Source organism: Hyla sarda, chromosome 1 (genome assembly GCF_029499605.1).
Source record: "Hyla sarda isolate aHylSar1 chromosome 1, aHylSar1.hap1, whole genome shotgun sequence".
NCBI classification, from domain to species: domain Eukaryota; kingdom Metazoa; phylum Chordata; class Amphibia; order Anura; family Hylidae; genus Hyla; species Hyla sarda.
The window spans coordinates 292181165-292253253 of record NC_079189.1 but is presented as its reverse complement, the minus strand read 5'-3'; the positions used below and the strand labels follow the sequence as shown (position 1 = coordinate 292253253).

The window sequence follows — 72089 nt, the reverse complement described above, 5'->3', positions numbered from 1 at the left end:
AGCTATAGTCAGAAACCTGTTTCCTTTATGAGATTCACAGGTCTCAGGCTCCTAGATTATGTCAGGTTAGTTAAAGGGGTACTCCGGTGGAAAACTTTTTTAAATGAACTGGTGCTAGAAAGTTAAACAGATATTGTTATGGGGATTTTCTCCTGCTCTGTACAGTTCCTGATATGGGCATCAGTTGTCAACAGAGAGCACTGTGGAGAAGACAAAAAAGACATTTAAAAAGAAAAGAATTTCCTCTGTAGCATACAGCTGCTAAAAAGTACTGGAAGGATAAAGATTTTTTAATAGAAATATTTACAAATCTGTTTAACTTTCTGGCACCATTTGATTTAAAAAAAGAGTGTTTTCCAACGGAGTACCCCTTTAAAGTCCACCATTATCACCACCTCATTGTGATTTGATGCCTTGTTTATTTGTTTCAGTAATTGTTAGGCTAAGTTTCCACTTGGTTTGTTTTCTGGCAGTTTTTGGAAAACTGCCACTGCAGTTTTTGAGCCAAAGCCAGAAGTGTATTCAAAAGGAATAGGACATATAAAGGAAGGACTTATACTTCTCCTCCCTTATGGATCCACTTCTGACTTTGGCTCAAAAACTGCAGTGGCAGAATTCCAAAAACTGCCAGAAAAAAAAACCAAATGGAAATTTAGCGTTATTCTGCCTCTTCCATTATACTTGGCGGTTTATAGCAAACCTCAATCAGTATTTTATTATTTTTATCTCTATATATATATATATTTCTAACCATAATGACTCCACATTATCATTTCCCTCACATATATCGTCCAGCAGTGCGGCCTTCAGACTGGACTTTACATACAGGCAAGCACCCCTTTTTGTTTTTTCCAATCCTTCCTGAATAGACTATAACCCTGTATGTTGACCACCCAGTCACAGCTATTGTTTAACCAAGTCTCTGTTACTCCCACTATGTCATATTTTTTCTCAGACATCATCAACTCCGTCTGTTTTATTGGTCAGACTTCTGGCATAAGTGAGGATGCAATTTAGAGGTGTATGGGTATTAATATATCCCAGCTCCCTATCTACACTGTCATCCCCTATATTGTAGCACCCCTCCAGTCCCTAGTTTAAACACTCCTCCACCCTTCTAGCCATCTTCTCTCCAAGCACAGCTGCACCCTCCCCATTGAGGTGCAGCTCGTCCCTAAGGTAGAGCCTGTATCCGACATAAATCAGCCCAGTTCTCCATGAACCCAAACCTCTCCTTCCTACACCAGCTTGTGAGCCAATTGTTTACCTCATTAATCTCCCGCTGCCTCTCTGGTGTAACCCATGTTGCTGGTAATGTTTCAGAGAATATGACCTTGGAGGTCCTTGCCTTAAGCTTGCTTCCTAAGTCCCTGAAATAATTTTTCAGGACATTCCCCCTACCTCTTACTTTGCCATTGGTGCACCATGACCACTGGGTCTTCTCCAGCCCCTCCCAGTAATCTGTCAACCCGATCCACGATGTGCCAAACTCGAGTGCCAGGAAGACAACACACTGTTAGGTGATCCCAGTCTTTGTGACAGATTGCCCTGTCTGTCCCCCTAATAATGGAGTCTACCACTACCAGAACCTGTCTGGCCTGCCCTGGGCTCCTCCTTCCCTCCTTAGTGAAGAAGATACCCCTCTGGCAGTCAGAGGCAGTGACTTGCTGCAGTACTGCTAGCTCTAAAATGGCATCCCCCTCATCTGCCAGCAGGGCCAACTTGTTGGGGTGTGCCAGTTCAGGACTAGCCTCCCTTTCCTCTGCCCCTTTTTATAACTGTAACTGCACCTCCATCCTGCTATCTTCTCCCACCTATACCCCACAAAGTGCTTTCTCAGAGAGCAGGAGACTCCTTTCTATGTTGTCAATTAATCTCAGTGTTGCCAGTTTCTCCGCTAGATCCAGTATCTGAGCTTCCAAATGAGCAACCCGCACACATCTCACACAGTAATATGCCCCCTCAAACCACTGTTCAAGAATTGCATACATTGAGCAAGATGTACACATGAACGCATTGTCAAACATGGAAGACATCTTGGCAATGGGGATAGCTCAAATAACAGGCAAAAACAGACAGAAAATTATTTCTCTAAACTCCCTGAATCTAAAGTCCCTTAACCTCTTAAAGACAGGTACGCCCCCTGCGCCAGGTCCTGGTATAAAACACGGGGTCATACCGGGCCAGTCCCAGAAGCTAATGACAGCCGGGACCCTGGGCTAATAGCGTGCGTTACTGATCGTTGTGCCACACGCTATTAAACCCTTTAGATGCAGCGTTCAAAGTTGATCGCCGCGTCTAAAATGAAAGTAAAAGCTTCCCGGCAGCTCAGTTGGATTGATCGGGACCATCGCGGTGAAATCGCAATGTCCCGACAGCTAGAACGTGAGCGGAAGTCCCCTTAACTGCCTCCGTCGCCTCCAATCGGCGATTGATTGCTCCAAGAGTGTCAATGCACGGCAATGATCTGCGTATGAGATCGGTATGTGCAGTGAAATAGCCACCAGTGGAGCTATAACACTGCAAAAAAAAGTGTAAAAAACAAAAGTTAATAAAGATCATTTAACACCTTCCCTAATAAAAGTTTGAATCACCCACCTTTTCACATTTAAAAAAAAAACTGTGTAAATAAAAATAAACATATTTGGTATCGCTGCGTGCGGAAATGTCCGAATTATAAGAATATAACATTAATTAAACCGCACGGTCAATGGCAGACACGCCAAAAAAACATAGCATATTTTTGGTCACTTTTTATATCATGAAAAACTCCGATCAATATAAAGATGGTACCGATAAAAACTTTTGATCACGGCGCAAAAAATGAGCCCTCATACCGGCCCAAAAATAAAAAAAAGTTATAGGGGTCAGAAGATGACAATTTTAAACGTATAAATTTTCCTCCATGTAGTTTTGATTTTTTTTTAGAAGTACGACAAAATCAAACCTTTATAAGTAGGGTATCATTTTAACTGTATGGACCTACAGAATAAAGATAAGATGTAATTTTTACCAAAAAAGAGCACTGCCTAGGAACAGAAGCCCCCAAAATTTACAAAATGAGGGGGGGGGAGGGCTTTCTTACATTTACCATAGTACCATATCATTTCTATGTATGTTCTAGCTGATAAATGACAGCAAATTAGAAAGCAATATATTCGTTTATAAATACAACAAGAATGATCATACACTGCCACCTAGTGGGAATACCTAATATATTAAAAAAAAAAAAAAAAAAAAACAGCTGAGCATCGTGTCTGCTCATGCAGTTCAATGTAAATCTGTACCAGAGTAAAGTAATTTGATGATGCACTGTTAATGGAAATACCTTGTTTAGTTGAACGTTATGGTCAGTTTAAAGTTTGTATTGCATTAAACACACCTACCCATGTGACTACAGACTAAAGTTTATACCATCTGGGATAGACACTGACTAAAAAAGACCCCATGTAAGAAGTGTTCCTGGTCCCCTATGCCTTTGTTAGGAAAAGAAGACAAAGAAAATGTTTCCATACACATACATGCTGCAGACAAGTCACTCATTTTAAAACATACTGAGTAGGCGGCATGCACACATCATGCATGCACACCACTTACACATGTGAAATACACCACTGTCAAACACACCATTTACACATAGAACATATACTACATACACACCAGTCATATGTAGAACACCTGCCCCAGATATGCCCCATAAATACTATTACATACAAAACATGTAAAGGTGTTATGTTACCTAGAGGCACAGGGTGGATACAGGGTTGTATAATACAGTGGTCCCTCAACATATGATATTAATTGGTTCCAGGAGAACCATCATATGTTGAAACCATCATATGTCGAGTACATATGTCTATGTAAAACATGATAATTGGTTCTGGGGCCTCGGAACCATTGTATGTTGAATACATATCTCTATGGGAAACTGCCAATTGGTTCTGGGATGACCATTGCATGTGGAGTGTATGGGGAGTGTTTAACAAACCAGGGTGCCTCCAGCTGTTGCACAACTACAACTCCCAGCATGCATGTACAGCCATTGACTGTCTGGGCATGCTGGGAGTTATAGTTTTGCAACAGCTGGAGGCACACTGATAGGGAAACATTGATGTATGGGGTGTATAGTGTGTATATGTATTGTATGTGATGTGTGACATCACATACAGTACTGTACAGTACTTTAAATACCTTCAGGGGGGACAGAATGTCCTCCATTACGATCCTGCCGACTACAGCTCTATAGGAAAGGAAGGGGAGGGCAGCCAGCAGCTCATTGGATGCCTGCAGCAAGATGCTGCAGGCTATTGGCTATGGATGCACTGGGGGGGCGGGGCTTACACAGAGCTCACAGTGGAAGCCTGCGTGTGTTAGCAGGACAGTATGTGAGTAACAGGAGGCAGAACGGGACACACGGGGCACATTAAACAACTATCTGTCAGTTGCTGAAGTTGTCAGCGCTTTCAGATAGCTGTTTGTACCATGGACCCGACACACAGATGGGCTCTGAGAGGCCATCATATGTTGAAATGATCATATGTCGGGGCCATCATAAGTCGGGGGGTCACTGTATTTTAGACCACCGGCTGTTAAGCCTGGTTTTAGGGGGCGCCATAATGGATTTCAGTTAGAGGTAGGTTGCTGTTTTTTAGGTCTTTTTCGTGAAACTTCACAACTCAACTTCAAACTGGCCTAAGTAGGGATTCAACGTTTTAACAGGTTCCTTACTTGAAGTGATGGACACACAATTATAAGAAAAAAAGGTACTGTCCTCAATGTTCTCTATAGGGAAAAACTGGAACACAGTGGGTATAATGGTAATAGTAGTGATATCAATGCTAATGATACTGGGAGTATAGGTAATAGTATAATACTAGTTCTGGGGATGAACTTACAATGATGGTAGAATTCAGAAAGAAGAAGTGGATGGAGTGCTGAGTATATAGAACAAGAGGGAAAGAGGGAAAATAAAGGAAGGTGGACAGAAATCAGAGGGGTACGAAAAGAGAGATATCTGACCACTAATCGAGTACAACAAGTGAATGTGTGAATTTATTACTAATAAAATACACTGGGTATCCCAGGGCCCTTGCGATTCCCACTAGAGATGAGCGAACTTACAGTAAATTAGATTCGTCACAAACTTCTCGGCTCAGCAGTTGATGACTTTTCCTGCGTAAATTAGTTCAGCCTTCAGGTGCTCCGGTGGGCTGGAAAAGGTGGATACATTCCTAGGAAAGAGTCTCCTAGGACTGTATCCACCTTTTCCAGCCCACCGGAGCACCGGAAAGCTGAACTAATTTATGCAGGAAAAGTCATCAACTGCCGAGCCGAGAAGTTCGTGACGAATCGAATTTACTGTAAGTTCGCTCATCTCTAATTCCCACCTAAAATCAGTACAAAAAATGAATAAAACAAGGTATATAAGAAATAAAACAAATAAATAAATGCAATCCCCCTAAGGGTGCATTCACATGGAGTAATTCAAGAGGAATTTACTTGAGTAATTCCTCTTGAATTCTCCTCTCCAAATTAATTCACATCTCCTCTGCCCATTGACTTCAATGTTATTTCCGCTGTCCCGTTCACACTGCGGAAATTCCGCTAGCAGAATTCCGACGCTGAATTCCGTTCCGCTTGAAGAAAGGACATGTTCATTCTTCAAGCGGAATCTGCTAGCAGAAATCAATTGAAGTCAATGGTAAAAAAAAAACTCCGCCCGACATCGTTTTCGTGCGCAATTTGCGCAGAATTCACACGCAATTTGCGCGGAAATGCCTGAAAACCCCTTCACTTCTTTCTCCCCCATGACTGCGCGCAATTACACGCAAATTTCCCGCAAATTAAAAATTATTTTTTCCACCCGTAAATTTTTCGCCGTGAATTACTCTTTACTCCGTGTGAACGCACCCTAAATGTGGATGAAGTAAATTCCTACAGATAAAGTGTCTGTATTATCACGGATATTCCTGTCCACAGAAAGTGGCAGTGCAACAATCTCAGTCCTATGAGAAAAACACAATCCTGTGGAAAGATGGGTGTCTCTTTGAGTTACGTAAGTACAGTGGGGATCAAAAGTTTGGGCACCCCAGGTAAAAATTTGTATTAATGTGCATAAAGAAGCCAAGGAAAGATGGAAAAATCTCCAAAAGTCATCAAATTACAGATTAGACATTCTTATAATATGTCAACAAAAGTTAGATTTTATTTCCATCATTTACACTTTCAAAATAACAGAAAACAAAAGAATGGCGTCTGCAAAAGTTTGGGCACCCTGCTTGTACTGCCCCCTTTGGCAAGTATCACAGCTTGTAAACGCTTTTTGTAGCCAACCAAGAGTCTTTCAATTCTTGTTTGAGGTATCTTTGCCCATTCTTCCTTACAAAAGTGATGTAGTTATGCAACAGCTGGAGGTACGCAACTACAACTCCCAGCATGCCAAGACAGCTGTTTGCTGTGTGGGCATGCTGGTATTTGTAGTTTTGCAACAGCTGGAGGGCTACAGTTTGGAGATCACTGTGCAGTGGTCTCTAAACTATGGCCCTCTAGATCTTACAAAACTACAACACCCAGCATGCCCACACAGCAGTTTGCTTCGGCGATCAGTACATGCTGGGAGTTGTAGTTTTGCAATAGCTGTAGGCAAACTGGTTGGAAAATACTGAGTTAGGTAACAGAACCTAACTGAAGGTTTTCCAACCAGTGTGCCTCCAGCTGTTGCAAAAGTACAACTCCCAGCATGCACGGTCTGTCAGTGAATGCTGGGAGTTGTAGTTTTGCAACAGCTGGAGGTTTCCCCTCCCCCCATGTGAATGTACAGGGTACATTCACATGGGCGGGTTTACAGTGAGTTTCTGCTTCAAGTTTGAGCTGCTGCACATTTTTCGCCGCAGCGCAAACTCCTAGCAGGAAACTCACCGTAAACGCCCACCAGTGCGAATGTACTATAAAAACACTACACTAACACAAAACAAAGGGTAAAACACTACATATACACCCCCTTACACTGTCCCCCCAATAAAAATGAAAAACGTATCATACGGCAGTGTTTCCAAAGCTGAGCCTCCAGTTGTTGCAAGACAACAACTCCCAGCATTTCCGGACAGCCACTGACTGTCCAGGCATGCTGGGAGTTTAGTAACAGCTGGAGGCACCCTTTTTGGGAATCACTGGCGTAGAATACCCCTATGTCCACCCCTATGCAGTCCCTAATGTAGTCCTCAAATGTGCCTTGATGCTCTATCACTGTCACGGATCGGCAGGCTGGAGGTGGATCCTCTGTGCCAGAGAGGGTTTGGCGAGGACCGTGTCGGTGGACCGGTTCTAAGTAGCTACTGGTTTTCACCAGAGCCCGCCGCAAAGCGGGATGGTCTTGCAGCGGCGGTAGCAACCAGGTCGTATCCACCGGCAACGGCTCAACCTCTCTGACTGCTGAGATAGGCATGGTACAAGGGATAAGGCAAGAGCAAGGTCGGACGTAGCAGAAGGTCGGGGCAGGCAGCAAGGATCGTAGTCAGGGGCAACGGCAGGAGGTCTGGAACACGGGCTAGGAACAAACAAGGGAACGCTTTCACTAGGCACAAGGGCAACAAGATCCGGCAAGGGAGTGCAGGGGAAGTGAGGTATAAGTAGGGAGTGCACAGGTGGAAACTAATCAAGGTAATTGGGAAGGTTGGACCAGGCACCATCATTGGTGCACTGGCCCTTTAAATCTAGAGAGCTGGCGCGCGCGCGCCCTAGAGAGCGGAGCCGCGCGCGCCAGAGCATGACAGCCGGGGACCGGGACAGGTAAGTGACCTGGGATGCGATTCGCGAGCGGGCGCGTCCCGCTGTGCGAATCGCATCCCCAACGGCCATGACAGTGCAGCGCTCCCGGTCAGCGGGACTGACCGGGGCGCTGCAGGGAGAGAGACGCCGTGAGCGCTCCGGGGAGGAGCGGGGACCCGGAGCGCTCGGCGTAACAATCACTTCAGAGCCCTGTCGTATTTCAAGGAAACAGTTTAAGACCACATATGGGGTATTTCCGCACTCGGGAGCAATTGCACTACAAATTTGCGGGGGCTTTTTCTCCTTTTACTCCTTATGAAAAGGAAAAGTTGGGGGCTACACCAGCATGTTAGTGTAAAAAAAAAAAAATTTACACTAACATGCTGGTGTTGCCCCATACTTTTAATTTTCACGAGCAGTAAAAGGAAAAAAAGAACCCCAAAATTTGTAACGCAATTTCTCCTGAGTACGGAAATACCCTATATGTGGGCGTAAAATGCTCTGCGGACCCACAACAAGGCTTAGGAGTGAGAGCGCACTATGTACATTTGAGGCCTAAATTGGTGATTTGCACAGGGGTGGCTGACTTTACAGCAGTTCTGACATAAATGCAAAAAAAAAAAATACCCACATGGGACCTCATTTTGGAAACTACACCCCTCATGGAACATAACAAGTGGTATAGTGAGCTTCAAACACCCCACAGGTGTTTGATGAATTTTTATTAACGCCTGAAGGACTCAGGGTTTTTCCGTTTTTGCACTTTCGTTTTTTCCTCCTTACCTTTTAAAAATCATAACCCTTTAAATTTTCCACATAAAAATCCATATGATGGCTTATTTTTTGCGTAGCCAATTCTAATTTGCAGTGACATTAGTCATTTTACCCAAAAATGCACGGCAAAACGGAAAAAAAAAATAATTGTGCAACAAAATCGAAGAAAAAACGCAATTTTGTAATTTTGGGGGCTTCCGTTTCTACGCAGTGCATATTTCGGTAAAAATTACACCTTATAATTATTCTGTAGGTCCATACGGTTAAAATGATACCCTACTTATATAGGTTTGATTTTGTCGCACTGCAGGAAAAAATCATAACTACATGCAGGAAAATTTATACGTTTAAAAATGTCATATTCTGACCCCTATAACTTTTTTATTTTTCCACGTACAGGGCGGTATGAGGACTAATTTTTTTCACCGTGATCTGAAGTTTTTATCGGTATGATTTTTGTTTTGATCGGACTTTTTGATCACTTTTTATTCATTTTTTAATGGTATAAAAAGTGACCAAAATACGCTTTTTTGGACTTTGGAATTTTTTGCGCGTACGCCATTGACTGTGCGGTTTAATTAATGATATATTTTTATAGTTCGGACATTTACGCACGCGGTGATACCACATATGTTTATTTTATTTTTTTTTACACTGTTTTATGTTTTTTTATGGGAAAAGGGGGGTGATTCAAACTTTTATTGGGGAAGGGGTTAAATGACCTTTATTAACACTTTTTTTTACATTTTTTTTTGCAGTGTTATAGGTCTCATAGGGACCTATAACACTGCACACACTGATCTTTTACACAGATCACAGGCGTGTATTAACACGCCTGTGATCAGTGTTATCGGCGCTTGACTGCTCCTGCCTGGATCTCAGGCACGGAGCAGTCATTCGCCGATCGGACACCGAGGAGGCAGGTAAGGGCCCTCCCGGTGTCCGGTAGGCTGTTCGGGACGCCGCGATTTCACCGCAGCGGTCCCGAACAGCCGAGTCACTTTCACTTTAGAAGCGGCGGTCAGCTTTGACCGCCGCTTCTAAAGGGTTAATACCGCACATCGCTGCGATCGGCGATGTGTGGTATTAGCCGTGGGTCCCGGCCGTTGATGAGCGCCGGGACCGACGCGATATGATGCGGGATCGCGGCGCGATCCCGCTTCATATCGCGGGAGCCTGCGCAGGACGTAAATATACATCCTGCGTCGTTAAGGGGTTAAAGGGGTATTCCAGGCAAATACTTTTTTATAAATATATCCTGGCTCCAGAAAGTTAAACAGATTTGTAAATAATTTCTATTAAAAAATCTTAATCCTTTCAGTACTTATGAGCTTCTGAAGTTAAGGTTGTTCTTTTCTGTCTAAGTCCTCTCTGATGACACCTGTCTCGGGAAACGCCCAGTTTAGAAGCAAATCCCCATAGCAAACCTCTTCTAAACTGGGCGTTTCCCGAGACAGGTGTCATCAGAGAGCACTTAGACAGAAAAGAACAACCTTAACTTCAGAAGCTCATAAGTACTGAAAGGATTAAGAGTTTTTCAATAGAAGTAATTTACAAATCTGTTTAACTTTCTGGAGCCAGTTGATATATATAAAAAAAAGTTTTTGCCTGGAATACCCCTTTAAAGTTGGATGGGAAAATGAAAAAAAAAATAATAAAATCACTAAAATGCTGGTGTTACCCTAAATTTTTCATTTTCACAAGGGAAAATAGGAAAAAAAGCCCCCCAAAATTTGTAACCCCATTTCTTCTGAGCATAGAAATATAAATGAATATTGAATGTGTGAAAGTAAAGTGCTCTGCGGGTGCACTACAATGCTCAGGAGAGGAAGCGCCATTGGGCTTTTGAAGCAAAATTTTGTCCAGAATTGAAGGCCATGTGTGTTTACAAAGCCCCCATGCTGCCAGAACAATGGACCCCCCCCCCCACATGTGACCCCATTTTGGAAACTACACCCCTCACAGAATGTAATAAGGGGTACAGTGAGCATTTACACCCCAAAAGGGGTCTGACAGATTTTTGGAACAGTGGTCTGTGAAAATGAAAAATGTAAGAATATCGGAGAGACTCCGGTGTTCCCCCACCTCACACTCCAACGTGTTTCGCCACCGATATACTTACCACTGGGTCTGTATTTTAACTGTGAATTGTGGATTCATCTATGGTATATGTGCAATATTAGTGTCTGAGAACTAGTGATACATAATCAATAAGGTACCTGTTTCGCTGCTATATGCACGGCTGCACTTTATTTTTTCATGTATTTGGATTATGCTGGGTCCGGATCTGTATTAGACTGATTTAAAGGGCTGCGCATGATTAGGAGTTTGGTCCCAGCATACACCACATAGATACTTTATTTGGATCCACATAAATGAATTTGTGACTCTGTGTTCCCCCACTGCTGCTGAGTTTTAATCATGTCTGAGTGTATATGTTTTTATGGGTGGGCTAATTATGTCATTGATTTTGGGTTTCTAATAAAGATTATATAATTGGTATAAATATTTGTATTCATGTTTCGTTATTGACATAAGGGCTGAGATATCTTGAAGGTTGTTAAAATAAAAATTATCTTTACCATTCTAAAGGAAGAGTTTCTTGATTACTCACAAGTGTGATTCCTCCTCATTATACCCTGGAAATCCAGGATATAGTACGCATGAGTAAGGGGGTAGTCCCCCGAAACGTTGCGTCAGACCCTGATGGCTCCCAACAAGTGTGTTTAGACCTCTGCTAGCATGGATGTTTGCATATATACTACTATCTTACAAGCTATGAAAAACTGCAGAATGTTCGGAATAAACGAAAAAGGAATGAGTGCCTGAATTTAACAGTGAGTGCCTGAATTTTTTCAAGGAATTATACATAGCCCACGTTTTCTAATGTGAACCTCCTGATACTCCTCAGGACAAAATATTTGTGCCTAGTCAATTTTGCCTTTGTATAATTGAAGAGGGCCATAGTTCTCCCTTGGCAAGTCACCCAGGTATCCTAGGCACCCAAAATTTTATTCAAAGGAGTTTTTGGTGGCCTACTCTCAGAAGAGGTGTTAAGACCTTTGTGTCAGCTTGTGATACTTGTGCCCAGGCAAAGTCTCCTCGATCACGCCCTGCTGGTGAATTATGTCCATTTCCTATCCAAGAGAAACCTTGGACCCATATTTCCATGGATTTCATGACGGATTTACCCAATTCCGAGGGTAAAACTATTGTGTGTGTAATATTGGACAGATTCAGCAAACAATGCCATTTGGTACCACTCCAGAAATTTCCCTCTGCTCAAGCGTTAGCGGACTTGTTTGTCAGACACGATGTCCGTTACCATAGGTTAGCTGTTAATGTTGATTCTGATAGAAGGGTACAATTTGTGTCCAAATTCTGGCAGGTGTTTTGTAAAAGACTGGGGGTTGAATTGTCCTTTTTTTCCACGATTCGCCCTCAGTCCAATGACCAAACAGAAAAAATGAACCAGAGTATTGAGCAATATCTTTGGTGTTCTACACTTTAAAGGCATAGAGGAAAGTCAGGACGGCACTACTGCTAAACGTTGGAATTGGCTCCATGTTATCAGCATGGGGGGGTAGTCTGAATAAGGCCAACAAGCCTTGTTTTGCAGTCTTCCTGCTTCCTCTGGCCTTCAACCCTGGGTTGAATTGTCCATTTCTTCTGCATTTCAACCTCAACCCAATGGTCAAACAGAAAGAATGAACCAGAGTATTGAACAATATCTTCGGTGTTATGTTACTGACAAGCAAAAGGATTGGGTTTCATACTTGGCACTGGCTGAATTTGCTATCAATAATCAAAGAAAACTCTTCTACCGGTATGTCCATATTTTTTTGTGTGTATGGGTTCAATCCTCGGTTCACCTCATGTCCAGAAGCTTTTAGTTACAATCCAGCGGTGGATAACTTAAACAAACTGTGCACAGGTTCAGAAGAACCTGGAAAAAGCCCAAGAAAAACAGAAGAGGTTTGCCACCAAGAGACACACTTGTGTCACAGGGTTTAATGTTGGGGACAAAGTTTGTTTGTCTACAAAAAAAACTTCATTTAAAAGTACAATCAGGAAAATTGGCCCCCAGGTTTACTGGTCCTTGCAAGGTTTTAGAGGTTATAACCACGGTTTCTTATAAATTGAAATTACCAGCTTCTTTCAAGGTACATAATGTGTTTCATCGTTCCCTTTTGAAGGTCTACATTCTATCTCTGGTAAAGATTGATGGTGAGATGGAATATAAGGTTGGGAAGATTTTGGACAATTCAAAGGTCCAAAATTCCTTACAATATTTTGTAGACTGGAAGGGTTATGGTCCAGAGGAGAGGTCATGGGTTCCATCTTCTGCTATTCACGCTTCTAGGCTTATCAGAAGCTTTCACTCCTCTCATCTGGACAAACCTGCATCAGATCTTAAAGGGGTTATCCACCATAAGGTGATTTTAGTACGTACCTGGCAGACAGTAATGGACATGCTTAGGAAGGATCTGCGCTTGTCTTGGGCTAAATGGCTATGTCATGAGATTACCATAACACTGTGGCTAGCTTTTTGTGAACTTGTATTTCCTGTTTGACTTTTCTTTTTTTGACTACAAATCCCACAATTCTATTTTCCTCCTTCCCACACATCAGCCACCCCCCCCCCATTGAAACATAAATGAGCTGCAGATCTGTGGTATTCGATCAGGGTTCCTCCAGCTGTTGCATTAGTTGCAGATTTATCCCTCCACCCATTGAAGCAGACAGGCTCCCTGTCATCAGCTGACTAGTGAGTCAGGTCTCAACCGCATTGCAAGCTGGGAAAAATCCGAGACAAAAGTCATTATGTATGCTGGTAAAAATAAATAGTGGGGTGAAAATCACAGAAGAATTGTGAGATAACCGTCCCACACAGGTAAGGACACTATATTATGAACTACACTAACTTTACAGCCCCTGTAGCATAGCAAAAAAAAAAAAACGGAATACCCCTTTAAGAGTCCGGTGGCTCCTCGTAAAAGGAGGGGTACTGTAATGTCTGGCTCTGGCTGAACAGAGAGTTAAAATTACTCTAGTTAGGCCAGAGCTGCTTGGAGCTCACCTGTGTCGTCTGGGTGTGGTTCTCAGCTCTGCTACCTATTACATAGTTAGTATGGTCGAAAAAAAGACATATGTCCCTCAAGATCAACCAAGGAATTGAAGGGAAGGTGTATCCCTGATCACCTGCCTATATAAGCTAGGAGCAGTGATCAGTTCATTATCTGTGAAAGGTTATACCTTAGTTGACACCTCCTGCTTACTGGATACCTGCTTATTTATTAATCTTTGGCTTTTCCCTTGACTCTTCTCTTGCTCTGCGTTCCTGTACTCCGCTATTTCCTGGTAAGCGACTTAGGCTAGACTGACATTGATTTGACCGTGTGTGTGTCTTAGTGTATGTCTGTTATTTTGTGTGCCTCCAGCTGTATCCCGAATCATACTGTTTTTTGTATTTTATTATTTTAACAATGCTGCCCTAGCACTTAGCAGGGAGGGATTGTCATCGTGGTTGTCAATCTGTCACTTAGGGTGGATAGGCAAAAGGTAGGGACAGTGGCTGTGGGTGAGTTAGGGCTTCACTGTTCCCTGCTCATACGTGACATTAACATAGTTAATAGCAGACCTAATAAGAACCCTCTCCTACAGCTCACACAACCATAGGGAGGGTAAAACAGGAAAAAAGGACAAAAGTGTTATGGGCTGAATCCTGTCACAGGCTGAAGCCTCAATCTGGAGTCATATTATTTCACAGGTTAACAGTGTGGACTAGGAGGCTGCATTATAGACTTTTTTGGACCCTCTTTGCAAGTCACATGGAAGCTGACTGGCAGAACAATCCTTACTAGAGAAAGGAAATTTCCTTTGCCGTCTGAGTTCAACAGATGCTAGAATCATTAACTCAACTCCAGATCTTCGAAATTCTAAAAAATATTGATTTAAGTAAGAATACAAAGAGAGCCTCAGCGAATCTTCTCAGAACAAGAAGAAGGACCCAAGTCAGATTTCAATTCTCTCATCACTTTAAGAAATCTTATAATCAACAACTGAATTGTGAACTCCACGTGTCTGCAGTCATTGTATGACAGATCGGTACTTCAGGAGGGGAATTGTAATTCCTAATAGAAGCTTTTAGACCCAATGTGTGGCTGATTTTCTGAAACAAGGGATCAACCATGAACTCTGAAGGATCTTTATTCATGAGCATTTTCTCTGTTCGCTTCAAAGTTGTCAATTGAAGACTGTTGCAATGATAACACCCTGTCCTACAGCAGATCTTAGTGCTGATGAAGTTTCCAGAATTCTTCCTTATATAAACGATAACTTAAAAACCAGGCTCTTAAAAACCTAACAGGACGACAACCACAGATGGCTTTCAGAGGAAATCTTTTGTATTTTGTCACAGAAGCTCATCTAATATGTTGTTTTAAGATCGTGCCAGAGAACAGCTAGATGGCTGATGGGAGCCAATCGTACTTTTTGGGAGCCGTCTTATGCTGGATCAGCATCCTTGAAATCGATTGGTTATCCAGATACAAATGTAGTACTACAACCAAACATCCAACACATGACAGAAATTCTAACAAAGCCCTCACAGATCACTTCCGATAGGAACTGAACGTTCTAGCTGGTACATCATAGTCAAGTCCACCACATCTTTAGTGATGAATGTATACCCTTTGTGGGGATCTAAGTCATCATGAAGGTCTGCTCTAAATGACAACTTTCATACATCCCCGAACCTAGAAGGAATTCTGACATCAGGATCTAAGGATCTCTTGCTGGGGTGCTCAGAAGTAGCTCTTTGCCAAAACACATTTACTATTGTAAACCCGACATGCTTTGTCAGGTTGAGCGCCAGCATTTGCACCAGAATTAAAAGAAACCCGACTAAGTCTCCTGCGCCAAAATTGAAAGAAACCTGATAAAATTTTACTGAGAAAACCTGAAAAAGGGGTGTGGCTGCTGGGGAAAGTGAGCGTGGCTGCCTAAAAGGGGCATGTCTTCAACATTTGCACAAAAACCTAACATATTTACTAAGGTTTTCACAGAAAATGTAGTGAATTTGAGCTGAGGAAAACCCCACAGATCAGAGCATGTGTAAAAAAGAAAAAATGTAGGGAAAAGTGCAAAATGTAGGGAAACCTTAGTAAATACTGTGGAAAAGAATTCAAACCCACAAAGAAAACTACACTCCACTCTTAGTAAATCAGGGCCATTATCTGTAGAAGAAGTGAGATGGCGAAGGTCTTCTTGGTAGAATAGGCACTCAATCTGGAGTTTTCAATGAGTGACCTAGCAGCCCATGGTCATGATCATTCTGGTGGTAAAATAAAGGTGTTTGAAGATAAACCATGAAACTTTAGTGTTGAAGGAGTATCTCTACTTGTAAACAGCTAGTCATCAAGTACAGCTCCACATAAACAATCTGAAGATAGAGAGTAGTATCTACCACAATAGCCACTTCATAAAGGTCCTTCAGACCTGAAGCAAGACATGGAAGATCTCGGAATTGTGGAAGGTATAGATATGGCAGGATGCAGGAGCTGACAGATTTTATGGAACCATTTGGAATTCATCCCCCAAGTCTGGATCTGGGAACAGACAGGAGTAGACTTCAGCACAATGAAATTTATTAAGACCCATCAAAGATGTAAGATGTGAATATCTTCTAGCATATCAACTGCCATGTGCAGAAACTAGAAGCTGTAGGCTTCTCTGATAATGTACAAAATCACCTGCCTGGTGTAATTCAAACTTATGTGAATTGAACAACTTCAGTTTGATGCCTATAATGACAGGAGAGGTTCTAGTGACAATTGTCATCATTTAATCAGAACTCTATTTCTCCTAAGCTTCAAAACACTGGAGCCATAAGATGAAGACCTTGCGCAGTTCTCTATTTTGAAGAAGACTTCTGCTTCTCAGAGACCAGAACCAGTGGCCTGCAAAGACAAAGGAAATATTTCATTTAAATATTCCCATTATTAAAGGGGTACTCCGGTGGGAGACATTTTATTTATTTATAACTAGTGCCAGAAAGTTAAACAGATTTGTAAATTATAAAAAATAGGAGACTCAGTCCTCAACTATATCACTCATATATCACTGACATTTCTACCACTGAGGAAGGGGTTGGAGAGCCTATGCTTCAGTTACACCCCGAAACGCGTTTGGTGTTTATACAATTACTATTATATTTTATAACATTTTTTATCTTTTTGGACCAACCAGTTCAAATCCTCTTAAGCCTTGGAGAGACTATTTACTCCCTCCACATGGGAACTTTTTTGCCTTTATGCTGTGCTGCCTGAGATGCCGGACTACTAGTTCTGCCAGACAGTTGGAAACACCGGATTACCGGATCCACCATTGGATATACTAGCAGCTGCCGGACGAAAGTTACCTTCTCTGCGAAGGATAATTCACCACCCACTTGAGCTACAGATGCTTTACCAATTCCGCAAAATCACGGAGCCGGCCCGCTTTCATCCAACCAGCTGACTGCCCGACACGTGACCATCCACCCGCTACGTCACACGCCAAGAGCTCGCGGCGGCAGCTGCACTTGCCGATGCTGCCACCGTTCTTAGCTAGAGCAGGACAGCCCAGACATCGGGACCAACGCGGAGTGGGTGAGTGGCACTTTGGTGCCTGTGTCGTTCTTCTAACTTTGGCACAGCAGGTCATACCAGCCGGGCTCATAGCCTCTATGTGGGGTGAGTGATTCTCACTCTGTGCAGAACTCTGAAGCACTCAGTATTGATTTTCCTTTGCAGGATTTATTCTACTATACAATTCTGCTACATAAGACTGGTTTATTATTTGCTATCCATTTACAGGATCATCTATAGTCTCTTTTTTCATCCCAAGCCAGCACCCTACTGTTGCTATATTGACATACTGTTGCTACATCTTTTTTCGCAGGGACACTGTTGCTGTATTCAATTGTTGCTACTTTTCTTGCAGGGATATATCAATCCTATATTGCTGTTGCACTTTATTGCCATTATATCTTCTCTGCAGGAATATATCATATAACATGACATATCAATAATCTATTTTATCCACTAGACGTGAGCAATATTCTTACTCCCCAGGGCATATCTACCATTTGTGATAGAAATAAATGTTGTTATTATTATAAATAATTTTAATCTCACACAGCCGTAGGGCCCTACAGCTGTGATTTTAGGATTGTTTTGCTATTTCTTACATTAAATATTATAACCTTGATTGGTCTTAATGTTTTTAATCTGAACCATCCATCCATCATACACTTTTTTGAGTGATATACCGTATATACTCGAGTATAAGCCGACCCGAGTATAAGCCGAGACCCCTAATTTCAACCCAAAATCCCAGGAAAAGTTATTGACTCGAGTATAAGCCTAGGGTGGGAAATACATCATCCCCCCCTGTCATCATCCAGACCAGTCATCAACATCCTCATCATCATCCCCTTGTCATCATCCCACACATCCCCCCTTCATCATCCCCTTGTCATCATCCCACACATCCCCCCTTCATCATCCCCTTATCATCCCACACATCCCCCCTTCATCATCCCCTTATCATCCCACACATCCCCCCTTCATCATCCCCTTATCATCCCACACATCCCCCCTTCATCATCCCCTTATCATCCCACACATCCCCCCTTCATCATCCCCTTATCATCCCACACATCCCCCCTTCATCATCCCCTTATCATCCCACACATCCCCCCTTCATCATCCCCTTATCATCCCACACATCCCCCCTTCATCATCCCCTTATCATCCCACACATCCCCCCTTCATCATCCCCTTATCATCCCACACATCCCCCCTTCACCATCCCCTTATCATCCCACACATCCCCCCTTCATCATCCCCTTATCATCCCACACATCCCCCCTTCATCATCCCCTTATCATCCCACACATCCCCCCTTCATCATTCCCTTATCATCCCACACATCCCCCCTTCATCATCCCCTTATCATCCCACACATCCCCCCTTCATCATCCCCTTATCATCCCACACATCCCCCCTTCATCATCCCCTTATCATCCCGCACATCCCCCCTTCATCATCCCCTTATCATCCCACACATCCCCCCTTCATCATCCCCTTGTCATCATTCGCCCTCAGTGGTCTTCAACCTGCGGACCTCCAGAGGTTTCAAAACTACAACTCCCAGCAAGCCCGGGCAGCCATCGGCTGTCCGGGCTTGCTGGGAGTTGTAGTTTTGAAACCTCCGGAGGTCCGCAGGTTGAAGACCACTGCGGCCTTCGACATCATCCAGCCCCCTCTCACCCCCCTTTAGTTCTGAGTACTCACCTCCGCTCGGCGCTGGTCCGGTCCTGCAGGGCTGTCCGGTGAGGAGGTGGTCCGGGCTGCTATCTTCACCGGGGGCGCCTCTTCTCCGCGCTTCCGGCCCGGAATAGAGGCGTTGCCTTGACAACGACGCAGAAGTACGTTGGCAATGAACGCACCTCTGCATCGTTGTCAAGGCAACGTGACTATTCTGAGGCCGGGCCCGAAGCGCTTAGAAGAGGCCTCCCCGGTGAAGATAGCAGCCCGGAACCACTATCCCACCGGACCACCTCCTCACCGGACAGCCCTGCAGCACCGGACCAGCGCCGAGCGGAGGTGAGTAATGTACAGAACTAAAGGGGGGTGAGAGGGGGCTGGATGATGTCGAAGGCCGCAGTGGTCTTCAACCTGCGGACCTCCAGAGGTTTCAAAACTACAACTCCCAGCAAGCCCGGACAGCCGATGGCTGGCCGGGCTTGCTGGGAGTTGTAGTTTTGAAACCTCTGGAGGTCCGCAGGTTGAAGACCACTGCGGGTGGGGGAGTTCACTCGAGTATAAGCCGAGGGGGGTGTTTTCAGCACAAAAAATCGTGCTGAAAAACTCGGCTTATACTCGAGTATATACGGTAGTTGAGGACTGAGTCTCCTATTTTTTATATTTTCTTTCTTAATTCTCATTTGGGTGTGAGAATTTCTCAGTTAACCTCGCATATTTTTTCTGTGAGCTTCACATACCCTTGTTACGCCGAGCGCTCCGGGTCCCTGCTCCTCCCCGGAGCGCTCGCGCCGTTCCTCTCTCTGCAGCGCCCCGGTCAGACCCGCTGACCGGGAGTGCTGCACTGACACTGCCGGCGGGGATGCGATTAAAAAAGGCTTTAAAAAAGGCCTATCCAGTAACATCAAGGATGTGCTGGCCGCACGAGAGATTCCTGCCAACCTGCAAGAACTTATCCATTTGGCCACCCGCATTGACATGCGTTTTTCTGAAAGACACCAGGAGCTCCGCCAGGAAAAAGACCTTGATCTCTGGGCACCTCTCTCACAGTATCCTTTGCAATCTACCCCTGTGCCTCCCGCCGAGGAGGCTATGCAAGTGGATCGGTGTCGCCTGACCCATGAAGAGAGGACTCGCCGTAGGGATAAAAATTTATGTCTGTACTGCGCTAGTACCGAACATTTCTTGGTGGATTGCCCTATTCATCCTCCACGTCTGGGAAACGCACACACGCACGCACCCAGCTCACGTGGGTGTGGCGTCTCTTGGTACGAAGTATGCTTCTCCACGTCTCACTGTGCCAGTGCGGATTTCTCCTTCTGCCAACTCTTCCTTCTCAGCCGTGGCCTTCTTGGACTCTGGTTCTTCTGGAAATTTTATTCTGGCCTCTTTGGTTAATAGGTTCTGCATCCCGGTGACCCGTCTCATCAAGCCGCTCTACATTTCTTCGGTCAACGGAGTGAAGTTGGACTGCACTGTGCGTTACCGCACAGAGCCCTTGCTTATGAGCATTGGACTGCATCACGAGAAAATTGAATTTTTTGTTTAGCCCAACTGCACCTCTGAAGTCCTCCTCGGTCTGCCATGGCTCCAGCGTCATTCTCCCACCCTTGACTGGACCACCGGGGAGATCAAGAATTGGGGTCCTGCTTGCCACAAAAAATGCCTCACGTCTGCTCCCAGTCCCGTCAGACAAGCCTCAGCGCCTCCTCCTACACCTGGTCTCCCCAAGGCCTATCAGGACTATGCTTTGCCTCCTCATAGCCCCCGTCCTGGTAACACTCTGCCCCGTGCCAAGCTTCACCTTCTGCCCCCCTCCCCATTCCCACTCCTTCTGAACTGCCTGCCTTTGATGAGGACTTCTCTGTCTTCCAGAAAGAAACTCTACTATCGCTCCCAATGTCCTCGTCCCACGTGAAGCAACTACCGGACAAAAAGAGGGGGAGACCTAAGGGGGGAGTACTGTTACGCCGAGCGCTCCGGGTCCCTGCTCCTACACGGAGCGCTCGTGGCGTTCCTCTCTCTGCAGCGCCCCGGTCAGACCGGCTGACCGGGAGCGCTGCACTGACACTGCCGGCGGGGATGCGATTCGCATAGCGGGACGCGCCCGCTCGCGAATCGCATCCCAAGTCACTCACCTGTCCCGGTCCCCGGCTGTCACGTGCTGGCGCGCGGCTCCGCTCCTTAGGGCGCGCGCGCGCCGGCTCTCTGCGATTTAAAGGGCCAGTGCACCAATGATTGGTGCCTGGCCCAATCAGTCTGATTAGCTTCCACCTGTGCACCTGTCTATATAACCTCACTTCCCCTTCCCTTCCTGGACGGATCTTGTTGCCTTGTGCCAGAGAAAGCGTTTAGTGTTGTCCAAAGCCTGTGTTCCAGATCTTCTGCTATTGACTAAGAACCTTGCCGCTTGCCCCGACCTTCTGCTAGTCTGACCTTGCCTCTGTCTAGTCCTTCTGTCCCACGCCTTCTCAGCAGTCAGCGAGGTTGAGCCGTTGCCGGTGGATACGACCTGGTTGCTACCGCTGCAGCAAGACCATCCCGCTTTGCTGCGGGCTCTCGTGAATACCAGTAGCAACCCTAGAACCGGTCCACCGACACGGTCCACACCAATCCCTCGCTGACACAGAGGATCCACCTCCAGCCTGCCGAATCCTAACAGTAGATCCGGCCATGGATCCCGCTGAGGTGCCGCTGCCAAGTCTCGCTGACCTACCCACGGTGGTCGCCCAGCAATCGCAGCAAATTGCCCAACAAGGACAGCAGCTGTCGCAGTTGACCGCCATGTTACAGCAACTTCTGCCACTGCTACAACAGCAACCATCTCCTCCGCCAGCTCCTGCACCTCCTCCGCAGCGAGTGGCCGCTCCTAGCCTCCGCTTGTCCCTGCCGGACAAATTTGATGGGGACTCTAGACTCTGCCGTGGCTTCCTGTCTCAATGTTCCCTACATATGGAGATGTCGTCGGACCAATTTCCTACAGAACGGTCTAAGGTGGCCTTGTCTTGGGCCACACCGCTCTGGGACCGCAATGATCCTGCCACAGCCACAGTCCAGTCCTTCTTCGCTGAAGTCCGTAGTGTCTTCGAGGAACCAGCCCGAGCTTCTTCTGCCGAGACTGCCCTGCTGAACCTGGTCCAGGGTAATTCTTCAGTAGGCGAGTACGCCATCCAATTTCGTACTCTCGCCTCCAAATTATCTTGGAATAACGAGGCCCTCTGCGCGACCTTTAAAAAAGGCCTATCCAGTAACATCAAGGATGTGCTGGCCGCACGAGAGATTCCTGCCAACCTGCATGAACTTATCCATTTGGCCACCCGCATTGACATGCGTTTTTCTGAAAGACACCAGGAGCTCCGCCAGGAAAAAGACCTTGATCTCTGGGCACCTCTCTCACAGTATCCTTTGCAATCTACCCCTGTGCCTCCCGCCGAGGAGGCTATGCAAGTGGATCGGTGTCGCCTGACCCATGAAGAGAGGACTCGCCGTAGGGATAAAAATTTATGTCTGTACTGCGCTAGTACCGAACATTTCTTGGTGGATTGCCCTATTCGTCCTCCACGTCTGGGAAACGCACGCACGCACCCAGCTCACGTGGGTGTGGCGTCTCTTGGTACGAAGTCTGCTTCTCCACGTCTCACTGTGCCCGTGCGGATTTCTCCTTCTGCCAACTGTTCCTTCTCAGCCGTGGCCTTCTTGGACTCTGGTTCTTCTGGAAATTTTATTCTGGCCTCTTTGGTTAATAGGTTCTGCATCCCGGTGACCCGTCTCATCAAGCCGCTCTACATTTCTTCGGTCAACGGAGTGAAGTTGGACTGCACTGTGCGTTACCGCACAGAGCCCTTGCTTATGAGCATTGGACTGCATCACGAGAAAATTGAATTTTTTGTTTAGCCCAACTGCACCTCTGAAGTCCTCCTCGGTCTGCCATGGCTCCAGCGTCATTCTCCCACCCTTGACTGGACCACCGGGGAGATCAAGAATTGGGGTCCTGCTTGCCACAAAAAATGCCTCACGTCTGCTCCCAGTCCCGTCAGGCAAGCCTCAGCGCCTCCTCCTACACCTGGTCTCCCCAAGGCCTATCAGGTCTATGCTTTGCCTCCTCATAGCCCCCGTCCTGGTAACACTCTGCCCCGTGCCAAGCTTCACCCTCTGCCCCCCTCCCCATTCCCACTCCTTCTGAACTGCCTGCCTTTGATGAGGACTTCTCTGTCTTTCAGAAAGAAACTCTACTATCGCTCCCAATGTCCTCGTCCCACGTGAAGCAACTACCGGACAAAAAGAGGGGGAGACCTAAGGGGGGGGGGTACTGTTACGCCGAGCGCTCCGGGTCCCTGCTCCTACCCGGAGCGCTCGTGGCGTTTCTCTCTCTGCAGCGCCCCGGTCAGACCCGCTGACCGGGAGCGCTGCACTGACACTGTCGGCGGGGATGCGATTCGCATAGCGGGACGCGCCCGATTGCGAATCGCATCCCAAGTCACTCACCTGTCCCGGTCCCCGGCTGTCACGTCCTGGCGCGCGGCTCCGCTCCTTAGGGCGCGCGCGCGCCGGCTCTCTGCGATTTAAAGGGCCAGTGCACCAATGATTGGTGCCTGGCCCAATCAGTCTGATTAGCTTCCACCTGTGCACCTGTCTATATAACCTCACTTCCCCTTCCCTTCCTGGACGGATCTTGTTGCCTTGTGCCAGAGAAAGCGTTTAGTGTTGTCCAAAGCCTGTGTTCCAGACCTTCTGCTATTGCTATTGACTACGAACCTTGCCGCCTGCCCCGACCTTCTGCTACGTCTGACCTTGCCTCTGTCTAGTCCTTCCGTCCCACGCCTTCTCAGCAGTCAGCGAGGTTGAGCCGTTGCCGGTGGATACGACCTGGTTGCTACCGCCGCAGCAAGACCATCCCGCTTTGCGGCGGGCTCTGGTGAATACCAGTAGCAACCCTAGAACCAGTCCACCGACACGGTCCACGCCAATCCCTCGCTGACACAGAGGATCCACCTCCAGCCGAATCCTAACCCTATTGTTTCTCAGATTTGTAAGTTACTTCAATTAAAGAATCTTTATCCTTCCAGTACTTATTAGCAGCTGTATGCTACAGAGGAAATTCTTTTCTTTTTGAATTTCTTTTTTTGTCTTGTCTACAATGCTCTCTGCTGACAACTGATGCCCGTATAAGGAATTGTCCATAGCAGGAGAAAATCCTCATAGAAAACCTATGCTACTCTGCACAGTTCCTGACATGGACAGAGGTGTCAGCAGAGTGTACTGTGGACAAGACGAAAAAGAAATTAAAAAAGCAAAAGGTGTGGGGAGGCTTGTTCGGCGTGGCGGCGGTCCCCAGTGGTGGCGTGGTCCCCGGCGGCGGTCCCCAGTGGTCTTTAGTGTAGGGATCTAACAGCAGGAGGTAAACTCCCAGCATGCACAGCCAAAGGGCATGTTGAGATCTGTAGCTTTGCAACAGATGGAAGTACAACTGCAACTCCCAGCATGCCCTTTGGCTGTTTGGGCATGCTGGGAGTTGTAGTTATGTAGTTATGAAAAATGGTGCCTCCAGCTGTTGCATAACTACAACTCCCACCATGCATGGACAGCCAAAGGCATGCTGGGAGCTGTAGTAGTGTGCCTCCAGCTGTTGCAAAACTACAACTCTAAGCATGCCCTTTGGCATGCTGAGAGTTGTAGTTTTGCAACATCTGAAGGCACACTAGTTGTGAAACACAGAATTTGTTACCTAACTCAGTGTTTCGCAACCAGTGTGCCTCCAGCTTTTGCAAAACTACAACTCCCAGCATGCACTGACAGACCTTACATGCTGGGAGTTGTAGTTTTGCACCAGCTGGAGGCATACTGGTTGTGAAACACTGAGTTCAGTAATAAACTCTGTGTTTTGTAACCAGTGTGCCTCCAGCTGTTGCATAACTACAACCCCCAGCATGCACGGACAGCCAAAGGACATGCTGGGAGTTGTAGTTTTGCAACAGCTGGAGTTTTGTCCACTGTCAACTCTATATTATACACCACGTCATGTAGTCCCCCCACGTCACAAAAATTTTTGCCATTGGGTGAGACGACAAGATGGAACTGCACTTTGGACTGTGACTTCGAGAAGAAGGCACATGAGGCAGGTATGCGTTTAATGGATAGGGGTTACACAATTGGCAGATCGACCATGCCATTAACAAGGTCGAAGGATAGAAAACAACTTGTCTGTACAAAGAAGTCAGCCACCAAGGTGGAGAAGAAACACTCCAAACGTACTTTCCAACCTTTTACTTTCGTAACACAATTCAGTATTGATTACAAAGATATCACAAAAATCATACACAAATACATGCCGCTAGTTACGGGAGACCAGAATTTTGAGTCTATCCGTAACAGGGGCTATCGATGTGTACCAAAAAAAAAAGCATTAACCATTGGCCAGCAAGTTTCACCAAGTCTATTCACTTCAGAAAGGAAAAGCACTCCTACTTGGCTTCGAATGTTGGCACATATAGATGTGGGCATACCAAATGTATCTGTTGTGGTCTGAAGTTTGTCTCGAAAGAGTTTTGTTCCTCCACTAGGGGAGATGTATACAGGATCAAAGAGTACATTAATTTCAATACCCCCTATGTGATATATCTGGTGACATGTCGGGACTGTAATGTACAGTACGTGGGGTGTACAACCTGCCTCTTGAAAGTACGTATCAGAAAACATTTATCTGACATACATCATTTCAGTTCCTGACATTTTGCCGTAAGGTTGCATGTGAACATGTGTTGATTTCCCCTATGTTCTAACTATTTATACTAGGGTATGACAAATATTTTAATTTACTTGATTTATCTTGTCCATTTGCGTCCTTAGGCACCGTTTTTCTCATTATTCTTTCCCTTCACCTTTGTGGGGCAGACCCCACCACCATAAAAGTAACCCAAAGGAACACAGTCTATGTATCAGTACGACTAAAATCGCTGAGACAATCGAAACACGTCACTTCCTGTCCATGTGTATTACTGTCTACTAATAAAAGATCGCACGTGCATTTGAGCTTCCGCGCTTGACAATCGTTTCTTTCTGCAATAACAAAAGTTCATCTCAATACTTTGTTATATACCCTTTGTCAGCAATGACAGAGGTCAAACATTTTCTGTAAGTCCTCACAAGGTTTTCACACACTGTTGCTGGTATTGTGGCCCATTCCTCCATGCAGATCTCCTCTAGAGCAGTAATGTTTTGGGGCTGTTGCTGGGCAACACAGACTTTCCACTCCCTCCAAAGGTTTTCTATGGGGTTGAGATCTGGAGACTGGCTAGGCTACTCCAGGACCTTGAAATGCTTCTAAGAAGCCACTCCTTTGTTGCCTGGGTGGTGTGTTTTGGATCATTGTCATGCTGAAAGACCCAGCCACATTCCATCTTCAATGCCCTTGCTGATGGAAGGAGGTTTTCACTCAAAATCTGACGATACATGGCCCCATTCATTCTTTTTCTTTATGCGGATCAGTCGTCCTGGTCCCTTAGCAAAAAAAAAAAACAGCCCCAAAGCATGATGTTTCCACCCCCATGCTTCACAGTAGGTATGGTGTTCTTTTGATGCAACTCAGCATTTTTTCTCCTTCAAACACGATGAGTTGAGTTTTTACCAAAAAGTTCTACTTTGGTTTCTTCCGACCATATGACATTCTCCCAGTACTCTTCTGGATCATCCAAATGCTCTCTAGCAAACTTCAGATGGGCCTGAACATGTATGTACTGGTTTATGCAGGGGGACATGTCTGGCACTGCATGATTTTTGTCCCTGGCGGCGTAGTGTGTTATAGGCTTGTGCAATTTGTTTCGGACATAATTAGTTTTTGTCAAAATTGTTCATATTTCGTACATTCGGATTGATCCGAATGTATGAAATATTTACATCCGAACGAATCCGAATTCGTAACAAAACGAATTGTACGTGCCTAAGAAATTGTGAAAAATGTATTTCATTTTCATTTAGAAGCAAGGGACCATTTAATAAAGTGTGTGTGTTTCACTTTTTTTCTCTATATTTTTTAAATTTTTAACCAGTATGACCAGTATGTTAAAGTAGAATATGTCACGAAAAAACTATCTCGGAATCAGAATAAAAGGCATGACGTCACGCCCGGCGGCCGCGAACACGGAAGCCCACACACAGCGTTCGGAGTAATGAACTTCCGGACGCTTTGAGTGGAGCTCCGAAAGTCAGGGCAGCGCACAACCCCTTTAAGGTGAAAATGGATTGAGTCCCTAAGGGGTTAAGGACCAAGAGCGTACATGTACGCCAGTGAGAATTCTGGTCAGACCATACATGCTGGGAGTTGTAGTTATGCAACAGCTGGAGACACATTGGTTGCAATAAGTTTGTTACTTAACTCAGTGTTTCGCAACGAGTGTACCTCCACACTGGTTGCGAAACACTGAGTTAGGTAACAAACTCAGTGTTTCGCAACCAGTATGCTTTTAGCTGTTGCAAAACTACAACTCCCAGCATGCACTGATAGACCATACATGCTGAGAGTTGTAGTTCTGCAACAGCTGGAGGAACACTGATTTCCAAACACTGAGTTAAGTAACAAAATCTCAGTTATTGCAACCAATGTGTTCTCCAGCTGTTGCATAACTACAACTCCCAGCATGTATGGTCTGTCAGTGCATGCTGGGAGTTGTAGCTTTGCAACAGCTGAAATTTTGCCCTTCCCCCCCCATGTGAATGTACAAGGTACATTCAAATGGGCGGGGGTTTAAAGCGAGTTTTCTGCTGCAAGTTTGAGAAGCGGCAAATTTTCTGCCGCAGCTCAAACTCCCAGCGAGAAACTCACTCTAAACCCCCGCCCGTGTGAATGTACAATAAAATAAAAAACGTCTTGTACGGCACTGTTTCCAAAAAGGAGCCTCCAGCTGTTGAAAAACAACACCTCCCAGTATTGCCGGACAGCCACTGACTGTCAAGGCATGCTGGGAGTTTTGTAACAGTTGGAGACACCCTGTTTGGGAAACACTGAAGTAGGGTATTTTGGTGGCAGAAGCTAACCCCCAATTTAGGCCTCAAATGCGCATGGCGCTCTCTCACTTTGGAGCCCTGTCGAATTAAAATGCAGCAATTTAGTGCCACATATAGGGTATTTCCGTACTCAGGAGAAATTGCTTTACAAAATTTGGGGGGCTTTTTCTTCTTTTACCCCTAATGAAAAGGTAAAGTTAGGTTCTACACCAGCATGTTAGTGTAAAATTTTTTTACACTAACATGCTGGGGTTGCCCTTTTTACACTAACATGTTTACCCTAAACTGTTTCCTTGAAATACGACAGGGCTCCGAAGTGAGAGCGCGCCATGTGCATTTGAGGACTAACTTAGGGATTGCATAGGGGAAGACATAGGGGTATTCTACACTAGTGATTCCCAAACAGGGTGCCTCCAGCTGTTGCTAAACTCCCAGCATGCCTGGACAGTCAGTGGCTGTCCAGAAATGCTAGGAGTTGTTTTGCAACAGCTGGAGGCTCCGTTTTGGAAACACTGCCGTACAATACGTTTTTCATTTTTATTTGGGGGGGGGGGGGCAGTGTAAGAGGTGCATATGTTGTGTTTTACCCTTTTATTATGTGTTAGTGTAGTGTTTTTAGGGTACATTCGCATTGGCAGGTTACAGTGTTTCCCGCTAGGAGTTTGCACTGCGGCGAAAAATTTGCCACAGCCCAAACTTGAAGCAGAAAACTCACTGTAAACTCGCCCGTGTCAATGTACCCTGTACATTCACATGGGGGGCAAACCTCCAGCTGTTTCAAAACTGCAACTCACAGACTGTGCGTGCTGGGAGTTGTACTTTTGCAACAGCTGGAGGCACACTGGTTGTAAAACCTTCAGTTAGGTTCTATTACATAACTCAGTATTTTCCAACCAGGGTGCCTCCAGCTGTTGCAAAACTACAACTCCCAGCATGTACTGATCGCCGAACGGCATGCTGGGAGATGTAGTTATGCAACAGCTGGAGGTACGCAACTACAACTCCCAGCATGCCGAAACAGCTGTTTGCGCATGCTGGGATTTGCAGTTTTGCAACATCTGGGGGGCTACAGTTTAGAGACCACTACACAGTGATCTCCAAACTGTGGCCCTCCAGATGTTGCAAAACTACAAATCCCAGCTTGCCCAGACAGCAAACTGCTGTGTGGGTATGCTGGGAGTTGTAGTTTTTCAAGATCTAGAGGGCCACAGTTTAAAGATCACTGCAAAGTGATCTCCAAAAATCAGCCCTCCAGCTGTTGCAAAACTACAAATCCCAGCATGCCCACACAGCAAACAGCTGTCTGGGCATGCTGGGAGTTGTAGTTTTGCAACATCTGTAGGCCTACAGTTTAGAGACCACTGTATAGTGGTCTCAAACTGTAGACCTCAAGATGTTGCTAGGCAACTCACCGACTTCCGTAGGATCCAGCCGCAAGACATCGCCGCCCGCCGCCTCCAGATGGGTAAGTTGATCTTCTGCCGCCGGTCCTCTGTCGGTTTCCCCATTCTTCCCCGCCTATTGTGGGTGGACAGAACAGGGAAACCTAAAGTTAATCCCCCCCCCCCCCCCCCCGATCTGCTATTGGTAGTCGCACCTTGACGACCAATAGCAGGGATTGTTTCTTGGACAACCACCATCCGCCTTATATAACGGGTCATCATAGACCTGTAATGACCCGGAATCGGCACAAATTGCCGGAGTGAATTCACCGGCGATTTGCGTCGATCGCTGACATGGGGGGGTCTGATGACCCCCCTGAGCATTTGCGCGGGGTGCCTGCTGATATCAGCAGTCAACCCGGTCCGGTCCTTAACACCTTAAGGACCAAGGACGTACCGGTACTTGGTCCTGCTCCCGTGATATAACGCAGGGTTACACGGTAACCCCGCATCATATCACGGCGGGCCCGGCGTCATAGTGAAGCCGGGACCCGCCGCTAATAGCGCGCAGCGCCGCGCGCTATTAACCCTTTAGCCGCACGCTCAGAGCTGAGCCACGCGGCTAAAAGTGAAACTAAAAACTGCCGGTTAGCTCAGTGGGCTGTTCGGGATAGCCGCGGCAAAATCGCAGCATCCCGAACAGCTTACAGGACAGCAGGAGGGTCCCTACCTGCCTCCTCGCTGTCTGATCGCCGAATGACTGCTCAGTGCCTGAGATCCAGGCATGAGCAGTCAAGCGGCAGAATCATCGATCACTGGTTTCTTGTGAGAAACCAGTGATCAATGTAAAAGATGAGTGTGTGCAGTGTTATAGGTCCCTATGGGAGCTATAACACTGCAAAAAAAAAGTGAAAAAAAAAGTGAATAAAGATCATTTAACCCCTCCCCTATTAAAAGTTTGAATCACCCCCCTTTTCCCATTAAAAAAAAACAGTGTAAATAAAAATAAACATATATGGTATCACCGCATGTGGAAATATTCGAATTGTAAAAATATATCGTTAATTAAACCGCTCGGTCAATGGCGTACGCGCAAAAAAATTCCAAAGTCCAAAATAGTGCATTTTTGGTCCCTTTTTATATCATTTAAAAATGAATAAAAAGCGATCAATAAGTCCTATCAATGCAAAAATGGTACAGTTAAAAACTTCAGATCACGGTGCAAAAAATTAGCCCCCATACCGCCCCATACACGGAAAAATAAAAAAAGTTCTAGGGGTCAGAATATGACAATTTTAAACGTATTAATTTTCCTGCATGTAGTTATGATTTTTTCCAGAAGTACGACAAAATCAAACCTATATAAGTAGGGTATCACTTTAATCGTATGGACCTACAGAATAAAGATAAGGTGTAATTTTTACCGAAAAATGTACTTTGTAGAAACGGAAGCCCCCAAAAGTTACAAAACGGCGTTTTGTCGCACAATGATTTTGTTTTCCCTTTCACCGTAGATTTTTGGGCAAAATGACTGACGTCATTACAAAGTAGAATTGGTGGCGCAAAAAATAAGCAGTCATATGGATTTTTAGGTGCAAAATTGAAAGAGTTATGATTTTTTTAAAGGCAAGGAGCAAAAAACGAAAATGCAAAAACGGAAAAAACCCTGGTCCTTAAGGGGTTAAGTACCAGGGAGCGAAGGCGTACGCCCTGGGTCCCTATGTGGTTAAGGCTCACTGAACCCCTTGTCACGTTCCTTGAGGAGTGTAGTTTCCAAAATAGTAGTTTCCAAAATAATTTGCTTTCCAAATGCCAAATGTGACTCTCTCTTCTCTTCTGAGCATTGTAGTGCGCCCGCAGAGCAGTTTACATCCACATATGGGGTATTTCCATACTCAGAAGAGATGGGGTTACAAATTTTGGGAGCATTTTCTCCTATTACCCCTTGTAAAAATGCAAAATTTGGGGGGAAACCAGCATTTTTGTGGAAAAAAAAATAGTATGCCATGTTGTTGTTGTTTTTTTTGTTTTTTTTGCTGTTCTGGCACAATAGGGGCTTCCTAAATGTGACATGCCCCCCAAAAACCATTTCATTGAAAATCTCACTCTCCAAAATCCCATTGTTGCTCCATCCCGTCTTAGCCCTCTAGTGCACCCACAGAGCATTTTACATCCACATATGAGGTATTTCCTTACTCGAGAGAAATTGGGTTACACATTTTGGGGGGCTTTTTCTCCTTTTACCTTTGTAAAAATTCGAAAACTGGGTCTACAAGAACATGTTAGTGTAAAAAATTGAGATTTTGACTTTTTTCCTTCACTTTGCTGCTATTCCTGTAAAACACCTAAAGGGTTAACACACTTTCTGAATGTCATTTTGAATACCGTATTTATCGGGGTATACCACGCACCGGCCTATAACACGCACCCTCATTTTACCAAGGATATTTGGGTAAAAAAAGTTTTTTACCCAAATATCCATGATAAAATGAGGGTGCGTGTGTGCGCGTGTATACCCGGATATACCCCCAGGAAAGGCAGGGGGAGAGAGGCCGTCGCTGCCCGCTTCTCTCCCCCTGCCTTTCCTGGGGTCTAGAGCGCTGCTGTCGTCCCTTTTCACCCCCTGGTTATCGGCGCCGCTGCCCGTTCTGTCCCCCTGACTATTGGTGCCGGCGCCGATAGCCAGGGGGAGAGAAGCGGCACCGACAGCCAGGGGGAGAGAAGGCGCCGCTGCCCCGTTGCCTCCCCCCATCCCCGGTGGCATAATTACCTGAGTTGGGTCCACGCTGCTCCAGGCCTCCGTCGTGCGTCCCCAGCGTCGTTGCTATCCACGGCGCGGCGCTCTGACGTCATGCGCCGCGCAGCGCATAGCAATGACGCCGGGGACGCACGACGGAGGCCTGGAGCAGCGCGGACCCGACTCAGGTAATTATGCCACCGGGGATGGGGGGAGGCAACGGGGCAGCGGCACCGGCAATGGGTGCCGCTGCCCCTTCTCTCCCCCTTGCTGTCGCCCCATCAGCGGCGCCGATAACCAGGGGGTAAAAAGGGCCGACAGCAGCGCTCTAGACCCCAGGAAAGGCAGGGGGAGAGAAGCGGGCAGCGACGGCCTCTCTCCCCCTGCCTTTCCTGGGGGTGTATCGGCGTATAACACGCACACAGACTTTAGGCTAAAAATTTTAGCCTAAAAAGTGCGTGTTATACGCCGATAAATACGGTACTTTGAGGGGTGCAGTTTTTATAATGAGGTAATTTATGGGGTATTTCTAATATAAAAGCCCCTCAAATACACTTCAAAACTGAACTGGTCCCAAAAAAATTCCGATTTTGAAAATGTTGTGAAAAACTGGAAAATTGCTGCTGAACTTTGAAGCCCTCTGGTGTCTTCCAAAAGTAAAAACTTGTCAACTTTATGATGCAAATATAAAGTAGACATATTGTATATGTGAATCAATATATAACTTATTTGGAATGTCTATTTTTCTTAGAAGCAGAGAGCTTCAAGGTTAGAAAAATGCTAAGTTTTTACATTTTTCATGACATTTTTGAATTTTTCACCAAGAAATGATGCAAGTATCGATGAATATGTCACGAAAAAATCTCGGAATCAAATTCATAAGTAAAAGCACCCCAGAGTTATTAATGCTTAAAGTGACTTTGGTCAGGTGTGCAAAAAAAATGCTCTGGTCCTTAAGGTGAAAATGGGTTTGTTCCTTAAGGGGTTAAAGACTGGCCTAACAGATCCCATCCTCCCACCGCTATCGGGTAAGGAAATATAGTAATTTTGTGGAATGGCCGTTTAGTATTATAGCCTATGGGTAAAGGACGCATAAGTTAACTGATGTGCTAGGAACGGCAGAAAAATAGCGCTGCAGGCTCCATCCATTGTCTGGGAAAATAAATGCGGCAACGTAACTAAGCTTTAAGTAGAAAAATGTAAGGGTGCATTCACACCACGTTTTTGCAATACAGTTCCCGTATCAGGTTTTTGATGAAAAACGGATTCCTCAAAGCCTGACTAAACGTGTGTACAAATTTCAACCCGTATACAGTTAAAAACCGTATAAGGTTTGAAAAATGATGTCTGGTTGCATCAGTTTAAGAAAAAAAAGTATAAGTTTTTAACTTTTCACTCGATTTTGAATAAAGTTTCACTTGTTTTATTGAAATTACAAGAAAAAAAACTGTGCAAAGTCAAAAACCGGATGGAACCGTAAGCACATACGGTTCTGTACGGTTACCATTGACTCCTATGTTTAAAAAAAAAAAAAAAAATGTACAGTGATCCCTCAACTTACAATGGCCTCAACATACAATAGTTTCAACATACAATGTTCTTTTGTAGACCATTGTAACTTGAAACCAGACTCAACATACAATGTACAGACAGTCCAGATCTCTGAAACATGTCAATGGCTGGAAGAACAGACCAATCAGAATGGGCAATTTTCTTGTAAAACACCTGTATTACTGAAGTGTATGCACTGACTGGTGTCTGGTAGCGCCTACAGTACAGGGAGGTATTACATGTTCTGTACTACTTTTTAGCTGCTCCTTTGGACACCAGGTGAGGGCGGCTCCATGTTATTTTTTAGGACATTGTGTCTTCTGTACAGAACCCTGAAGAAGCTCCTGTCCTCTACACAGACCAGCATTTCCCAACCAGGGTGCCTCCAGCTGTTGCAAAACTACAACTCTCAGGAGTTGTAGTTTTGCAACAGCTGGAGGCACCCTGGTTGGGAAACACTGACAGTGATTTACAGCTCCCAGCAGCTCTTTCTTACTTTTAAATGTAATGATTTGCTTTATCTATATTAGTTATCTACTTATTTTTCTTTAATCCTCACATTTTCCTATTTTTGGATGACATTTTGGGGCTTCAGAACCAATTACCAGGTTTCCATAGAGTTCTGGTCTCAACATACAATGGTCGTCCTGGAACCAATTAATATTGTAACTTGAGGGATCACTGTATACGGTTTAATAGTTTATCACCTGGACCAAAAACCGCGGTAGACTACGGTTTTGGGAAAAAACCGGACAAAACCGTACAGGATGCAAAACGGACACAACCTGATGCATCTTTTGGCATACGGTTTCCAATACGGTTCCGTATGGTTTTCACATTGAAAACGTATATGGGAACTGTATTGCAAAAACATGGTGTGAATGCACCCTAATATCCGTCACTCCATTCAAGTCTATGAGTGAGGTAACGGATGCGTTATTTGGGCCGTTTACAGCACAAAATACGGACCCGCTAAACTTAGGTCAGAATGCAATCTGAACGTAGCCTCAGTGACTTCTTCGACGGGACCTAAAATGGCGCCTAAAAGCGCTGCTACAGCATCCTCGCTTGTCTGTAATGGCGGAAGACGCTTCCCCTCCCAACCAACGCTATTCACACCCCACCACACCCCGATATAATATGAGAAAGCAGCCGTGAGTCGTCCTCTTAATATTAATGCCGCTATAAAGACATTTTCATACGGTTTCCTCCATTTTAATACAGCCTCCAAGATATATTCCCGCTGCATTAATCCGGAAATTTCGCCTGGAAGAGAACAGCTCACCCGTGAGCGGTACTTGGTGCAGACCGCCATGTCACCGAATACTAATGACGTGGGCGGGGACACCGACCGTATTTAGAAACGGGAGAAGAAGCAGTTGCGCAATCTGAATTGCTGCTACTGAGGTGACTTTCTTGGCGAGACAAAGGAAACCTATAAGGTGAGGGGGGGAAAAAGCCGCCGTGCGCCACCAGATTATCCCTTATTTGTGGGTGTTATATGCGTGTCCTTGATAAGTTCGGACAGTTATGTTTTATTCTATTGAGTAGATTCCCATTAGATGTTGTGCATGTTTGGCTGTGTAATGGTTTGTGAATAGCGAGCCATGCGGTGTATAAGGTGTCCTGAGCTTCAGGCTGCCCACCGTGTCCCTGCTGTTTCCTGGGCGGAGGCGCCATCTTGGTTTCTTTGTAGTAATGTTTTATTCTATTGAGTAGATTCCTATTAGATGTTGTGCATGTTTATCTGCCTGTGTAATGGTTTGTGAATAGCGAGCCATGAGGTGTCCCTGCTGTTTCCTGGGCGGAGGCGCCATCTTGGTGTCTTTGTTGTAGCCGTGTGTTTATGGCGCCTTTCAGCCGGCAGACGCCATTTTGTAATCCTGTCAGCTGTGTCTTAACCCGAACTCTCCTGTTCCTCGCAGCTCATCATGTCTTCTTCAGATGAAGGAAAGCTTTTTATTGGAGGTCTGAGCTTCGATACCGATGAACAGAACCTGGAGGAGGTGTTCGGCAAGTACGGACAACTGTCTGAGGGTAAGTTCTCCACAAGCTACACCACTGATACTGCTTCTGACACGGCTGGCCTCATGCAGAGTTTTCACTGTAATGTTGACGCATATCCCTATTTTGCCCATGTAAAGCTTGCCTTTCTGTGTAAGAGTGGATTGTGTCGCTTCCCCCACTACATAAGGTCTTCAACCTGTGGCCCTCCAGATGTTGCAAAACTACAACTCCCAGCATGCCCAGACAGCCGTTGGCTGTCTGGCCATGCTGGGATTTGTAGTTTTGCAACATCTGCAGGTTGAAGATCACTGTTCTAGGAAGACAAGGTCTTTACTGCTGCCATAGGAACAGCTTTTTCTGACTGGGAGCTTACTGCTGGCTGGGATTTCAGTAACTTTTGACTTAGCAATTTATGGTTTCCTCAATCTTGTTTGGTGGCAATAGTTATAGTTAGTATGGTTGAAAAAAGACATACGTCAATCAAGTCCAACCAGGGAATTGAAGTATTAAAATAGAAGTATGAAGTGTTAAAATATAAAATATATACATTTTAAGAGGATCTGAGATCTTCTGAACATTAAGGGTCTATTCACATGTACAGTATTATGTGCAGAGTTGATGACTGACTTGAAATCCTGCGCATCAAATCTGCGAGGAAAAAAAACAGAACATGTGAATCGACCCTTAAGGTGTATTTATAGGTACAGTGTCCTGTGTATTTTATAAGGGGTTATCTGGATAGTAGACTTTTTTTTTTTCTATGTTGCTGGTGTTTTTGTGACAACTAAAAATGTACCTAACTTTCTCACTCGGTGCTTCCTGTGACATCTTCTCGTCCTCCAGTAAACTCTTCGGCTGCTACTAGTGCTGATCTATGGGAAAGCCAGAGATTCCTGAGTGCAGCACGCCAGCTTTCCCATAGAGATGCATTGATGGGTATGTCAGCCATTGCTTCATGTGGTTGACACGCCCTATTCAGGAGGAAAGCTGGTGCGCTGTTAGGAAGATCACAGGGGGTCCCAGTGGTCTGACTCCCGCAATCTGACACATTACCTATACTTAGAAAAAGTGGTTACGGTTTCATATCCTGGAGATCTCCTTTATACCATCATTTTAAACCTGTAAAGGATGCAGGGCGTACCAAAGTCCAAAATTGCTGATTTGAGATCAGATCCCAGAAGAAAATAATAAAAATGATAAAAAAGTCACAGGCGGTAAGTAAAAGTGGTGCTGATAATCTTATATCTTATACAGCCCTGCACTGTGTAAAAACAAAAAACCCTAAAGTTTCAATATTGTGGGTGTCATATCAATCTTCCCCGGTGGCATAATTACCTGGGTCGGGTCCGCGCTGCTGCAGGCCTCCGGCGTGCGTCCCCTGCGTCGTTGCTATGCGCGGCACACTGACGTCATGCAGCGCATAGCAACGACGCAGGGGACGCACGCCGGAGGCCTGCAGCAGCGCGGACCCGACCCAGGTAATTATGCCATCGGGGATGAGGGGAGGCAAAGGGGCAGCGGCGCCGGCAATGGGTGCTGCTGCCCATCTCTCCCCCTGGCTGTCGGCACCGCTTCTCTCCCCCTGGCTATCTGCGCCGGCAATGGGGCTCCGGCACCGATAGTCAGGGGGACAGAACGGGCAGCGGCGCCGATAGCCAGGGGGAGAGAAGGTCCGGCAGCAGGGCTCTAGACCCCAGGAAAAGCAGGGGGAGAGAAGCGGGCAGCGACGGCCTCTCTCCCCCTGCCTTTCCTGGGGGTGTATCGGGGTATACATGCGCGCACACACGCACCCTCATTTTACCATGGATATTTGGGTAAAAAACTTATACCCAAATATCCTTGGTAAAATGAGGCCGGTTATAGGCCGGTGCGTGGTATACCCCGATAAATACGGTATTTATTTTTTGTGCTGTAGAGTTTATGGTAAAATGAAGTGTCATTACAACGTACCGGTACGTCCTTGGTCCTTAAGGGGTTAAATGCAGTGTTTGATGCCTAGCTAACAATTGCTTTCTCCCCTACCTTTTCCAGTGGTGGTTGTGAAGGACCGTGAGACTAAGAAGTCTAGAGGCTTTGGGTTTGTTACATTTGAAAATCCAGAAGATGCAAAGGATGCCATGGACGCAATGAATGGAAAGGTACAGTTTTAATTTTAAAGTATCTCAAGTGTCATTGTTAATACTGTACTAATAAATGGCTTAATAGAATGAACATATGAGCAGTTAATGTCATAAAATATTTACTGAGAGAGTGGGAGATAATTAAAGGGTTATTCGAGTGGGAAAAAAAATCTTTTTAAATCAACTGGTGCCAAAAATGTGAAGTTTTTTGTGAATTACTTCTATTTAAAATTCTTAATACTTTCATTACTTATCGGCTGCTGTATGCTCCAGAAGATGTTGTTTTTCTTTTGTCTGACCACACTGCTCTCTGTGGACACCTCTGTCCATGTCAGGAACTGTCCAGAGTAAGAGAAAATTCCCATAGCAAACCTCTCCTGCTCTGGACAGTTCCTGATACAGACAGAGGTGACAGTAGAGAGCACTGTGTTCAGACTAAAAGAACTATAAAACTTCTTTTCGAGCATATAGCAGCTAAGCACAGGAAGGATTAAGATTTTTAAATAACTTCCATTTACAAATCTTTCTGCCACCAGCTGATTGAAATGAAGTTTTCCACTGGTGTACCCCTTTTAAAACACACTGTCACCATTAACATCTTCACTAGGTTTAGTAAAATGACCATATTAGGCAGACTGATAAATCTTTGCCTCGGTTTTTAGACATGATAAAAGTTCCCTAGATGTTGTCACACATGAATGAAAGTGTTAGATTCTTCTATTTGTAACTAGTCCAAGTAGTAGCCAGGTAAATGCTTAAAGGAGTAGTCCAGTGGTGAACAACTTATCCCCTATCCTAAGTATAGGGGATAAGTTGCAGATCGCGGGGGTCCGACCGCGTGGCCCGCCGCGATCTCCTGTACGGGTCCCCGACGAAGCGGCGGCCGACACGCCCCCTCAATATAACTCGGCAATCTCCGGCTCTGCCATAGCGATGTTTTGAGGGGGTGTGTTGGCCGCCGCTTCGTGCGGTGGTCGTCACCCGCTATCTGGCCGGAGAGCCTGGCCCCCGTACAGTGAGATCGCAGGGGCCCCAGCGGTCGGACACCCGTGATCTCAAACAAGTTTTTCACCACTGGGCTACCCCTTTAAAGGACTACTGTAGTGCAAGACTTATATATTCCTGTGCCCAGGCCTCAAAAATAAACTTTAATATACCTTCCTACGTTCCCCTGTCGGTCCAGTTCTGGCCTCACAGTCCAGCGGTTCAAACCTCATTCAACTTTTGCTGACAGGGACGCTGCAGAGCCGTCGGCATATCACTGGTCGCAGCGATGTCCCGCCCAGGCCGGTGATAGGCTGAGCCCACTCATGTAAGGAGCTCTGGCCGGCTTCTTACAGGACAGTGGGCTCAGCCTATCACTGGCCGGGGCGGGACATCGCTGCAGCCGGTGATAAGCCGACGGCTCTGCGGCATCCCTGTCCGCAGGAAGTTGAATGAGGTTTGCACCGCTGGACCGATGGGGGAACGTAGTAAGGTATGTTAACCCCTTAAGGACGCTCTTTTGAAATTCTGACCACTGTTACTTTATACATTAATAACTCTGGCATGCTTTTACTGATTATTCTGATTCCGAGATTGTTTTTTCTTGACATATTGTACTTTAACTTAGTGGTAAATTTTTGTTACTTGTATCCTTTCTTGGTGAAAAATCCCCAAATTACATGAAAATTTAGAAAATTTAGCGTTTTTCTAACTTTGAAACTCTGTAAGGAAAATAGATATTCCAAATTTAGTTTGATTCACAAATACAATATTAGGGATTGACCGATACTGTGAAGGTTAGGGCCGATAACTTATACCGGAATATCAGTATAAGTTAACGGCTTTATCCCCCCCCTGGCGCACAGCGTATCACAGGATGCCGCAGGAGCCAGAAATAGCGCAGACCCCGGGCACAAATTTCTAGCGGGAAGCTCACTGTAAACCTGCGCCCGTGTGAATGTACCCTAAAAACACTACCACATAATAAAGGGTAAAACACTACATAAACACCCCCTTACACTGTCCCCCCAATAAAAATGAAAAATGTATTGTACGGCAGTGTTTCCAAAACGGAGCCTCCAGCTGTTGCAAAACAACTCCCAGCATTTCCGGACAGCCACTGACTGTCCAGGCATGCTGGGAGTTTAGCAACAACTCGAGACACCCTGTTTGGGAATCACTGGCGTAGAATACCCCCTATGCAATCCCTAATTTAGTCCTCAAATGCGCATGGCGCTCTCTCACTTCGGAGCCCTGTCTTATTTCAAGGAAACAGTTTAGGGCCACATATGGGGTATCTCCGTAATCGGGAGAAATTGCCTTACAAATTTTGGGGGGCTTTTTCTCCTTTTACCCCTTATGAAAAGGAAAAGTTGGGGGCTACACCTGCCTGTCAGTGTAAAAAGAAAATTCAAATTTTACACTAACATGCTGGTGTTGTCCTTTACGTTTTATTTTCACAAGTGTTAAAAGGAAAAAAAGCCCCCCAAAATTTGTAACGCAATTTCTCCTGAGTACGGAAATACCCCTTATGTGGGCGTAAAATGCTCTGCGGGCGCATAACAAGGCTCAGGAGTGAGAGCGCACTATGTACATTTGATTCCTAAATTGGTGATTTGCACAGGGGTGGCTGATTTTACAGCGGTTCTGACATAAACGCAAAAAAAATACCCACATGTGACCCCATTTTGGAAACTACACCCCTCACGGAAAGTAACAAGGGGTATATTGAGCCTTAACACCCCACAGGTGTTTGACGAATTTTCATTAAAGTTGGATGGAAAAATGAAAAGGGGGAAAAAAAACTCACAAAAATGCTGGTGTTACCCAAAATTTTTCATTTTCAAAAGGAAACATAGAAAAAAATGGGGTTACAAATTTTGGGGGGCTTTTTTTCCTGAGTAAGAAAATACCCCATATGTGGATGTAAAGTGCTCGGTGGGCGAACTACAATGCTCAGAAGAGAAGGAGCGCCATTGGGATTTTGAAGATAAAATTTGTCTGGAATTGAAGGCTACATGTGTTTACAAAGCCCCCATAGAGCCAGAACAATGGACCCCCCCCCCACATATGACCCAATTTTGGAAACTACACCCCTCACGTAATGGAATAAGGGGTACAGTGAGCATTTACGCCCCACAGGTGTCTGACAGATTTTTGGGACAGTGGTCCGTGAAAATGAAAAATGTAATTTTTCATTTGCACAGCCCACTGTTCCAAAGATCTGTCAAACGCTAGTGGGGTGTAAATGCTCACTGCACCCCTTATTAAATTCTGTGGGTGGTGTAGTTTCCAAAATGGGGTCACGTGGGGGGTCCACTGTTCTGGCACCACGGGGGGGCTTTGTAAACGCACATGGCCCCCGACTTCTATTCCAACCAAATTCTGTCTTCAAAAGCTCAATGGTGCTCCTTCTCTTCTGAGCATTGTAGTGCGCCAGCAGATCACTTGATGTCCACACATTGGGTATTTCCATACTCAGAAGAAATGGGGTCACAAATTTTGGGGGTCATTTTCTCCTATTACCCCTTGTAAAAATATAAAATGTGGGGGGAAACCAGCAATTTAGTGAATTTTTTTTTTTTTTCCAATTTACACATCAGGCTTAAGCAAAAAAAATTTCAAACACCTGTGAGGTTTTAAGGCTCACTGTACCCCTTGATGTGTTCCTTGAGGGGTGTAGTTTCTAAAATATGCCATGTGTTTTTTATTTTTTTATTTTATTGCTGTTCTGGCACCATAGGGGCTTCCTAAATGTGACATGCCCTCCAAAAAAATTTCAGCAAAATTCGCTTTTCAAAAGCCAAATGTGACTCCTTCTCTTCTGAGCATTGTAGTGCGCCAGCAGAGCACTTGACGTCCACACTTGGGGTATTTCCATACTCAGAAGAGATGGGGTTACAAATTTTGGGGGGTATTTTGTCCTATTATCCCTTGTAAAAATGTAAAGTTTGGGGGGGAAACTAGCATTTTAGTGTAAAAAAAATAAATAAATCATTTACACACCCAACTTTAACAAAAAAAGTCGTCAAAAACCTGTGGAGTGCTAAGGTTCACTGGACCCCTTGTTACGTGCCTTGAGGGGTGTAGTTTCCAAAATAGTATGCCATGTGTTTGTTTGTTTTTTTTTTTTTTTGTTTTTTTGCTGTTCTGGCACATAGGGGCTTCCTAAATGCAACATGCCCCACAAAAACCATTTCAGAAAAATTCACTCTCCAAAATCCCATTGTTGCTCCTTCCCTTCTGAGCCCTCTACTGCGCCCGCCATACACTTGACATACACTTATGAGGTATTTCCTTACTCGAGAGAAATTGGGCTACACATTTTAGGAAGATTTCTCTCCTTTTACCCCTTGTAAAAACTCAAAAACTGGGTCTACAAGAAAATGCCATTGTAAAAAATAAAGATTTTGAATTTTCTCCAATTTGCTGCTATTCCTGTGAAACACCTAAAGGGTTAACAAACCTTTTGAATACTTTGGGGGTGCAGTTTTTATAATGGGGTCATTTTGTGGGGCATTTCTAATATGAAAGCCCTTCAAATCCACTTCTAAACAGAACTGGTCCCTGAAAAATTTAGATTTTGAAAATTTTGTGAAAAATTGGAAAATTGCTGCTGAACTTTGAAGCCCTCTGATATCTTCCAAAAGTAAAAAAAACATGTCAACGTTATAATGCAATCATAAAGTAGACATGTTGTATATGTGAATCAATATATAATTTGGAATATAAATTTTCCTTATAAGCAGAGAGCGTCAAAGTTAAAAAAATGCAAAATGATTTTTTTTTTTTCACTAAAATGCTGGTTTTTCCCTCAAATTTATGTTTTTACAAGGGGTTATAGGAGAAAATGCCCCCAATTTTTTTTACCCCATTTCTTCTGAGTGTGCTTATACCCAATGTGTGGACGTTAAGTGCACTGCAGGCGAACTACAATGCTCTGTCACATTTGGCTTTTGGAAAGCAAATTTTGCTGAAATGGTTTTTGGGCGGTATGTCTCAATTAGGAAGCCCCTATGGTGCCAGAACAGCAAAAAAAAAAAGCATACTATTTTGCAAATTACACCCCTCAATGCATGTAACAAGGGGTACAGTGAGCCTTAACAACCCACAGGTGCTTGACAAATTTCTGCTAAAGTTGGACGTGAAAATGAAAAATTAGATTTTTTTTTTTCAATAAAATGCTGGTGTTGCCCCAAATTTTTCATTTTCATAATTGGTAATTGGAGAAAACGTCTCCCAAGATTTTTAACCCCATTTCTTCGGAGTATGGAAATACCCCATATGTGGTTGTAAAGTGCTCTGCAGGTGAACTACAATGCTCGGACGAGGAGCGCCATTGATTTTGGTGAGAGAATTTGGTTGGGAGGCCATGTGCGTTTACAAATTGCCCCCCACCACACATGTGACCCCATTTTGGAAACTACTCCCCTCACAGAATTTAATAAGGGGTACAGTGAGTATTTACACCCCACTGGTGCTTGACAGCTTTGGAACAGTGGGCTGTTGAAATGAAGAATTAAATTTTTCATTTTCACAGACCACTGTTCCAAAAATCTGTCTCAGGACACCCCCCTGGTGTCTGCTGATAGATATAAGGACTCAGTATGCAGGGCGTATGCATACGCCCTGCGTCCTGAAGAGGTTAAAGTTTATTTTGTTTGTTTTTTGAGGCCCGGGCACAGGAATATGTCTTGCACTACAGTTGTCGTTTTAAAGCTTTCACACTGCTGTTATGTCCTGGCAGTACAGCTGCTGTTAAGAAGGGAGAACAACGGGAGAAAAATGTATGCATGTGCCATCTTATTCTCCCACTATAAACAATTGCCACAGACCCCATTATAGTCAGTGGGATCCATCGGGACCCGTTGTGCTCCGTCTCGAACGGCTATTGAGGGCAAAAAAAGAGCCTAACGGCAGTTTTCAGGGGCCACAGCGAAAGCGTGAGAAAAAGCCTATGTAATTAAAAAATGGGTGTATAATTGCCCATATGGTATAACTTAACCCTAAAATGCTGACCAGAGTTTTTTCCTTTTTTTTAGTCTGTTGATGGAAGACAGATTCGTGTTGATCAGGCTGGCAAATCTTCAGGTGACAGACGTGGAGGTTATAGAGGAGGATCATCTGGAGGACGAGGATCTTACCGTGGTGGCCGTGGAGGACGTGGTATGTAGTAGGATATTTTTCAATATAGTCACCATCCCTTATTTATGTCAGTGATGGGTAATTGCTGAGGTTTAGCTTTTCAGCACAACCCATGCAATTATAAAGTATAACATTAGCTTTACATTCTTTATCCTGTTTTGTGTAGGTGGTGGTGGAGGCTATGGAGGCGGTCGGTTTGATAGGAGTGGAGGTTATGGTGGCAGTGGTGGATCCAGAGATTATTATGGAGGGTAAGATCTGAGATCTATGGTGGCTTGGCTAAATCAGTTAGGCTTTGATTGTTTAGTAATGGTTTTTCTCTTTAGTGGAAGGAGTCAAGGAGGGTATGGTGACCGATCAAGTGGATCCTACAGAGACAGCTACGACAGCTATGGTAAGTTACTTAGTCAAAGGGTGTGGTGTCTTGGTGGGATAAGTCTTTTAAGATATATAGTGTTGTTGTTCAGCTGAATGTGTTATGAATTACATGGGCTGCCTAAAATCTGATGCATAGTAGTGCTATAGTTGTTCTACATGGGTGGGTTTAGACATAAAGGCCCTAATTTAACAAAATGTAAGAGAATCTGGAGATTTTGCCAAATACAAATCATGGCTCAGCTTTCACTTCACCCAAGCTTAAAGGGGTACTCTGAAATTTTTTTTTTTCTTCTGATCAATTGGTGCTCGAAAGTTAAGCAGATTTGTAAATTACTTCTATTAAGAATTCTTACCTTCCATTACATATCTGCTGCTGTATGCTCAAGAGGCAGTTGTGTAGCTCTTTTCCATCTGATCAGTGTTCTCTGTTGACACCTCTGTCTGTGTGAGGAACTGTCTCTGGACAGTTCCTGACACAGGCAGAGGTGTCAGACAGAAAAAAACTTTAAATCTTCAACTTTCTGGCACCAGTTGATTTAGAAAAAATGGTTTTCCACCCGATTACCCCTTTAAGATGTTAAAGGGGTACTGCGGTGAAAACCTTTTTTTCTTTTAAATCAACTGGTGGCAGAAAGTTAAACATATTTGTAAATTACTTCTATTAAAAAAATCTTAATCCTTCCAGTACTTATTAGCTGCTGAATGCTACAGAGGAAATTCCTTTCTTTTTGGAACACTGGTGACATCACGAGCACAGTACTCTCTGCTGACATCTCTGTCCATTTTAGCAACCATGCATAGCAGATGTATGCTAAGGGCAGCATGGTGGCTCAGTGGTTAGCACTGTTGCCTTGCAGTGCTGGGGACTTGGGTTCAAATCCCACTAAGAACAACAAAAAATAAAGTGTTATTATTATAATAACCTCAGCAGAGAGAACTGTTCTCGTGATGTCATCAGAGAGCATTCCAAAAAGAAAAGAATTTCCTCTGTAGTATTCAGCAGCTAATAAGTACAGGAAGGATTAAGATTTTTTTAATAGAAGTAATTTACCAATATGTTTAACGTTCTGCCACCATTTGATTTAAAAGAAAAAAGGTTTTCACTGGAGTACCCCTTTAAGTTGAGTTGTGAATGGTTAATGGAAAAGCTGTCCAGTTTCCCACACATAAATCTGGGCTATAGTGTAGGGGGTGTAATGTTCTGACCTATGCTTCAAGTGACTTTACAACTGTGCCTGCTTCTTGTTCTCAGCTACAAACTACTAAAACTCCTGACTCAAGATCATCCTTCCAGTGGCTGTATTTATAAAGATTTATGGAGCTTCGCAGAACAGTTAATATGTAGTCTATTTGATTGTGTTCACTTTTTATACCAATTTGTTACATTATTCTGACAGCCTCGCTGGTAGTACATGGAACAGTTGTAACATTAAGACTGTACATTGGTTCTAATGTTATAGATTTTCTGATCTATTGGGCTGCTCAGATGGGAGCTCCTTATTGCAATTTTAATTTGGCAGATACTTGCCTTGGTGACAGACTAGTTTTACTAAAGGAATAGTCTTGCTGTTCCTAAGCAAAACTGTCTGTTAATCTATGAGCTCTATTCTGTAACAGGATCTATTTGATCATATTAAGTTCTGTATATAGTGAAGGGGACTGAGGCCTCTGAAAGAATCCTTTGGTATAACAAGGCAGGGTACAGCATGGGTGCATTGTAAATAACCGCTAGACCTCCTTGATATATCTAAAGAGAAAAATCTAATTTCTTAATATCACAAGAAGTTCTTGAAAATGTTTTATCTTTTCATATTTTTAACTAAACTAAATGGAAATCTTGTGTTCACTTGGCTAAAAAATTGTACTCTTCATTTGGCTTCACGGAGCCTATTAAAAGACCATCTGAAAAGAAATGCCTCTCGACATTTAACTTCTTCACAACACTGGTTTAGGTAGAGGTCATAAAACTGGATGACTTCATTGCCTTTGCATTCAAGTTGTATTAAGTTCACATGTTTAAATAGGGTTTAGGTAATCGGTTACTCCTAAATTTATTTGGCAGCAGTACAAACATGAGACTTAAAGGAGAACTCCGGAATAGGAAAATTGCCCTCCATACACCCGGCAGTAAAAAATAAATAGGTGCATACCTTCCTTCGCTCCTCCGCTAACCGGCTCTGGCCTCCGCCACGATCCTCTTCCTGGTTGCCAGCGAGTCATACTGCACTCAGCCAATCACCGACCGCAGCAAAGTCCCAACTGGGCCGGCGATAGGCTGAGCGGCAGTGTATCGCCGGCCCAGTCGGGACTATGCTGTGGCTAGTGATTGGCAGTGAGTGCAGTATGACTTGCCGACCACAGGCAACCACGAAGAGGATCGCGGCAGAGGCCGGAGGAGCGGTGGAAGGTATGTACTTTGTGTTATTTTTTTTTGTACTGCCGAGTGTATGGTGGGCAATTTTCCTATTCCGGAGTTCTCCTTTAAAAGCCTATTTTTATCAAGAAGCCTACCCCTTGAACACATTTCTTTACTGTACAGTAAAGATGAGCGAACTTACAGTAAATTCGATTCGTCACGAACTTCTCGGCTCGGCAGTTGATGACTTATCCTGCGTAAATTAGTTCAGCCTTCAGGTGTTCCGGTGGGCTGGAAAAGGTGGATACAGTCCTAGGAAAGAGTCTCCTAGGACTGTATCCACCTTTTCCAGCCCATCGGAGCACCTGAAAGCTGAACTAATTTATGCAGGATAAGTCATCAACTGCCGAGCCGAGAAGTTCGTGACGAATTGAATTTACTGTAAGTTCGCTCATCTCTACTGTACAGATCAGTAAACAAGTTAAACTCTGTGGAGAAAATCTAGATGAAATAGGTCTTATTTCTCTATAAAACATGTGAGATCACAGATCACATCCTAGATCACTATTGACCTCTGGAATGAGGCTGAGACTTACAGGGGTTTGGTGATCATTGCAATATGTTGTAAATAGCTGATGGGTATGGTTTTGAGGCCACTTGTGCCTCTTCTTGGCTCAGTCCTGCTCTCAGCCATGTCTTTTGGGAGAATACTCTCTGGTGAAGGACCTAGATATTGTAACCAATAGATCATTTAGTGATAGCTTATAGGTCTAGTATGGCTTGAAAAGGAAGGGTAGAGAACTCTGCACACTACTCTAAATGAAGGCTGTTGAGGTCTTCTGCATATTTGCATAGCCACAGCAAATCTTAGGGTGGGTCAACCACTGTTTTAGGTCCGGTTGTAAAAGCGCATACGGCGCAAAAATGAGCCGACCGAACGTTTCACTCCGGCCGGCTCATTGAAATGAATGACATATGGGAGCGCATACGAAGGCATACGGGAGCGCGAGGTTTTAACTCCCCCCTGCCGTATGCGCTCCCGTATGGGAGAAAAGGTAGTGTGAACCCAGCCTTAGTTGGTTTGCCACCCCCATATCTTCAAAAAAAAAAAAAAAAGGTCACCTGATCAGTATAATGTCTGTGAAGGATTCTGCTGACCCCTTATGTCTGCAGCTCTGTATTCACTTCTGTGGGAATTAGTGATATTTAGAAGTAATGGGTGTTTTGGGATATCTTTCATGCATATGTTTTAATGTTAGCCTGATATGTAATAGGTGTCCCTGCATGTCCTCAACTTGGTATGGGTCATTAATATCTGGCTGAACATTGATCTAAGATTCCATGAAAGATGCAGTAGGTCATATAGAGTACTTAGACTATTTAAACAAAGATTGGATTTCATTAGAGTTGAGCAAAGTTAGTGATTCGTTTCGTCAGTTGCTGACTTTTCCTGCATACATTTGTTCAGGTGCTAGTTCAAGGAAGAGTCTCCTAGGACTGTAACCACCTTTTCCAGCCCACCGGAGCACCTAAAAGCTGAACTAATTTATGCAGGCTAAAGTCAGAAACTGCCGAGCTGAGAAGTTCGTGATGTATCGAATCACTAACTTAGCTTATCTCTAGATTTCATCCCATTAGCTGCAGACTTGTTTAGATTCTCTTTATAGAGAGTGGGATTAAAAATGTTAGTACAATTGTATTGCCTTCTGAGAATCTCCTGCTAGAATACAGACTCTACAGTTTCCTTGGAGAAGTCAAGTGTTGTGCATCCTGTGAAGCCTGACGAAATCTGCTCTTGGCTAGTTCAGTTGTGGAATTAGTCCGGTATTTTGAGGTAACTCTTTTGCTCATGTCCACATCCCTCTTTCTTGAGTTCATGATGTGCTTGTGAAACCTCCAAGTAGCTTTTACAATATTTGGTACTACTGTGCGTTTTTATTTACCAATCATGTCTATAAAACCTCGCTATTTGACTACTGCCCATTACTTTTTTTTTTTCTGTTCCCTCCCCTTGAGTACTTCACTTTTCTATTCCCCTCTACTGTCTTGCCCATTTGTAAGAATGTGTTAAACATACTTTGGTTGCTTTCTGAGCTCAACAACTTTATATGTTTTCCAGAATGAAGCACATAAGCTGATGAACATCAATAAATTGCTACTTAGCATGCCAGATGTAAAGTGTAATATTTCCAGGTGCAGATTTCAGGTTGGTATACGTTTTAAAACTCTAAGTCTTTTTTTTTTTTTTTTCCCCTATTAACTATAAGCATAGTCACTGTATAATTAGTACATGTTTTAACAGATTCAATTTTTTTTCCCCATAGGTGCTTCAGATGACTGAGTTGAATATGAATTATTGCTGTAAATAAAGTTATATTTTCATAGCATTTTGAGTGGCTTGCTTTCTGTATCAGTAGATCCCATAAGACAATCATAATGTTCACATTTTTGGGCCAGATTTACTATTTTAAATGAAACCGCATTTTCAGTTTGTGCCCAAAAAAACTTGTCATTTGTGCCAAATTTTTTTTGACAAATTACTACATGGCTGTCCGGGCATGCTGGGAGTTGCAGTTTTGAAACCTGGAGGTCCTCAGGTTGAAGACCACTGTGGCCTTCGTCATAATTCCCCCCCCCATTGTGTGCATCTACATGTAGCCATTAGTCAGATAAGCATGAGCTATGTTCAGATATTAACTTGGAGTCGAGAGGAAACTATAAAACTCTCAGCTTCTTGTTTTTCACATATTTTGGGGTGCAGTAATTATTAGCGGCATTTAATCTGGTAGAATGTATAGGTTTTAATATGCATTTTTTTTCTAGAATTTCCAAACCAAAGCTTAATATAAGCATTTAATCTGTTAAGGATGTAGGGTGTACAGTTATGCCCTTGCGTCCTGGTACGTAAGGACGAAGGGGGGCACCTGTATGCCCTGAATCCTTAAGCGGCTGTGAAGCAAGCATAGGATCTGCACTCACTTCACACTGCTTATGCCGGGAAGCGATGATCCTGACGCTGCCTGCCATTTCCACAAAGAAAAAAAGTATACTGTATAGCACCACACCCAAGATTTCATAAATACATGTCAAGCTTTATTGCTTATACACAAAAAATTGTAAACACATCCAATCAGACAGTTCCCCTTAAAAAAAAGGCACATAAATGCCCTCCCACAACAGGGAAAAGCCCTTAGGACCTCTCATAGGGCACCTACAGACTAAGCGTCCCCTATACTGTCTCATAAGCATCATAGACATACATGCATAATAAACTCAGTACACACATAAATTCCAGAACCTGTGAGTTATAGCCTAACCCCAAAGCAAGTCATTAACAATAATACAACCTGTCAGTCGGTAGTCCCACACATACATATAGGGCTAGGCACTGGAAAAGCAAAAGAACCAGAGACTGTATACAATCTAGGTAATGAAACAGGTGCCCTCCTGAACCCCCACGTGTTCTGTCGCCTGTAGGGGTGTTATGGTTTGATTCATATCCTCCACTTACTGTGACGAACCGACTCGGGGATTAGCTCTCGATCGTCCTGGTCACTTGCCACAGGACACGTTCCTCACTATCTCGCCAGACAACAGACCGCAGGCAAAAATTTGGTCGACCACGTTTTCGCCTGCGGTTGGGAAACCGCATACGGCCGAAAAAGCAGCCGACCGGAGGCTGCGGTTCACTCCGGTCGGCTCATAGACATACATTAACTACGATTCCCGAATACGGCTGAGTGCGGGCACCGCGATTAAGCCCCGCCCACCCCTCCTCCCAGCCGTATACGGGAACCGTAAATACAAATCGTAGTGTGAACCCAGCCTTACCTAAACAGGGCCCATGTGTATCCTCTCCTAACAGCCAGCATACTGTTTCCAAGGGAGAGCACAGATTCGACTGACTCCATCTTATATACACCTCCCTTCCCTGCTGCCTCATTAATTAAGCAGGTGAGAGATTCTCCAGGGTGAGCCAAGGAAATACACCCTTTCCTTGCTACCTTATCACATTATATATACATCCTGTCTAATTGGTTAATGGACGGTACCTGGATCATATAAACGCCACATCCATGCTTCATTCAACAATGGTGGCAGTGGCCGGCTTGTACTTCCGGGTCCAACTAGCACCTCCTTCTATTCAGCTCTCAGTATCAATGCATGCGCTTAAGTCTCTCACTCTCAATGCGCATGGGTGCTCACCAGGTTGCATCAGTCTCACTACTGGACTATAGATAGCGTATGTGCACACAAAACATGTGGAAACCGAATGACACAGAGCAAGACTTCTATTGCGCATGCGGACCACTAAATTCACCTTATGCCATTTCTCTGAGCAACATACACATCAAATGTTCTTTAAAGCAATTTCTCTTAACAATATGTTCTTTACCATAGAATATTCTTGGCACAACCAACAACATATTCATTAGTGTGGCTAAACATTTATTTATACATAGTTATTACTACCACATCACAACACACATATTGTAAATAATACATGTTATATAGTATAGTTCATAGAGTTGAAAAAAGACCAGAGTCCATCTAGTTCAACCTATAACCCTGATGAGTCCCTACTGAGTTGATCCAGGGGAAGGCAAAAAAACCTTCATACTAGAGGTAAAAATTCCTTCCCGACTCCAAATATGGCAGTCGGAATAAATCTCTGGATCAACATGCTGTCCCTAAATATCTAGTATACATAAATACCAATGTTGTTCTCCAAAAATGCATCCAGACCCCTTTTGAACTCTTTTACAGAGTTCACCATGACCACCTCCTCCGGGAGAGAATTCCACAGTCTCACTGCTCTTACAGTAAAGAACCCCCGTCTATGGTGGTGTACAAACCTTCTTTCCTCTAGATGTAGAGGATGCCCCCTTGTTATACAGTCCTGGGTATAAATAGATCATGGGAGAGATCTCTGTACTGCCCCTGATATATTTATACATAGTTATTAGGTCGCCCCTAAGCCTTCTTTTTCCTAAACTAAACCCTAATTCTGATAATTTTTCTGGGTACTGTAGACCTCCCAGTCCCCGTATTAACCTGGTTGCCCGTCTTTGAACCCTCTCCAGCTCCACTATATCTTTCTTGTACACTGGTGCCCAGTACTGTACACAGTATTCTATGTGTGGTCTGACTAGTGATTAGTACAGCGGTAGAATTTGTCGTGGGCATCTATGCCCTTATTGATGCACCCCATGATTTTATTTGCCTTGGCAGCAGCTGCCCGACACTGGTCACTACAGCTAAATTTACTATTAAAGGGGTACTCCGGTGAAAACCTTTTTTCTTTTAAATCAACTGGTGGCAGAAAGTTAAACATATTTGTAAATTAAAGAAGAAAAAACTATATAGGTGTGTGCAGCTCACAACTATTACGCACCAAGGTCAAACTGGGCAAGCAGCTACACCTTAATTGCTAGAAAGGGAAAAACCAAAAAATACAATGTAGCCCGGACCTTCTAGGTGAGTGAATAAAAATGGATATACGTGGATCGTGCTTCAATAATTATCATTTATTATAAAATGTAGATAAGATTTCGACACTTCTCACAGGGCCCTTGTGAGAAGAACATACATATTAAAAGGCAACCTAACAATGTATTTAGGCAATAGTAATTAAAACTATAGACCTGGCATAGAATAATAAAATAGCAAAGTAAGATCTGTACCAAACAAATATATTAAAGAGTTGCTCTTCTGGGTATTTAGGGTAGATATGTCCCTTTTAGAGACAGTAGCAAACAGTCTGTAATATTAGAAATTGTTACCGGTCTGTAAATGGTAACTCAGGCGATGGATATTGCTCCCGCAATGGCTGAGTGTCCGTGGTGTGCACAGTTCTCTGTGCGGTGCTTCCAATTGTGAGCCTGGTCCAGTAGAATCTGAGCGCGGTGGCAGTCGCTGTCGGCTGAGGCGCTGGCAGGCGCCGAAGATCGCAGTGGTGTCCGGGGACTGCTGGCGCTGGAGTTGGTATTCCTCACCGCTTTGCTAGTTGGTAGACAGGACCATGTACTGGAGGGCTGGAAGTTCACCTCGTGGTGCCGGCGTCTGACGTCAGAGCCGGGATGGCTGCACCAGGATGGTTACACCGGAATGGATCTGAACTGCTGAACCGGGTAGGTAGCAGAGTAAGAGCGCTAATAATGGTACAGTTCATAAAAGGTAACTGGCCATAAAGTTTAGGCACAGTTCGAGTACTACTATGCCAGTAGATAACGACTAGACGTGTTTCAGGGTTGTATAATGTAACCCTTTCCTCAGTAGTCATGATAGTTGCTATAAATCATCAGTTGTTTTATATAGGCACCAATCCCACCCCTTAACACATTGATAGATAATAATAAAAAGCATAAATGGATTCAATGGATCGGTTCACCTAGAGAGCAATACTAAGTATAAAGTGGTGTGTGAATTCTGTTGGAAAAGTATAACGATGCGTTTTCCCAAACAAATTTTTTATAATAAAGAGAGATAAGAAATAGGATTTAATCCTATTTCTTATCTCTCTTTATTATAAAAAATTCATTTGTTTGGGAAAACGCATCGTTATACTTTTCCAACAGAATTCACACACCACTTTATACTTAGTATTGCTCTCTAGGTGAACCGATCCATTGAATCCATTTATGCTTTTAATTTATCAATGTGTTAAGGGGTGGGATTGGTGCCTATATAAAACTGATGATTTATGGCAACTATCATGACTACTGAGGAAAGGGTTACATTATACAACCCTGAAACACGTCTAGTCGTTATCTACTGGCATAGTAGTACTCGAACTGTGCCTAAACTTTATGGCCAGTTACCTTTTATGAACTGTACCATTATTAGCGCTCTTACTCTGCTACCTACCCGGTTCAGCAGTTCAGATCCATTCCGGTGTAACCATCCTGGTGCAGCCATCCCGGCTCTGACGTCAGACGCCGGCACCACGAGGTGAACTTCCAGCCCTCCAGTACATGGTCCTGTCTACCAACTAGCAAAGCGGTGAGGAATACCAACTCCAGCGCCAGCAGTCCCCGGACACCACTGCGATCTTCGGCGCCTGCCAGCGCCTCAGCCGACAGCGACTGCCACCGCGCTCAGATTCTACTGGACCAGGCTCACAATTGGAAGCACCGCACAGAGAACTGTGCACACCACGGACACTCAGCCATTGCGGGAGCAATACCCATCGCCTGAGTTACCATTTACAGACCGGTAACAATTTCTAATATTACAGACTGTTTGCTACTGTATCTAAAAGGGACATAGCTACCCTAAATACCCAGAAGAGCAACTCTTTAATATATTTGTATGGTACAGATCTTACTCTGCTATTTTATTATTCTATGCCAGGTCTATAGTTTTAATTACTATTGCCTAAATACATTGTTAGGTTGCCTTTTAATATGTATGTTCTTCTCACAAGGGCCCTGTGAGAAGTGTCGAAATCTTATCTACATTTTATAATAAATGATAATTATTATTGAAGCACGATCCACGTATATCCATTTTTATTCACTCACCTAGAAGGTCCGGGCTACATTGTATTATTTGTAAATTACTTCTATTAAAAAATCTTAATCCTTCCTGTACTTATTAGCTGCTGAATACTACAGAGGAAATTCGTTTCTTTTGCTCTCTTGACATCAGGAGCACAGTTCTCTCTGCTGACGTTATTATAATAACGCTTTATTTATTGTTGTCCTTAGTGGGATTTGAACCCAAGTCCCCAGCACTGCAAGGCAGCAGTGCTAACCACTGAGCCACCATGCTGCCCTTAGCATACATCTGCTATGCATGGTTGCTAAAATGGACAGATGTCAGCATAGAGCACTGTGCTCATGATGTCATCAGTGTTCCAAAAAGAAAGGAATTTCCTCTGTAGCATTCAGCAGCTAATAAGTACAGGAAGGATTAAGACTTTTTAATAAAAGTAATTTACAAATATGTTTAACTTTCTGCCACCAGTTGATTTAAAAGAAAAAAGGTTTTCACCGGAGTACCCCTTTAAGACTCCCAAGTTCTTTTCCATGTCAGTCGTCCCAAGTGTTCTCCCAATTAATATATAACCTCGTCCCGGATTTAGATCCATTTGTAACAGTGCACTATCCTCTATTGTGTTTACTGCTTTAGAGTTTAGTATCATCTGCAAAGATTGCTACTTTGCTATTCAACCCCTCTACAAGGTCATTAATAAATATATTAAATAGGACAGGACCCAAGCCTGACCCCTGTGGTACCCCACTAGTAAGTCACCCAATCAGATTAAGTACCATTAATAACCACCCTCTGTTTCCTATCACTGAGCCAGTTACTTACCCACTTACACACACATTCTCCTCCAGCTCAATCCTTTTCATTTTATGCACCAACCGTTTATGTGGAACCCGTATCAAATGCTTTGGAAAAATCCATATATATACGACATCCAGCGATTGCCCCTGGTCCAGTCTGGAGCTCACCTCCTCATAAAAGCTGATCAGGTTAGTTTGACAGGACCGATCCCTCAAAAAGCCATACTGATATGGAGTCATACATTTATTTTTATCAAGATACTCCAAAATAGCATCTCTTAGAAAAACCTCGAACAATTTACATACAACGGAGGTCAAACTAACAGGTCTGTAATTCACGGGGTCACCTTTTGTCCCCTATTTAAATATTGGCACCACATTTGCCATGCGCCAGTCCTGGGGGAACAGTCTCTATTACTATAGAGTCCCTGAATATTAAAAATAGAGGTCTGCCTATTACATTTCTTAAAGGGGTATTCCAGGCCAAAACTTTTTTTTATATATCAACCGGCTCCGGAGAACAGATTTGTAAATTACTTTGATTAAAAAATCTCAATGCTTGCAATAGTTATTAGCTTCTGAAGTGGAGTTGTTTTTTTCTGTCTAACTGCTTTCTGATGACTCACGTCCCGGGAGCTGTGCAGTTCCTATGGGGATATTCTCCCATCATGCACAGCTGCCGGGACGTGACATCATCATTGAGCAGTTAGACAGAAAACTTCAGAAGCTAATAACTATTGAAAGGTTTAAGATTTTTTAATAGAAGGAACTTACAAATCTGTTTAACTTTCTGGAGCCAGTTGATATATAAAAAAAAAGTTTTTGCCTGGATAACCCCTTTAATTCCTTTAGAACACAGGGGTGAATGCCATCTGGACCTGGTGATTTGTCTATTTTGATTTTTTTTGTAGACTGCACTGTACTTCTTCCTAGGTTAGACAGGTGACCTGTACTGGGGAGTTTACCTTATCTTGCTGTATTTCACCTGGCATTTCATTTTCCTCTGTGAATACAGTGGAGAAGAATTTGTTTAATATGTTTGCTTTTTCCTGATCCCCATCTATAAATTCTTCCTCATCATTTTTTAAAGGGCCCACACTTTCATTTTTGACCTTTTTTGCTATTTATATAGTTAAAGAACATTTTGGGGTTAGTTTTACTCTCTTTGGCAATGAGTCTTTCTGTCTATTTTTGCGGCTTTTATCTGTATTTTACATATTTTAACTTTTTCTCTATAGCTTTTTAATGCTTCTTCACTGCCATCCTGTTTTGGTAGTTTTAAATGCTTTATTTTTGTCATTTATTGCCCCTTAACATTTGTATTCATCCATATTGGTTTTCTTTTATTTCTGACCCTTTTATTCCCATAAGGTATATACATCTTACAGTAAGAATTTAAATGGGTACTGTCACCAACTTTATTTTTTGATATGTTGTAGTACTTACGTACTACAACATATCTCTAATATACTTTTATTATTTTTTTTTTTATTAAAATTGTTTAATTTACATTTGAAAACCGGCCACTAGGGGTCTCCCTCCTAGTGGCCGGCTGCAGCCTGGCGTGACGTCACGCCTGAAAAAGGACCGATGCGACCGTGCATCGGTCCTTTTTCATTCAGCCTGCGCTCGCTCCCTGCCTGTCAGACAGGCAGGGAGCGAGCGCATTGGCTCCCCAGCCAATGGCTGGGAGGCCACTCCTCCTGCACATCGCCGCCTCCACCTCGTCGCCGCCGCTGCTGTCCCTGCACGCCCGCTGCCAGACTCTGCAGTAAGTGTAATAGGGGGGGGGGGGGGGGGGGGGACAGGCTAGCGCCGCATGTAACTAACAGTTTATCTACACAGGGTGCCTCCAGCTGTTTCAATACTACAACTCCCAGCATGCCCTGACAGCCAATAGATGTCAGGGCAAGCTGGGAGTTGTAGTGATGAAACAGCTGGAGGCACCCTGTGTAGATGAACTAAGGGCGGAAGTCCCCCCCAGCAGGCATCAGTGACGTGGTGCCTACTGGGGAAGTCTGCCTGGTAGTGAGCACAATGCCAGGCAGACACTAAGCATTTTTAATAATTAAAAAATTAAAAGCAGGGAGGGTGTTAGGGATTGGCAATTTTATATTGTTATGGATTGTTATGGGCTTCTCTGAGTTGATCGAACTTTGCCTTCCTAAAGTTCATTGTTTTTGTGGCCCCCCGAGAGATTCCCTTATGGAAGAGCAAGTTATAATGTATTATATTATGACTACTATTTCCTAGGTGTCCTTCTACTTGCACATTAGTTACTCTATCAGGTCTGTTGGTTAATATTAAGTCTAGTAGGGCGCCCCCTCTGGTCGGACCCTGTACCATTCGTAACCACCACAGTTGCCCTATCCCCCCCCAAACCCCCCCCCCCCCCCCCAATCCTCTGCCCTCATACCGCCACCATCCCAAAGCCTCCCCCCATCCCCGGTGTTATAATTACCTGTTACCGGGGTCCGCGATACTTCTGGCTCCATCGGCATCCTGCGCTGTCACTGTGCGCACTGACGGTGACGTCGCATTGGGGACTTCACTCATCATTGCGCACAGCAACAGTGCAGGAGTCAGAAGTATCGCGGACCCCGGGAACAGGTAATTATAACACCGGGGATGGGGGTAGGCGATGGGGCGGCGGCGGTATGTGGGCAGAGGATTGGGGGGGGGGGGGGAGGCGATGGGGCAGCAGTATGTGGTCAGAGGATGGGGAGGCAATGGGGCAGCGGCGGCGACGGTAGTCTCTGGCCGGGGGACAGGGCATTATCGGCAAGGTAATTGCCGATAATGTCCAAAATCGTGATTATTGGCTGATAATATCAGCCAAACCGATAATCGGTCGATCCCTAATCCAAATCAAAGTACTTTATACAGAATCCGAGGCCAATGGGTAGATATCTTAGATATGTGCAAGTCAAGTGCACATTTGGGCATACGCGCATATATACACAAGGCGAGAATATCTATATCCAGGGGATACCTGTATGGACATAACTAAAACATGGCAACACAATGTGCTCACACACATCACACCACCATTACCTCACTAGCGTGGGTGGGTATGTGCTTAGTACATAATGTGTATAGCTATTTTATGTGGTGGTTTGCTGTAATATTCAACCATGTGGGGAATATATATATATATATACACAGCAACAGAAGAATGCAGCAGCACACTGCCAGCACAAGGATATAGGTGCAACATGAATATGCAGTTAAAACATGGAGAGCTATACAGCTATGGTGTAATAGATGCAAATGTGAAACTATGAAATAATGAGGCACTTAGCTCGCAAATTTGTCTCCGCCGGCGGTCAAATAGCTTGGACCGTCCCACCGCGATAAGGTAGCCTCCTGGGACGGACCCTACACTGTGAATATGCCTCTGTGTGAACAGTTCAGTAAGCATGGCAGGATCTGGAACATCCAAGCCACCTTATATACACACCTGATAGAGGTGGGTGGGGTGCACGGCCAACATGGAGGTAGCCACTCCCCCGTATGTGCAATACAGACAAAGAATAAGTCAGCCAGCACTTTAGTTGATACCAAACTATTATATGGACCTGGCCTACAGGTGCACGCTACTAGGCTAGATATACAGCAACAGAAGAATGCAGCAGCACACTGCCAGCACAAGGATATAGGTGAAACATGAACATGCAGTTAAAACATGGAGAGCTATACAGCTATGGTGTAATAGATGCAAATGTGAAACTATGAAATAATGAGGCACTTAGCTCGCAAATTTGTCTCCGCCGGCGGTCAAATAGCTTGGACTGTCCCACCGCGATAAGGTAGCCTCCTGGGACGGACCCTCATTATTTCATAGTTTCACATTTGCATCTATTACACCATAGCTGTATAGCTCTCCATGTTTTAACTGCATCTTCATGTTGCACCTATATCCTTGTGCTGGCAGTGTGCTGCTGCATTCTTCTGTTGCTGTATATCTAGCCTAGTAGCGTGCACCTGTAGGCCAGGTCCATATAATAGTTTGGTATCAACTAAAGTGCTGGCTGACTTATTCTTTGTCTATATATATATATATATATATATATATATATATACACACACAGGAATTCACTGCATATTATTAATTCTTGTCAAACCTACAACCTGGTGTGTATTGCTCCCATCAAGGGGCAAATTCATGAAACCGATGGATGGCCCCTATTGTATGTTGGGTAAATGAATATGATGGTTTACTGCATTGTTTTACCACGTGAGTGTATATAAAGGGAGCCACTGCATGTCATTATTGATATCTAATTCTTATCAATACCACATTAGTTTGTGGTATTCCCATCACTCACATATATAAGGGGTTATAGATGCGGTGCCTTGATTGGGATGATGGTTGCACAATACACAACACTACACATGTAATTTACATATAGATCTGCACATAGACCTAGTTTATCCATGTACCATATCACATAATTTATAACTTAGTATGCACTACAGAGTAGTTAACATACACTAATACACATATTTCCACCCCGTCACAAAAGCACCACCAGAGAGATGGACTCCTTCTCCAGGAACAGGAAACCTAGAGTACAAAAATAATGCACATCCCTCTCTGCCTGGTTTCCTGTTCCTGGAGTAGTCCATGCCTCCAGTGGTGTGGCTATCATGACGGTGGGGAGGTCCAGGGGAGGCTGTTCTCTCCTAGTTGGAAGAGTTTTTCTGGGCCTCCGATAATCCCGGGTTGTTTTTTTTTTATTTCTGTGTTGTGCCCCCAGCAGCAGCATTCCGGCACTGTCCGATCACCGAATGACTGCTCCGTGCCTGAGATCAGGCAGGAGCAGTCGAGCGGCGATAACAATGATCAATGCCAGGCTATTGCCTGGCAGTGATCGGTGTGGAAGATCAGTGTGTGCAGTGTTACAGCCCCCTATGGGAAAAAATAGTGTTAATAAAGATCATTTAACCCCTTCCATAATAAAAGTCAGAATCACCTCCCCTTTTCCCAATAATAAAAAAAAGTGTAAATAAAAATAAACATATGTGGTATCGCCGTGTGTGTAAATGTCCGAACTATAAAAATATTTCTCTATTGGCTCCATTGGGGGACACAGACCATGGGTGTATGCTGCTGTCACTAGGAGGTTCGACACTATGGCAACTAGAGAAGTCGGCTTTTCCCAGCAGGGTATACCTGCCCACAGGCACCTGAGGTAATCAGTTTTAGCTTAGTGTCTGAAGGAGGTGGACATGGTCTGGAATTCTCCAGACCAGGTCTTATGTTTTATTATTTTCCTAGTTAGGGATGTGTTATTTTTTTATTCCTTTTTCTTTCATGTTTTCAGGTGGGGATTCAGGAACTGCGGCTCAGTCTCCCCATTGCGATTGAGGGGGCACAGACATTGCCTATATGCGCTGTTAACCCCCTCTCGCCAACGGTCAGGGTTGTACCTCATGGGTCCGGGTCCCCCTATTTCCCTGCTCACTTTGCTCGCACATGGTAGCTCGGCGTGATGCAGGTGACAGAAAGCTGACTGAAGACTTCATAGGAAGACTTCATGAGGTAAGTTCTTCTGACTGAGGTGAGTATATTCACTTTCTCCTAGTTACAGCCTTGCAACCTCTGGAGACCCTCACTTTTTGCCCACTTTTTCTCAGGGGCTGGCCTGGACAGGGTTTTTTTCTATATTTATTGAAAAAACTGGGGTGAGCAGGAGCATTATTGGACTGGGGCACAGCTTTATTCAGAGGGCACTATACTTTTCACTTTCCTGAAAGATATGTGTGTGTGGTGTGTATGTTTCTTTAAGCGACCGACAGCCGCAGAGTTTTTACTATGCGGGCCCATGAAGCGCCGGCTTACTTTTGCTTTTGGCAGCAGTTGGCTGCCGGCAGCGTCTCGCTCGCTTCCCCACAAGCGCATATGCGAATGACATGTGCGCTCAGGGAGAGGAGCGGGGGTGGGCGCCATTACTGACCTTCTTGTCAGAAGCTGAGGGCGCTATAGCTCCGCCCCCTCTGTCGGGGCTTCTGAGAGGCACGAATTAGCCTACAATCAGCGCTGAGCGCGCGTTGTGCAGTGCCCCTGGCCCGCCCCTCTTATGCTATTGGCTGGCATTTCTCCCTTCTTTGTCTACACTAGAATGGAGTTCTCCTCACAGCAGCTGCCCTGGGGTCACAGACTTGGGCTGCACAGACAACTGGAGTGTAAGTTCATCATTTTGTCTGTAAAAGCTGTAATTCCAAAATGCCTGGTTCTGCAGAGGTTCTGGTTCTGATTCGGCCTCCGACTCAGAGGACCACACGGATATGCCTGATGTTGTGTACTCATTGGTTTCAGTCATAAGAGACACCTTCCAGCTAAGGACCCAGGAACTTCGGACGTGGTCGAGAAGTCTCCTTTTCTTCGTGCCCGACTGGCACCCAAGACTTTCAGTTCTCACGCTGAATTTTATGCCCTGCTGGTATCCGCCTGGAGGCACCCTGACAAGAAGTTTCAGGAAACTTAGAAAGTTCAAGCGCGGTATCCCTTCGCCAAGGAACTCTTTGCTCGGTGGACCTCCTCTCCAACTGTGGATCTGCCGGTCTCCCACCTCTCTAAGGCGCCTACCGGGCCTTTGGCTGATGCGGCTGCATTCAAGATCCAGCCGACATGAAGGTGGAGACTTTGGCAAACTTTGCCTTGAGACAGCAGGATCTTCCTGCTTTTGCTTCGGCCTGGGGTCAAGGCCCCTTTCAGTGTGGTCTCCCAACTCTGCCAGGGTAGTCTTCAAGATCCCTCTGGAGGATTTATTTAATCTAGCCTGATGCTCTGCAGCTGGAGATTTTTCTGTTCCATGTGCTGCCTTTGCCACAAGCTACCTGATAGCCACCGTCCCTCCATGTGGCTTAAAGCCTGAAATGTGGACGCCGCCTTCAGGAAGTGAGGCGTCGGGCGGAAAAGAGTTCTTTATTACTTCTGGATACGGCTCACAGAACTGCTTTCCGTCGTAAGTCCTCCTTCGGGTTCTGCGGACCTTTAGTGCCACACAGGGTACCAACAAGGGGTCCAGCCGGGCGCCTTCATGGGAAGAGGGCTTCCTCCTTCCGGACCTGTCCCTCCCGGAGGTCAGCTATCCGTTTAGGCCAGAACCTGTCCCTCCCGTAGGTCTGCTATCCGTTTAGACCATTTTGCGGCCCCATCGGGCACCCGTAGGCCTTCCTCGATCTGATGGGTCGCCCCCACCCACCAACCTTTCTCGGGTGGTTGGTCGCCTCTCACTCTTCCGGGATGCCTGGACTACGCACATTCATTGTCCCAGTTCCTTCAGGGGAACATTTTCGAGGTTTATTCCAACCTCTTTGTGGTCCCCAAGAAAGGCATTTCTGTTCGCCCAATCTTGGTTCTCGAGTATCTCAGTCAGCATCTTCTGCTTCCCATCCCGAATGGAGTCTCTCCGTTCGGTGCTGGCATCCCTGGTTCATGGGGAATTTTCGTTCCTTGATGGACATCAAGGATGCCTGCCTCCACATCTCATTGTTCAGGTCATCAGCGGTACCTCCGCTTTGCAGTTCCGGACGGTCATTTTCTATTGTGGCTCTCCATTTCGGTCTGGACACTTCTCCGCGGACCTTTAACAAAGTCCCGGCGCCTGTGATAGCCCCTTTTACGGACAACAGTTGTTTCCGTGATTCCTTACGTGGACGACCTTCTGATCTGAGTTCCAGCCAGGGCTCAGATTCTGGAGAGTCTTGGTCTCAACCTCCAGACCTTGTCTCTCTTCGGTTGGATGGTCATTTGGGACAAGTCCAACCGCTTTCCTTGGGCTCCAGTTCGACGCGGCCTCTGCCCGCTTTCAACTCTGCCGACCAATCGGCTGACTCTCTTATCAAAAGTCTGATGACTTCGGCACCCTGCTCCAGTTTCCATTCGCTTTTGCATGGATGTCCTGGGTCGGTTAGCGGCGGCCGTGAAGGCCGTGCCATTTGCCCAGTTTCATCACCGACCTTTTCAATTGGTGATTCTCTTCCGGTAGGACAGGTCTCCATTGTCACTCGACAGTCTTGTCGGTCCCTTCTATGGTGGCTTCGTTTTCGGGGGCGCTCCTTCCTGCCCCTCCCTGCCAGTCTGTCGGGCTGGGGAGGTGTTTTCAGGGACCGGCCGGTCTGGTGCCTTGGTCCCTCGAGAAGACCTTTTCCCCTTCAACATGTTGGGGCCTAGGGCAATCCTTTCTTTGCTTGCTTCTTGGGAAATTCCCTTCTGGGCAGAACTCAGGTTTCCGGCCATTTCAGTCCTTTTCATTCCGGGCGTTTCTGGGATGAGGTCTTTCTCAGCCGGTCCTCAACCGTCCAAGGCGAGTGGTCCCTACATCCGGAGGTGTTTGCAGTGATCTGCAACCTCTGGGGCGCTCCAGGTGTGGATCTCTGCACGTCCCGCCACAACCAAGCATTCCCCTTTCTTGGTCGGGCTTTGCCCTACCTTATCTGTTTATTGTTTGGACTTTGCCCTACCTTATCTGTTTCCTCCCCTTCCTCTCTTTTCGGGGTCCTGAGGAAACTCACAGCAGAGGGCGTTCCTGCCATTCTCGTGGCCCAGACTGGCCCCGGCGGGCGTGGTACGTCATTGTGGTCAAGCTCCTGTACTACTTACCTCTGCACCTTCCCTATCGTCCAGACCCCCTATATCAGGTCTCCTGTGCCACCCCTATTTACCGTCTCTGCTTTTGACGGTGTGTCGTTTGAGACAGCGGTTCTGAGGACCCGCGGTTTCTCTTCCCAAGTTGTTCACACCATGCTGAGGGCTCACAAGCCTTCCTCTGCAAAGGTTTACCACCATACCTGGCGGTCTTATTTCTGTTGGTGTGAAACTCAGCCTTTTTCTCCGGTCGTGGTTGGCTTTCGGCTGTTTCCATTCTTTTTTCAACGTTCTTTGGCATTCAATTATCATGTCCTAACCTAGTTCAGTGAGTGACACAAGCTGCCCCTCCTTATCAGTCCCTTTTTTTCCCTTGGGACTTACACTTGGTCTTGGGACTTAGGTGCTCTGCAGGATGCCCCTTTTGACCCTCTCAGGGACATTTCTTTTCGCCTCCTTCCCCGGAAGGTGGCGTTCCTTATTGCTCTTACCTCTGTTAGGAGGGTGTCAGAGCTGGTAGCTCTCTCCACCCGTTCTCCCTTCCTGGTGGTATACCAGGACAAGTTGTTTTCTGTCCAGGTCCGTCCTTCTTACCTGAGATGTTTTTTTGACTTTTTCATCTCAATGAGAACATCGTCCTCTTGTCCGGCCCCTTCGCATTCCTGGAAGCGTTTGTTCCACAACCTGGTTGTGGTGAGGGCTGTTTGGACTTCTCTCAGTCACTCTTTCCTTTCGGCAGTGTGACCCCCTTTTTTGTTTTTCCGGAAGGTCGTTGTATTGGACAACCTGCTTCTACGACCACCATTTTTCGGTGGATCCGGTCTGCTCTTTTTGGGAGCTTACCGCTGCAAGGGGAAGATCCCACCCTTCAGGGGTGTGGCTCATTCCACCTGTTTTTTGGGGCATCCTGGGCCCTCCGCTAAGTGGCTTTGGCCTTGCAGTTCTGTAAGGCGTCCGCGTGGTCATCTTTGTACACTTTCTCAAGGTGCTACCAGATTCATGCCTTCGCATCGGTTGATGCTACTCTGGGCTGTAAGATGTTGCAGACAGCGGTGGTCCAACCGTCCACCTGTCTGATTCCTAACCCACCCAAGGGACGGCTTTGGTACGTCCCATGGTCTGTGTCCCCCAATGGAGCCGATAGAGAAAAGGAGATTTTTATGCTTACCGTAAAATCTCTTTCTCGAAGGATCCATTGGGGGACACATCTCCCCCCCCCCATTTTTTCTAGTGTTCCCATTTCAGTTATCTGTCCGAAGGTGTGTTCAGTTGCCTTTTCTTTTGATTGCTCGGACAGTTTGTGGTTTTCTCTTGACCTGTCGGTCTTCTCCTATTGCTCTGGGACTAAAACTGATTACCTCAGGTGCCTGTGGGCAGGTATACCCTGCTGGGAGGAGCCGACTTCTCTTGTTGCCATAGTGTCGAACCTCCTAGTTACAGCAGCATACACCCATGGTCTGTGTCCCCCAATGGATCCTTCGAGAAAGAGATTTTACGGTAAGTATAAAAAAATCTCCTTTTTGTTAATTAAACCGCATGGTGTATGGCGTACATGTAAAAAAAAAAATTCAAAAGTCCAAAATAGCGTATTTTTGGTTACTTTTTATACCATAAAAAAGTTAATAAAAAGCGATCAAAAAGTCCAATCAAAACAAAAATCATACCGATAAAAACATCAGATCATGGCGCAAAAAATTAGCCCTCATACATCCCCATATGCGAAAAAATAAAAAAAGTTATCGGGGTCAGAAGAGAAAATTTTTAAACGTATACAAGGTTAGTCTTCTTTACAGGGAGAAGTTTTATCCCTTAGGCTAAGTTTCTACTTGTTTTTTTTGTCCTGTGTTTTTTGGTTTGAAAAAACGCAAGAAAAAAAGCCTGAAAAAATGCCAATGCAATTTCCTGCGTCCACCGTTTTTTCTGCCGTTTTTTCATTTGTGTGGAAATTGCATTTTTGGCCCCTTTGGCATTTTTTTTTTTGGTACCCAAAATTTGTTGCATAGCAACTGGGGAGCCGGGCGGCCGACTCAGCTCGCACCAGGTATATGTAATTTGTATTGCCCGACGCCCGACATGCAGTTCCGGGCGCCGGGCAGGTAACTTCTTCAGACATTTAGCCCTGCTTCAGGCAAGCAGCGCTATATGCCAGTGTAATGAACAAAACTGTGCCCTGAAGCGGAATGTGACCCTCCGCACAGGGACACAGTTATCTGCTGTGCAGACTGCTCCCTCTCATTCCATTCCCACTACCCTATCTCAACTGTGTCCCTATGCGGAGGGTCACATTCCGCATCAGGGCACAGTTTTCTTCATTACTCCGGAAGGCTTCACTTACCCCGCCCTCCTCCGCGTCTCCGGTTGGCCGGCCCGGGTCTGATGAGGGACGTCGCGCATGGAATGTCCCTCCGCAGACACGCACAGGAGGACGTCAGTGATGTCTATCTTCAGGCCGACGCCGGAGAGAAGCACAGTGCAGGACAGGGAAGGTTGTCTGTGTGTGTGTGTGTGCGCATGTCTGTCTGTCTGTGTGTGTGTGAGTGAGTCGGGAGGGAGGGGGGGGGAGACAACAATGCTACCAAATGTGGGGAACCTGCTTCTACCTAATGCGGGGAACCTGCTACCAACTAATGCGGGGAACCTGCTACCAACTAATGCAGGGAACCTGCTACCAACTAATGCGGGGAACCTGCTACCAACTAATGCGGGGAACCTGCTTCTACCTAATGCGGGGAACCTGCTTCTACCTAATGCGGGGAAACTGCTTCTACCTAATGCGGGGAGCCTGCTTCTACCTAATGCGGGGAGCCTGCTTCTACCTAATGTGGGGAGCCTGCTTCTACCTAATGTGGGGAGCCTGCTTCTACCTAATGTGGGGAGCCTGCTTCTACCTAATGTGGGGAGCCTGCTGCCCACCTAATGTGGGGAACCTGCTGCCCACCTAATGTGGGGAACCTGCTGCCCACCTAATGTGGGGAACCTGCTGCCCACCTAATGTGGGGAACCTGCTGCCCACCTAATGTGGGGAACCTGCTGCCCACCTAATGTGGGGAACCTGCTGCCCACCTAATGTGGGAAACCTGCTGCCCACCTAATGTGGGGAACTATACTGCACTTAATGGGGGGAACATACTGCGTACCTAATGTGGGGGAACTGTACTGCGTACCTAATGTGGGGGAACTGTACTGCGTACCTAATGTGGGGGAGCTATACTGCACCTAATGTGGGGAACTATACTGCACCTAATGTGGGGGAACTATATTGCACCTAATGTGGAGAGCTATACTGCCCCTAATGTGGGGGAACTGTACTGCGTACCTAATGTGGGGGAGCTATACTGCACCTAATGTGGGGAGCTATACTGCACCTAATGTGGGGAACTATACCGCACCTAATGTGGGGGAACTATACCGCACCTAATGTGGGGGAACTATACCGCACCTAATGTGGGGGAACTATACCGCACCTAATGTGGGGGAACTATACCGCACCTAATGTGGGAAAACTATACCGCCCCTAATGTGGGGGAACTGTACTGCGTACCTAATGTGGGGGAACTGTACTGCACCTAATGTGGGGAACTATACTGCACCTAATGTGGAGAGCTGTACTGCACCTAATGTGGGGGAATTTTACTGCATCTGATTAAGGGGGGCAGGGGACTGATTAAAAATTTTTAAAAAAAATATTTTTTCAAAGATTTTTTTCCTTTTTGTGTATGTTTATGGGGGGGGGGGGGGGACACAAGGTTAGCTCGCACAGGGTGCCTGAACACCTGAGGGTGGCCCTGAGTACTACTACTCCATGATGGGAGTAGCAGTACCTGTACTAATAGACATATTGCCCGATGCCATCGTCCATAATATAGCAGAGATGCGGAGCGGCTCTATACAGCGCTCGCATCTCTGCTCTGTACTCCGGCCAGTGATGTGAATAGAACATCACTCATTCATATTTTCCACCCAGAGTGGTGATTGGCTGGACAGTTGCAGCCAATCACCTCTCTCTATTCACATCACTGGCCAGAGTATAGTGCAGAGATGTGAGCGCTGTATAGATCTGAACCACATCTCTGCAATAGCTAGGACGATCACAGCGGATGTCAGGAGTGACACCCGCAGTGATCTGTCCTTGACTGCAGGTACTACTACTCCCAACATGGAGCACACTCTGTTCCATGTTGGGAGCTGTAGTACCTGCAATTAAGTAAAGATCACAGCGGATGTCACTCCCGACACCTGTGATCCTCCTGTATAATGTATAGATGCGGCCGGTCGCTCTTCTCTGGTCCCCTGCACTCATGTATATATACACCTATTCATATTTCCCACAGAGAGTTGTGATTGGCTGGAACCATCTGGCCAATCACAGCTCTCTGCTGGAAATATGAATAGGTGTATATATACGTCAGTGCAGGGGAACATAGAAGAGCGGCCAGTCGCATCTATAAATTATACAGAAGGATCGCAACGGACCCAGGGCGATCTGTCAATTAGTACAGGTACTACTAGTCCCATCATGAAACAGTGTGTGTTCCATGCTGGGAGTAGTAGTACCACCTAAAAAATTAAGAATAAAAGTGAAAAACACACACACTACATTTTTATTATTGTCGGCTATATTTTTAGTGCCCTGCCCGCCCACATAAATTGATCCCTGTTTAAAAATGAATAAACATTTTGTTATAAAAATAGATACGTTTCGTTAAATACAATTTTTTCCATAACTACTGTATCTTTTTTATGATTTTTTTTTAATGGTACCCTACGAAATTTTATTAAAAAAAAAAAAGGCATCTCCATCACTTTTTTGGATCGCTAAAGTCCAAAAGAGAATAAAAACTGCCTGAAAAAACGTCAAATTTAAAACCCACATGGCGTTTTTCTTGGCGTCTTTTTTTACTCCCATAGACTTCTACGGTAGAAAAACGTCACAATTTCAGGGGAAAAACAACAGTGGCTCAACATGCTGCGATTTTGCAAAGCCGCCAAGGACCTGAAAAACGCCAAAAAGGAGTGAAAAACGCCAAAAGGATTAAAAAAAAACCTGCAAACTGAAAGACGCCAAGTGGAAAACGAATTTTGCCATTTCTCATTGATTTACAGCCAACATCTGTCTGCAGCGTTTTTTGGCCAAAAAAAACGCCATGCGGCAGAATTGGCATTTTTCTTGGTGTTTTTCCACCAAAAAAACAAGTATTAACTTAGCCTTATAGAGAAAGGTGTTTTGGTTCCTGTACCTCCACAAGAACAGGGTTTGGGATTTTATTCTACTCTCTTTCTTGTGGAGAAACCAAATGGAACGTTCAGGGTCATTATTAATCTCAAACCTCTGAATCGTTGTTTGATTTATAATCGTTTTAAGATGGATTCAATAAAATCCACCGTTAACCTATTGTTTAACCCCTTAAGGACGCAGCCCTTTTTCACCTTAAGGACTGAGCCCTTTTTCGCAATTCTGACCACCGTTGCTTTACGCATTAATAACGCGAAAACGCTTTTACCGAATATTCTGATTCTGAGATTATTTTTTCGTGACATATTCTACTTTATTTTGGTGGTAAATTTCTGTCGTTACTTGCATCCTTTTTTGGTGAAAAATACCAAAATTTCATGAAAATTTTGAACATTTTGCATTTTTCTAACTTTGAAGCTCTCTACCTGTAAGGAAAATGGATATTCACAATAAATTTTATTTTTATTCACAAATACAATATGTCCACTTTATGTTGGCATCATAAAATGGACATATTTTTACTTTTTGAAAAAATTAGAGGGCTTCAAAGTAGAGCAGCAATTTTCAAACATTTCATGAAAATTGCTAAATCTGAAGGGACAGATGTTACAGAACGACAACTCCCAGCATGCCTGGGCAGTCTAGGCATGCTGAGAGTTGTAGTTTGGCAACATCTGGAGGGCTACCGTTTGGGCACCACTGTAACAGTGGTCTCCACACTGCTGACAATTGTATATCACTATAACCAAGTTCATTGCACTTTTACACTTGCATAGTAACCAGTTCTTGCCACTGTTCCTCCTTTTGCAGCATCATCTGTCTGATCTATACACACTGCATGACAGCACAGAGAAAAGCTACCAGTTGTTTTTCCTATCCCAGTTTGAGAATGCTGATGCAATACAGGTACTCTTAATATAGATATACTGTCAGTACAATACTTCTATTCACAAGCCATAAGTCCCTCTCAGCACACACTATACTTTTCCCATCGCCATGACAGCACCACCTTAGAGAGGGACTCCGCCCCAAGGGACAGGAAACCTTGGAGAATAAAGGAAGTCCACTCCTCTCCATCCTCAGTGGTTTCCTGTCCCTATGGGAAGCCTGTAGAAGCCCCCATCTCAGGGGGGCTTTAGGAATGGCTGAGGGATTTCTTTATGCTGGGCCCCTCGGAGTAGGTGGTGAAGAATCCCTTATGATCCCTAATGGGGGATCCCAGCCAGGCTCACGATTTTCCTCTGGTTTAAATCTCCCGCCCTCCCCCAACTCTCCACCGTCGGAAACCCGGTGTTAACTTACAAGATTTATTGTCTCCGCTGTCGCTAGTTGCGGTGGGCTCTGGCGGAGGATCCCGGCGTCTGAGCGCGGTCGTGCGGACAACTGAGGATAGCTGCGGCAAGCATAGGGGGCAGCGATTAGCACCGTCACTGCCGCGCAAGTGACGATGCAAGAGGAAGCTGGAGGTCAGAAGGGGGCGGATGTGACGTCACACGCCGGGCATCCGGCGCTCAGGAGGTGGCAGATTTAAAAGGAGTTTCTTTTCTGTCATTCTTCCTCCTGTGGTGAGCTGGCCAGCCATTCATACCTGTCCAGCATTGGAGTGGGGATTTTATTCCTGTGTTCCAGCATGAGTACCAGCGGTGACAACCCGAGGCGTACTCCATCTGACTCATCTGCAAAGATGCCATCTTTGGTACCGGCAGTGAGTGTATTCTTTCTATGTTTTCAAGTATTTTTTACTAAATTGTGGTCTTTTTGGTTATTTTCAGCACGTGATGATGCACCTAGGAAACCTGACAAAAAGTTGTGAATGTAACATGTGTAGAGGAATATTACCTCCTGAATACGGAAAGGCTTCATGTCAGTCCTGTATTGATAGGCTGATCACTTCAGAAGTTCCAGCCTTAGTTCCGTCTCTTCTGGCACAAATGCAGGATCTCATTAGAAAGGAGATCCAGTCATCCATTCAGAGTTTAACAACAGCTGCTATTCCTGTGGTTACTGATTCTGCACCTCTTCCCACTGCTTCTACTGTTATTACTGCTCCAGTGGTCTTAAATCAATCTGATTCTGATGAAGAGGGTATTATTGTGCCAGATGGGTCGGACTCAGAAGAAGAGTCAGAGGAAGACTCCTCAGGGAAAGCGTTTTTTTCCCCTGAGGACACTGACCAATTGGTGCAGGCGTTTCGTTCCGCTCTAAATATGGAAGAGCCCAAGGAACCAAGGTCAATTCAAGACATTATGTTTGAGGGTCTTGATTCTAAAAAATTTAGGGTATTTCCTATACACAAAATTATTTCAAAAGTTATCCTTAAAGAATGGAACCAGGGGTGTACCTAGAGCATTTGGCACCCGGGGCGGACCCTTTGTTTGGCCCCCCCTCCCTCCCCCCCTTATTTACCCCCTCCTCCCCCTCCTTAATTAAACCCCCTCCCAGGAGTGGACTGACTACACTCAGGGCCTACGGACCAAAAAAAAGCAAGGGCCCCTACTAGGCTCTGCAGCTCGTCAATCTTCTGCCACGCCCCTATTCCACCTAAATCCCACACACACAATAAACTAAAATTTATATATGTAAGAAACACTTTAACGTAGGTAAATTTCCATGACCAATAATACTGGTATACAAGAAGTAAATATATACCACCACACAACAACTGGATAATACTGCCATAATGTACTGAATAAAACCACTATACACAGACCAGTATACTATAAAGGATCTTTATACAATATAAGTGATTATATACAGGACCATATGACGGTAGATATCAGCTGTACACAGGATGTGTATACCATATAAGTGATTACAGTTACATTTTGGGACTCACAATTACGTATTTTCTGATCAGCTGCGTCCTCTTTCCTTTTCTTCTCCGTCCGGATAAGACCGCCATGTGGATCTCGTAACATCTGCAGGAAAAACATGTCAGACTCTGCATTTTTTCAGTGCTCTCCCCTTCTTTACAATCTTTCCATCTATAGGCCCACAAACTGTAATAATGCCCTCCTTGGTGTCCTGCACAGTAAACGGGCAGGTAGGTAGGTAGCCAGGTAAATAGGTAACTAGGTAGGAAGATCAGGAAGCCAGATATGTAGGTAGGTGACAAGTTAGGTATGTAGGGGGCTAGCTAGCTAGGTAGTTAGGCAGCCATGGATGAAGACCAGGTATGTACATAGTTAGGTAGCTGGGTATGTAGGTAAGTAGTTAGGCATCCAGGTATAAAGTTAGATAGCCCCCCTTCCCTGTAGGTATAGGCAGCAGAGTTAAACCCCCTTCCCAATAGGTATAGGAACAGAGTTAACCCCCCTTTCTCCTTAGGTATAGGCAGCAGAGCCCCCCCACCCCCTTTCCCCGTAGGTATAGGCAGAGTAAAAAAAAAAAAAAAAACTCCCCCCGTTTCCCATAGGTATAGGCAGAGTTAAACCCCTTTTTTCCCATAGGTATAG

General features: G+C 45.0%; 1 protein-coding gene across 3 annotated transcripts; it reads left to right on the top strand.

Annotated features, from left to right (window-relative positions):
* Positions 1-34528: 34528 nt before the first annotated feature.
* Positions 34529-48887, top strand: LOC130267441 (cold-inducible RNA-binding protein B-like). Of its 3 annotated transcripts, XM_056517286.1 has the most exons (8): positions 34532-34963; positions 35447-35558; positions 37560-37666; positions 43675-43798; positions 43944-44028; positions 44104-44171; positions 48631-48717; positions 48836-48887. In XM_056517286.1, exons 2-7 carry the CDS (start codon positions 35453-35455, stop codon positions 48633-48635), a joined length of 495 nt encoding a protein of 164 aa, XP_056373261.1. In that variant the 5' UTR covers positions 34532-34963; positions 35447-35452; the 3' UTR covers positions 48636-48717; positions 48836-48887. The 3 variants fall into 3 exon arrangements, with proteins under 3 accessions (XP_056373246.1, XP_056373261.1, XP_056373252.1); XM_056517277.1 differs by lacking the exons at positions 48631-48717; positions 48836-48887 and adding an exon at positions 45408-46373; XM_056517271.1 differs by lacking the exons at positions 48631-48717; positions 48836-48887 and having other exon boundaries at positions 34529-34963; positions 44104-44794.
* The last annotated feature ends 23202 nt before the right edge of the window (positions 48888-72089 follow it).

Coding starts and splice junctions, on each gene's coding strand:
- LOC130267441 (XM_056517271.1), top strand. CDS start 35,453: ATGTCTTCTTCAGATGAAGGAAAGCTTTTTATTGGAGGTCTGAGCTTC. Junction 35,559..37,559: donor GTACGGACAACTGTCTGAGG/GTAAGTTCTCCA, acceptor TACCTTTTCCAG/TGGTGGTTGTGAAGGACCGT. Junction 37,667..43,674: donor TGGACGCAATGAATGGAAAG/GTACAGTTTTAA, acceptor CCTTTTTTTTAG/TCTGTTGATGGAAGACAGAT.